We start from the raw sequence: 72,089 nt of genomic DNA on the forward strand, positions 1-72,089 counted from the left end.
GTGAACAGGTGAATATGTCCCACTCAATCATGACCAAAATTTGCCTTGACTTGGAAGCAAGTAGACAAGAAGCAATGCAGTATTTGGGTTTCATCCAGTGATAAAAGAGGCAAGAAGCATTAACAACTTACCTGTTATACAGAACACATGTACTGATACAGCCAATAATGCACCCACATGAAGGGATCTTCAGGACATTCCTTTATTTCTTAACCAGGAATGGGCAGCAAAATGCTGGCATTTATCTGAACTGGAAGCTGTATTCCTCTCCTGTTTCTCCTTTATTGGAATTACCAATATTGCAGTTATAAATGATGAATCAAAAGCCAAATTATAAAAGAATGAGAAAAGATTTATTTATCTTTTTCTGCAACCAAAATACGGTCTTCAAAACTACCATAGCCAAAGAGACAGCGTCAAGCCTGGGTTCGGTGCTGGGTGAGCCTGGATCAAATCTCTATCACATCAGAGCCCTCCTTGTTCACAAGAGCCACTTCTAGTGGGGATGTTTTATACAGTTTATTGTGCCCGAGGAGAAGGAGTCCAAGTTTCTTTTGGAACTCTTCACATTCTTAGTTGGTTCTTTCACTGTGCAGAGCTGGACAATTGCCATTTCCTGGTAATAGCCAGTGTTGATCGAATCCCGGGAAGTCGCTTATTCACATGTACATTCCTGGTGACTTTGGCTATCTTGATTGATGTTATCAACAGGGCGATGATCACTCTTAGGCATCTTCCGATGGCTCAGGACGGCGGTGATCATCACGCTGGGTGCGTTTATTCATAAGCTAAATGCTGAGTGTTATCCTGCCTCCTTCCGGAATTTCGGAGTTTGAATAGACGTCTGCTTCTTGGGCTGCTTGTGGTCAGAGACCTGTTTGGATTGCACAATCTTTATAAAATACATTCTTTTATAGCATGAATTATTTCCCAACATATATTACAATCCCTCCCCTTTAATGTCAACACATTCATTTATGCTCCCTCTACATCCCAAATTACCATTATCTATTTACTTCCTACATCTACCCTCCACTGTTAAGGGTACCCTACAAAGAGCAGGTTTTATTAAATTCTCATGCCATGCACTCATTGCGGGATTCCCTAATAACCATTGTAATTGTTCCCATTTGTTTTGACCTGTTTCTCAAATATTTCCAAGACCTCAGCAGCATTGCTTGTACACTTCCCGTCTCCCAGGTTCATGATCATGGACACGTTGTTTCTGGAAGCCAACTCCAGGTCCACAGCCACTATAGATATCTGCATACCCTGTACCACGGAGTGTATCAGTCTATTAAAACAAGGTATTAGACAAGGGAGGAATATGACTCCTGCTAGTGAACACAGCACAAAAAATATTATTTTGTTCCACCAGGCCCCCTCAAATAATCTGTCCCACCAAGATGACTGCAAGATCGAATTCCATTTCTGGACTGGGACATGGGCTACTTTCTTAATTTTGGCTGCCAATCCTCTAATGGTTTCCCCATAATCATCAATTTCAATACAACATTATGATTCATTGAATTTTCCACAGACTCCCTCTTCTTCAGCCAGCAAATAGTCTAAAACTATTTGATTCTGGTACACAAAAGCCTGTACCTGAGTGTGCTGCCGACTCAACAATCCAGGGCCTCTGAGGTGTGATTCGACACAATTTCCTCCACTGCCTGCAGCCTGATCAACCGGTTCAGTAGATAGATTGCAGTCCTATATCCATAGCTTCTGTCCTGAACTCATGTGGCTGGCCCATAGTAACCAATTATCCTTGCTGCCAGCCACTCCTCCTCCCCCCAAGTTTGCCTGCCACTTAGGACAGGTATCATTTTCTTCAAGCCTCTTCTCTCCCTCCTCAGGGTCTCATACAGAGGAGCCCCAAGTAAGTTGCTTTTTGTTTAAGGAAGAGTGAAGAAAACTGGCTGGATCATGCCCAAAGTGCACGATCCCTTCCACCTTGGAGGTAACTCACTGTAGGCTTTCTTTCCACAAATCCAATAAATTCCATCTGGGGCTTTCCATCTGATATTAGTTTTCCCTGGGTGTCCCCAATATTCTCTCAGTCCTGCCAAGGATTGGTAAGGATTAGCTCCGGGACTCTTGACCCAACAAAGTGCCATCTGACCATTCCAATCACAATTTGTTTCATTCTTCTGACTCCAGTACACCATAGGAGGTTCTGGTTGCCAGACTTTGCTCTTACTGTCTGAATTCACCAACAAAGTGGTTATACACGGTGTGTGTCCCACCATTTCAGTATATTCTTTCCCTTCTCGACTGATGCGGATAGTCCCAATCACTCGCTGCTCCAACACCCATCCCTTAGGTCTTAGTGCCAATTTTGAGACCCTTGGGTTGTCCCATTTCAAAAGCTGTTCTGGAGCCAAACCTTCACCCTTCCAAGGCCACTTCTCTGCCAATTTCAGCCCCCTACAAATCCAATAGTTTGACAGTCCCAATTCCATGGCAATTTCCTCAACTAAATCAATGAGTAAGTTTCGATCTGGGAAGGTAGTTCCCCATCAGCGTATTGTCTCCTGAGCTGTTCGTACTGCTCACTCAAAGTTCCACCCTTTTCTTTCTCGGTTCTGACTCCCTCCTTTTCAGCTCCTGAGTAATCGCTCTCATTTTTCCCTCAGGATCTATTCCATCTTTGTTCCTTGCAAAACAGACAGCCCTAAACATATTGCAGGCAGACTCTATCATCATTTGCCTGTGCTAAGTCCAACATGATCGGCTCTCTGTTCAGGGTGAATTTGCTATCAAATTTCATATTTCTTCCCACACAGTACATTTTCCTGTTCATCAAGCACATTCCCAGATTCAAATTGTCGTAACACAATGGATTCACCTGGTGATACACTACAAAAATTGATTCTGTCTTTCCCCCAACCCACATTGTTTGGTTACATTGACTGCAAACGGGGATCGACATTGGTTCTACATTTCTTTTCAGCACTCAGTGTTGGTGCTTTTCTGACTGCCCGTTCAGCGTCCCAGCCTTCAGATCTAAACACAGGATCTCTTTGCCCAATCTGCACAATTTGACCCGAGTGCCGTTTATCAAACAGTACCTGCCAGATTCCCTTGATGCATTTCTCCAGGGCTTGGCATGCTAAGATCCCCTTGTCCCTTCGCTCAGTCGGGACCATCTGAGTGCACTTACTGCACCCATCCATGGAGCTCTGATTTCCCACATGGATAGGGGTCTCAATATGCAGACTCTGTGTCCCACACATGGCTAGGCTCAGGCCAATCAGGATTCCCACCAGGCGTACTCCTCTGCCTTTGCCTCCACCCCCTGGGGTGCCACCAGCGGCAAGGAAGACCATCTTTGCGGCAGCAGGAGTATTCTTCAGGGAACACATTCTCTGACCTAGCCACATTCCTCCTCTTAAAGGAGACCCACCTCAAGATCTTGACAGCATCTGAGCTGCATGGTACTTTGATTGACTTCCGACATTCCACATCCAATATTTCTGCCTTAGATTTGAGTTTTCCATGCACGCCGTTCTGGAAAACGTGGAACCACTCCTGTGAATCCAATTCGATAATTCCTAAATTTGCGTCTAGGGTTAGATTGCGGTCAGTCAGCTCAAGCTCCTCTTCCAGACAGTGGGGGCACAATCCATTTGGTGTCTGCCCCCTCCTATAGTATACAAGAAAAACCCCTTGACAATATTCACACTTGAAGTGTACAAACGGATAGCATACACAGTCAGACAGTATACAACCTATCCGTTCACCATCGGTCATTTATGAGGACGTTGGAGTTTGATCTTTAGGTCGCCTGGAGAAGAGGTGATCCTCTACTCGGGAGCCTCCTCCTGATGCTCGACTTTCTTCACCCTGGACATGTGTGTCCAACCTTTTTCTGCCATCCGAATGGCCATGTCTTTTGTCAGGACAAGAAAGGGGCCTTCCCAGTGAGGGGAGAGGGGTAAATCTTTCCATACTTTCACAAGTACTCTGTCACCTGGCTGAATTTTGTGGATCGCAAATCCCAGAGGGGCGCTCTGAGATACTATCCCCTGTTCTCTCAATTCCTGTAAGTTTCTGTTTATCGCTACTAAATACGATTGAATTTGGCTGTCCTCCAATCTGGGGTGTCCCACTGGTGTCCTGTGCTTATATGGCATTCCATATAGCATTTCAAAGGGTGAGAGCCCCGTTTCTGAATGAGGCATCGTCCTGATACTAAGCAAGGCCAGAGGGAGGCATTTCAGCCAGGTTATCCGAGTTTCTAAAATTAATTTAGAGAACTGCGCCTTCAAAGTCTGAGTCATCCTTTCAACTTGTCCCAAGCTCTGGGGATGCCACGGAGTAGTATTCCCACCAAATGCCCAGTGCCTCTGCCATCTGCTTAATAATTTTCAAAGTAAAATTAGTCCCTTGATCCAAGTCCATGTAATTCACCACCCCATATCGGGGCACAATTTCTTCCAGCAAATTCCTGGACACTGTCTGAGCTGTTGCCCTTGGACTGGGGGAAGTTTCCACCAAATGGGTCAATTTGTCAACTTTTACAAGCACAAATTTGAACCTTCTCAGCTGGGGCAATTCAGTAAAATCAACTTGAATTCTCTCCAAAGGTCAGTACCCAATGTGGCGACTCCCCAGGATTGCCTGTCTTGCCTTGATTTTGTTAATTTTCTGACAGATCAGGCATCCTTGTACCTCTTGTTTGGCCAATTCATAAATTCCTCTGCACCAGAAAAATTTCCAAAATTGTTCAGCCAGGGCCTGAACCCCCCAGTGTGTTTGCTGCTGCAGTCTCCTCAAAATTCTCCTGGTAAAACCTTCAGAGGCTAGTTCTCTCCCATCCAGTAGTTTCCACTTACCTTCCTCCAATTTTTCCCCAATCTTCTCAGAACTTTCAATCTCCTTTGGGGGGAGGATGGAGGAGGGTCATTTGGGACCTCGATCCCTTTGATCTCCGGGGTACTTACCATCATCAATGCTGCGGTTTTTGCCTCCTGGTCTGCCAAGTGGTTTTCCCAGGTCTGGAACTGCATCCCTGCCTGATGTCCCTTCACATGGACAACCGATATTTCCTCTGGCTCCATTATCGCTTCCAGAATTTGCCGGATCAATTCCCTGTGCATCAGTTCCTGTCCCTGGGTGTTGATCGTCCCCCTTTCTTCTCAAATTTTCCCAAAGGTGTGAACCTTTCCAAAGACATACCTAGAGTCTGTAAAAATTGTTCCTTTCTTTCCCTTCAGTTCTTTCAAGGCTCTCGGAACTGCATACAATTCACAACCTGTGCTGACCAACCCACATTCAGGAGGCCTGCTTCTATCACTTTTCCTGTTTGCCTGTCAACGACTGCATATCGTGACTTCCTTTTCCCTTCAATCACTCTGCTTGAGCCATCTACAAGCCCTTTTCCTCCTTTGTCTAATTCCTCTTCTTCCAAATCTGCTCTTTGTCTGCAATTCGACTGCTTCCACACAATCATGGACGAGTTTTTCCGAAGCTTCCCCAAACAAAAACTGAGCCAGGTTTTGCGTGGTTGATGTCCGCAATTCCAAGTCTGGTGAGTGAAATCAAAGTGGCTTCATACTTCAGCAATCTAGCATCCATGAGCCATTTATCTGCCTTTTGTTGTAGTATGCCCCGCACATTGTGCAGTGCAAATACTACCAAAGATGCTCCAAAAGTTATTTTCTTGGCTTCCTCCAGCAACAATGCTACAGCTACCGTCACTTGCAAGCACGCGGGCCAGCCCCTGCTTACAGGGTCCAAAAGCCTAGACAAGTAAGCACCCGGTTTCCTGACCCCTGCCCAGTCCTGTGTCAGCACACCATGTGCTGTGTGATTGCTCACATCCATAAACAACTGGAATGGCCGTCTCACATCGGGGAGCCTCAGCACTGGTACTGCTGTGAGCACTTCCTTGACTCCCCTAAATTCTTCCTCATCCTTTTCTGTCCATTTGATTCTGTGCGTGGTGAGATTTTCATACAAAAACTTCACCTTCTCCCTCTATCCTTCGATCCACTGCCGACAATATCCCAACAACCCCAGAAGTTGCCTAACTTCTCTTTTTGTCCGTGGGGGTGGTAGGGCAATAATCCCCGCCACCCTTTCAGGATCCAACTTCTTTTTCCCTTTTGCTAACCAATGTCACAAATATCTGACCTCTGGCTCTGTGAACTGCAACTTTGACTTAGACACCTTCAATCCTTTTTCCCCTAAAAAGTTCAAAAGTTCAATGGTACTCGTCCTCACATCCTCCTCCCTCAGACCTGCAATCAACAAATCATCTACGTATTGTAGCAATTGTGTTCCCTCTATTGGTACAAAATGACTCAGCACTTGCTCGAGTGCTTGCCCAAAAAGTTTGGAGAATCCACGAAGCCCTGAGGCAACGATGTCCATCTGAGCTGCTGCTTTCTGTTTGTTTCTGGGTCTTCCCACTGAAACGCAAAGTAATCTCTGCTGTCCTCTGCTAAAGGACAGGTCCAGAAAGCATCTTTCAAACTGATCACGCTGTATCATGTGTCCTCGGGAGAGATGTTATTCAGCAGGGTGTAAGGATTCGAGACTGTGGGGAACAGTGTCTTAGTCCTTTCATTCACAGCCCTTAAATCCTGCACTAGCCTGTGGCTACCATCCGCTTTTCACACTGCCAAAGTCGGGGTGTTGTGTTGGGGCATGCATGGCTCCAACGTTCCCTTTTTTATCAATTCATCAATCACCGGTTTCAGCCTCCTCCTCCCTTCCGTGGGGATGGGGTACTGTTTGACCCGAATGGGGTCTTCTGGCCTTTCAATTTCAACATGGATTGGCTCTATGTCCAACTTCCCGGCCTCCCCCTGGACATACCAAACCTGTGGATTAATGATCTCCTCATCCTGGGTGGTGAGTTTATACAATCTCACTTTGAGCTGGGAATCTTGCACTGCTAAACCCATTTCCAATGCCACCATCAAATACCACCCCACCAAATTCAAGTCTGCATCTTTTATCAGTAACATTTTTCCTTTACACTTTTTACTTTCTGTCTCTATGTCAACATTCTTTATGATCGGAACCTTAAAAGGTTCCCCTTTGCTCCAATTACCATCATTGCATCATCGCTTAGAGAGCACCCTCGCAGTAACTGCTGCACCGTGGTCCGTTCAGCCCCAGAATCTACTGAAAATCAAATTTCCTGCCTGTGAGGTCCAACTTGCAATTTTATCAAGGCCTCCCTTGGTGTTCCAGACCCCAAACTGAGAAGCCCCTGACACCCCTAATCTTCCTGAAACATAGTTTGATCCTTGACCTTGTTGGGACAATTCCTCCGAATGTGCCCCTTTGGCTTGCAGTAGTAGCACTTGAAGTCCTTTTTCTGGCTGTTTGAACCTTTTCCTTGGGAAGGATTTTGTTTGTTCACCGGCGCTGTTTTTGCCAAGTCTCTGACCTGTTCCTGTTCTTGTGCCTCCCTCACTGCAGCCACTAGCACTTTCGCCTGAATCTTTTGCTTTTCTTTGTCTCTTCTAATGTAGATTTTTCTGGGCTTCTCAGAGCAATTCCTGCAGTTCCCTGTCCTGCCATCCATCTATCTTTTCCAATTTCTTCCTTATGTCTTCCCATGATTTCACCACAAATTGGGTCTTCAGCAACACCGCCCCAATTGGAGATTCGGGGCTCTGTCCCGGAATACATTCTCAAGCTCTTTCGGAGCCTTTCCAGCCATTCCATGGGGGTTTCATCTTTTCCCTGGCATTCCCTGAGTACTTTGCTCATGTTTTGTCCTTTTGGCGCTGCCTCCCTGATACCTTCTATTATCATATTTCTCAAGTTTATCCTTTTCTGCCTCCCTTCCTCCATTCCTCGCTCCCCCTGGGGATTCCTGTTCTCCCAATCCCTGATCACGGCTTGTCTGATCATTTCTCTTTCCTCATTGTTGAACAGTGACCTCAGGATCGCACTGAGATCCTTGTACGTGTAGGTGCTGGTTCCTAGAAATTCATCTAGTCGTTCTGCCACCCCCAAAGGATCATCCATCAACTTCCCCATCTCTTTCTTGAAAGCCCTCACATCCCCGGTGTCGATCGGCGCATGTACGAAGCCAATAACCCCTGGAGCCGTCGGTACTTCCCGTAAAGGGAAGAGTCCAGGCTTTTCCTCGTCGTCATCACTATCTCCAGTGGTTGCCCTCCTCGTCCTCCATCTTGTTCAATGGGCTGGAGGAGAGTTTGCTTTCTTTAGGGAAATTATCTGTTTCTCCTTGATTTTGGGAAGGGTCAGTGGCTGGGACTGCTCGCATGGGAGTGGAGGCGCCAATACCTGCTCACATGGGAGAGAAGGTGCCGCGGCCATCTCCAGTGGGAGCAGCGGTGCCGAAGCCTGTCCCTGTGGGATCAATGCCTTGGGAGGCAACGTGGGCACCTGAGGTACCTGGGCTGGCACGGGTTGGGGCGAAGGGACAAGGTAGGGCGGTGGAAGGTTTTCCAGCAGTTCCCACTCCTTGCCCTGGTTTGCCAAGCATCTGAGAGCTCTGATCGGGTGTAGACCCCAACAAGCGTATTTCCACATCTCAACATACTCAATTTCCTCAAAATCCTTGAAAGTGCCAAACACCGGCCAAACCACATATTTTGCAATCTCCTTTCCCCCCCACTTTTCCATACAAAAATGTATCATCTTTCCCTTGGACTTTCCCACCCTCCTGGGGCTGTCATCCCAGTGTTCTAATATCCATCTGTCCTGGTTTAGGGCAAAGTTGTTAAAGAATCTGCAAAGGTGGGCCCCTCCAGAAAGCAAAACCCACACGGCCCTTCCCCCAACCTGTACGGGAAAAAATTCCTTGGAGAGAGGTGGAAAGAACCCGTTTATTTCAGGCACAGCACCCCCCAGAACACAAAATTAACAATACCCGATGACACCGCTCTGAGAAAGATGACAAAATCAGAAAGTCTCTTTCGGGGGTGGTTGCTCTGTTCTCGGTCCCTCCGGCGCTGGGGCAGCTGCTGCAGGCAAAAACGGTGCAAACCTTCGGTGTTCCCGGGTCCCAGTCCAGAGCAGGTTCAAGATGGTCACAGAAACAAGAGAGGAGAAACAGTCCAGGAAGGAATGTGGACTGTTTAGCTAGAGCTAGCTAATAAGCAGAGGCCAAAGCAGAGCAGAAGCGAGAGCAGAAAAGAGAGCAAGCAAAGCAGCAAGCTGAAAGCAAGAAGTGAAAAACAGCCCTGTGTACTGCTCGTCTCTGTGTCCCTGATAAGAGAAACCCAAACAAAACTTCCACTCTTCAGAGTCGGTCTTAAAGGCACAGAACAGATGAATGGGGATACAAACATCATAACGTCACCCCAGGACACCATCCCAATGGGCTTCCCCTCAAAATTTCAGGCATAACCTTCCCGGGATCTTGGGGAGGTTTTTCCTGGGGCTCTTTCCAGCACTTACACTTTTTCAATCCCATTTTCCCAAAAACCCCATTCACTAATTTTCTCACCTTGTGTCCTTCAGCTGGGATTCTCGACGTAAGTCCCAAGTCTTTGTCCGATGTTGATTTCCTAAGTCTGTGAAACTCTACCAGTCTACTCAGCCATGTGGAGAACCCTTCTGCGGGTCTTTTGACTGGTATCAAGCTCTCTTACCTGATTCTCTAGATCAGAAGGCAGACCGGCTCCCAGAATATTTCGGGAACGTTCTTTCCCCTCCTGACCCCAACCATGACTGATCCCCTGAACTCACAATAAGTCCCAGGTCCCACGTGTGACAAGAAAAAGCGCTTGCTTCCCCTTTCACCAACCACTTTACTTGCAGGAGAGGGGAACTGCAATTGTGGTATCCACACTTGCTTCATGATAAAATCACGTCTCGCACACGTTCAGTCACACTCCACTCAACCACATGGTACTCACGGTTCCTTTTCCCAGGTGGATTCCTTCTGCACGTCAATTTTCTGAGTGAAGAAAAAGCACCACGGCCTCGGAGATCCCTCTTCGGATCGTTCCAAATTTCCAAGAGCTCTGGGCTCATTTTATCCATCTTTGGCTGTGGTTCTGGCTTCGGTTTGGTATTTGATTGGTATCACCAGCCAGGGGCTGTGTACAAATCACAAAAGGGACAGGACTGCTGTGGAACATGCCTTGAGCCGTTTCATTTTTCAGCATCAGTCTCATTACATGGTTATGACAATGGGAAGATGCCACCAGCTCACATCCCAGGCAGCAGACAAAGAACTTAATAATACAACTTACTGTATATGTTTTTTGACCAATCACACAAAGCAAAAGCATATTGACAGTAGTTCTATCCAACCACTATAAGCACACATACCTTTGGTTAAAACAATGCTTGCTTATTTCGAATACAATACCTACTTGTAAGCCTGAAAATACAATGCACAGAGCTCCATTATTAAGCTTAAACTTTCTAATATCTTGTTAGATAAACTTTTCTGTAGCTTCGAGAGTTATTCTAGACAAGCGTTAATACACAGACCATTGTTCTATTTGTCCATGCCTTTCTACTTTGCAAATAATTTCTCTGCTGACCTATCTAGTGACTGCTGCTTAGGTCTAATCACAGTTCTACTGTCTCTGAGGCCTGCCTTTTGCAGCTTTCCCAAAAGCCTTTAATTTTTGTGGATTCCCACAGATTGGTTTCGTGAACTCCCAATCCCGTCACCCCGCTGAAATCAGCGGGGAGCCTCCTAACAGGAAAGGGGTGCCCGAACCCAAAATTCAAATCACATCAGTGTGGCCCTAATTGTTATAAATGATCAATTGAAAGTCAAATTATCAAAAAATGCGAAAATATTTATTTACCTTTTCCGCAACAAAAATACGGTCCTCAAAACCACCACAGCGAAAGAGACAGCGTTGAGCCTGGGTTCAGCGCTGGGTGAACCTGGATCTAACCTCTATCACATCAGATTCCCCCTTGTTCACAAGAGCCGCCTCTAGCAAGGATGTTTTATACTGTTTATTGTGCCAGAGGTGAAGGAGTTCAAGTTTCTTTTCTAACTCTGCATATTCATGGTTGGCTGTTTCACTGTGCAGAGCCGGACAAAGGCTGTCTCCTGGCTGATAGCCAGCGTTGATCGAGTTCAGGGAAGCCATGTATTCACATGCATGTTCCTGGCAAATCTGGCTATCTTGATGGATGTTATCAACAGGGCGATGATCACTCTTAGGCGGTTTCCATGGCTCAGGATGGCAGTGATCATCGCCCTGGATGTGTCTATTCTCAGGCTAAAATGCCGATTGTTATGCTGTCTCCTTCAGGAATTTCAGAGTTTGAATAGATGTCTGCTTCTTGGGCTCCCAGTGGTCAGAGACTGGTTTGGATTTCACAATCTTTAAAAAATACAATCTTTTATAACATGAATTATTTCTAACATATATTACATTGCTGATGGGATGTGCCTTGGCTTGTCTGGCCCCCGCAGCTGAACCAAATAGCAGCAACTGTAGTGTTCCACCCCAGAGACACTTTCGGCCAGCTGGATGTTGCAGCTGGGCACGTGGGGACAGGTCCAGACATGTCGGGACTCCAGTGCCAGCGGGATGGAGCTTCCTCCCCTGGAGGGTCTGCTCCTCAGGCTTCCCTCTGCCAGAGACACTTTAAGGTGGTAGTGAAGGAGAGGAGTCGGTTCTGATGGAGGGTTTTAATCCAGAGCTTTATTCTGGCCCAAAGGCCACTGAATCCAGCAACTGCTCCAATGGAACTCCTGGACCGCATGGTTACTCGCCCTTTTACCCGAGGGAGGGCAGGAGGGAAGGGATAGAGAGCCCACCAACCTGGGACAGGAGAGGAGATCTCAAGGGACAAATGACACATGGATGGCCCAATGCCCCCCCCCCCCCCCACCAAGGTAGAGGGCATCTTTTAAATCTGCCAATCACTCAATGACATTCTGGAATTGCAGGATTGAGAGACGGTGCTCAGCAGGGGTAAGACTGGGGAAAGGAGGGATGATGGACACACCTGGGAGGGAATCTTCAGGGGAGAAAGCCGGGGTTTTGGGGTAAACCATGAAATCACACTGCAACACTCCTGGAGCACACTGTCTGTTATAGGCAGACTTCACTGCCCAGCCCATGAATCCTCTCAGGGCCAATTGCTAAAGGACACAACTACCAAAATAGAGCTGCCACATAATCACCCCAGCACTAATCCAGCACTGCTTTGATGGTGCCCAGGAGCACAGAATGGCTTGGCTTGAAAGGGACAATTAAAGGCCATCAAGTCCAATGCCCTGCAGTGAGCAGGAACACCTTTAAGTAGGTCAGGTTGCTGAGAGCATGAGCTTGAATGTCTGCAGGGATGGATGTCCACCTCTCTGGGCAACCTGTGCCAGGCCTTCCAGACCTAGTGTAAAAAATGGGTTTCTTTTGTCCAGTCTGAATTGACCATCTTTTAGATTAAAACCATTCCCCCTAGGTCGGCTCACAAAAGGCTCTACTAAAAGTGCTGTCCCATCTCTTTTACAAGCCCCCTTAAGGTACTGAAACGCAACAATCAGGTCTCCCTGGAGTCTGCTCCCTTGCAGGCTGAACGCCACCAGCTCTCCCAGCCTGTCTCCAAAGCAGAAGGGCTCCAGCCCTCAGAGCAATTTGTCCCTCCTCTGGACTAGATCCAACAGGACCATGGCTTTCCTGTGTGGGGAGCCCAGAGATGGATGCAGTACTCTGTCGTGGTAGAGACGGAGACAGTACAAAGCAACACACTCCGTTTCCAGAAGGCTTCAAACACTGTTTTTATTCTAGCATGCATGCTTGTTCTACATTCTTACAAAGCTCATAAGTTTACATTTTACTCACTGGTCATGAGCGACAAGCAAAGTGCTTCTTGAAATAAGCAGTTACAAGTTTCACTTATTTATCCTTCTTTCTTTTTTGGTTTCTATGTCAACAACCTTGGTACTAAATTCTTTCAGGGATAAACATGGATTTTCATGTCAAACTTCTCAATGACTCACAGAGGTCGATGTAAAACCTCTTCCACTGTACTCCAGGTGGGGTCTCACAAGAGCAGAGGGGTGGAATCACCTCCTTCAAGCTGCTGGGCACTCTCCTTTGGATGCACATGGCTGGCTCATGTGCCGCCTCTCATCTAGCAGCACCCCCAAGTCCTTCTTGGCAGGGCTGCTCTCCATCCCTTCATGGCCCAGCCTGTGAGATCAGCTGGGCTGGGACTGTGTCACAGCCCTTGGACAGAGCAGCTGGGCAGGACGAGCTCCCTGCCAAAGAAAGCAGATCCCACTCCCCACACAACTCCACCCTGGCCATGCAGTCACAGCAGGCTCTGAGGTCACAGAGGTGCCAGAGCCCCGTGGTTGCACAGCAGCACAAGGAGCGAGCAGTCAGTGCTTGAGCACAACTGTTGCGGCAGCAGCAGCGGCGCTGGCAGCAGTGGTGCTGACATTGGGACAGCGGTGTCAGGACAGCGGTGGCAGCAAGAGCTGAGGACTGGCAGAGGGCAAGGCAGCATGGCCCTTGCTCTGCGCCTCTTCCTCCTGCTCCTCCTGGCCGTGGCCCTGCCTGCCAGGGCTGCCCAGGCTGCTCCGCTGCAAGCGCGGCCAGCAGGTGAGCCGGCAGCCTGGCTCCCCTTTCCCGGGAAGCGCTCCCTGCTCCCCGGGAAGCGCTGGGGATGGTTTTCCCCAGGCCTTCAGGGAGGGTTTCCTCTGGGGGAGGGAGAGAGCCCCCATGGGCCCTGGGCTGGCCCTGTTTCCTCTCCAGGGATGTGTCACAGGGCCTGCAAAGAGGGTGCAGAGTGACCAGGAGCCAGCCCAGAGCTCCCCAGGCCCCTGTGCTGTTTGGCCTTGTCCATTGACATCTGGCTTCCACGGCCTTACCCGAAACCTTGCAGTGCCCAGTTCGCATAGGCAGAGAGGGATCCCAGGACACCATGATCTGTGCTCCCTTCTAGATCACAGTGGTGGCATTGCTTTGCCAGCAGCTGCGATGGAAGATGGTTTGGAGCACTTGGGAGCTTCTGCAGGTAAGTTCTGAGAGAATAATCATTGACAACCTGGCAGGAACCAGGTGACAGAAGCTTCTGTGGCTCTTGAGTTACAGGTGTGTCTGCAGGGAGGATCTTCCCAGGTCCTTTGGTGGATGTTGCACACAAGCCCAGCTCCCATCGCAGGGGTGAGTAGTGTGTCACTGCTGACCCCACAGGCTGAGCCCTGCTTCTGTGGGATCTATTCCTGGTGAAATAAAAATACTTTCTCTTAAGGTCCTCTGAGAGGGAGGAAAAAACCTACAAAACAGAATGTGCCCGTGGAGGAGTCCAAACAACTGGACCAAACCCTGATTGACTTGGACAGGCACCGTGGTGGGTGCATTTCCCTCAGCCTTGTCCTGGGGCTCAGCAGCCGGGGGCTTTGGCTGCCCATCTGGAAACGCTGTGCCCGGCACAGCAGGAAGGGATCCATGGCAGCCTCGCTGCCCCACTGCTGCTTCCACACCCTGCAGGGCTGTTTGCCAGCCTGGCCTGGCTGCAGCTTCTCCCCAGCCTCTGCAGGAAGGCATTTGGCATCGGTTAACAGGCAGCCCAAACTGCACCATGAGCCGGAAATTCCCTGGTCTCTGGTCAGAGACAGAGAGGCAGATATTTGGAGGAGCAAGGACCCTGGAGCACCCCAAGACCCTTGGCCTTTCCCTGATTGTTAGCCATGTCTTTCACAAGTGGTACCTCCTGAAGATGCCACCTCCCCAGTGGGCAATGGCTCCACCTGATCCGGCTGTCCCTTTTCCTTTCTCCAGAGATGGACCAAAAGTCTTTCCGGAAGGCTGCACATCCTGGAGGACGCAATGTACCCGTGCTAGCCACTGATACAGGAAGTGAGGAGATGCCAGACAGTGCCACAGAAGGTGATTGCTGTGCCAGGCTCAGCCAGTCTGAGCAGTCCTGCTGGGGTCCCTCCGTGTGGGACATGTCCTGAAACCAGCGAGCCACTGCATGGGGTGCCCATGGTGGGGAAAGGGCAGAGGGGGAGGGCAATGCTCCAGTGTGTCCTGACAGGGCCTGGGTGTGTGTCCCTGGGCAGGGGGAGCTGTCATGGGGCAGGGAGGGCCAGGGCTGGCAGTGGCTGCTCAGGGATGGCTTTGGCCCGTGTCCCTCCAAGCAGCCACTGCCCAAGCAGCTGCGCTGTCCCCGGGCTCTCCTCCCGGCCTGCTGGGCTTTGTTGGGTGTCACTGCCTGTGCCAAGGGGCGGCAAGGTGCCTGCAGGCCCCAGCTCTGGGGGAAACGGAGAACGTCCTGCCCGCATCCACCGTGCTGCCAGCTCAGCAGTGCAGCACAGCACGGGCTGACGCTCCCCATTGCTCCCACAGACGTTGTCACTGAAGCAGGAATATATGGCCCGGATCCAGTGCGCCTCCCAAGAATTGTCTGCCCCCAGGATGTGCGCAGGAAATGCATGATAGGCACAGTGGTGATAGTGTGCACTGTGCCACTTGTGCTGCTAGGCTGCTATCTTGGCATTCGCAAGCTGTATGAGATCAGACGTTCAGTTGCTGATTTTTCTCCACAGTTTTCTTATAACTCTGCTCTATAGCATTGGTAGCCTGACTCGTAGTCGTGCTGCTGTGGAGGAGTGGCCAGTCCATGGTTGTCCAAAGAACTCTGCTGAGGGTTCTGCTGCTGCCCTGAGCTTTCCTTGGCCTCCTAATTTCCAGGCCTTGTCCTGGGGGTCCCGCTGGGGCTGCAGCCAGTGCTGGCTCCCACTGAGGCTGCCTGGCCAAGAGCAGGGCAGAGGCACAGCAAGTTCTCAGCAGTGTTTGGGCAGCACAGTTCAGGACAGGACAGTGCTTATTTGCTGCCTCACAAAAAGTTTAATGGCAACAGTGGTGTTGCAGCACAAGAAAATGTGCTCCAGGTCAGTGTTAAAACGTGGTTTTCTTTATAAATTCATTCACTGTGTTAAAAGTTAGTTTTAAATATAACTTCTTTTCCAGTGCTTTATACCGTTATTTGGTTTAAAGAATGATGGCCTAATTATCCCATGCCTGAATTAGAAGACTGTAAGTACTATAAAATGGAATCATTTTTCTGCTCTTATGTCTTTCACAGACTTATGAAACTTTTGTTGGCTAATGTGACCAACATAAGAGTTTTTCTCTGCTTTAATTCAAACAAGCAGCAGAGCTGGAACCTGTTGAGCAGAGTCTCTTCACTTCATAGCTAAAGCAAACTGCCAGGGTTCTTTATGGAACAATATAAAATCTATATTTTATGTATAAACTCCTGTCAAGTGACTGATAGAAATTAGGGATTTGGACTCTTTGGGATGTACTGATCAGCTGTGCATTGGCTCTGCGACTCTCAGTCTGTAATAATCAATCTTTTTCAGAAGAGAATGTTCAGTTTCTTCCTGGCACTCACTCTTGCATTTGTACTCAAAACCACTTCTTGAAAGAAATTTACAACGGCTCTTTATGCTCCCTTAGATGACTTTTCTCTCTTTCTCCAGAGATGCCGATGAATACCGGGATGATGGCATTAAAAAAGCTGCAAAGCAGATCCTGGAGAAGAGGGCATACATCTGCTCCCACCCTCTGGACAGGACCTTCTGATCCCTCCCTGACAGCAGGCACTCATCACTGGCAGTCAGGGAGGAACTTGCTTCAATTCCAGAATTTGTCAGCTAAATGCATCTGTTAATTAATGTCTTTAATAAATGCAATTGTATAAAATAAAACTTCTTTGTAAACACTATATGATAAGGATAAATAAAGAGATTTCATTTAAAGCTGACAGTATTTTGTCAGATATATAGGTAGATAGATAGATAGATGATAGATAGATAGATAGATAGATAGATAGATAGATAGATAGATAGATGTCAGTCCCTCTTGGAGCTGGATAAAGAAAGGGAGGGGAGGTTTGGATGGGGAGATGTTTCTTCCCAGGGAAGGGACTGAGGGACTGTGTGGTTTCTCAGTATCTTTTCACTTCAGTGAGCTCCTCATTCCCTGAGCAAGTCTGAAAGACTTGGGCAATCAGAACAGTTCTGTTTTGGAGGCCCCTCCAGCTCTCTTGTCCAGCAGCACCACCAGGACACTGAGTCCCCAGTGTCCAGGGAGCTTCTGCTGTCACCCTTAGGGACACCATTGGTCACTGACGTCCATCGGGCCTCTGAGCCATTGACCACAACCCCCTGGATGTGACCAGCCAGGCAATTGCTCGTTCTCCAAACTGTGCCTCCATCAGATCCATAGCTCACCAAAGGAGGGACAAGGATGCTGGGCAGGGCTGATGTGTCCAGGGCATGGCAGAAGTCCAGAGTGGTGGCATCTCTAGCTCTTCCCTTGTGCACTGGGGTGTAACTTCGCGGCTGGGTCACAGGCAATATGTTCTCTGGCCAGCTCACTGCCTGAGTCCCATGGACAGTCACAAGAGAGGCTGCCCCTGGATCCCTACAGGGACCTTCCTGGCTGGCGGTGCGTACAGGGGCTCGCAGCTCCCTGCAGCCGACACCTGTGGCACGGGTGACACAGCAGCAACCCAGTACGAGGGACCGAGGCGAAGGAACCGAGAGAGAGATCACTTGTTTGAGTTCTAAGGAAGGTTTATGTCCCCAGAGGAGTCAGGGACAAGCGACAATAACTGAGGGCAAAACACTGATTTTTAAGGAAGGGAGGGAAGAAGGGGAGTGACACAACCTTTTACCAAGGGGTAGGCATTGGGGAAGGAGTGCAGGGCAAGGGCTATCCAATAGAAACCAACAAGGGGAAGGAGCAAACCTTGAAATCCAATCTTGCTTTGAAGAGGGGATGAACGACAGTGTACACACCAGAACAAAGGCTGTGCTTTGTTGGACAGGGGCATTGACATATACTTGGTGAATAAAAAACTCAGGACTGAACCAGAGAAACCAAATGGGATACGTGGAATGAAGCATTACAAACATATAACAAGGAATATTTAAAACTTACTACAGAAGAACAAACTGTAAAAGAACAGACTACCACACTGGGGTGTTGCGGTGTGTCTCTACTGTGTTTATAACTGCAATTCAGTTTCAATGGTCAGTTCTAAAATCCCCCCCCCCCCAGTCTCTTGTATTGTTATAGCATGTTTTATCCTTAATGGATTGTTCCTTTGCACCTCTCTTGTTGGTTTTGTCCTGGTTTTACATCTTCTCAATGACCTGCCCTTTGTTCCTGAATGTTCCCTGTTCCTTCTCCTAGGGGGAGCAATGTCAATCCCTCCTCATACCTGCCCCTTTCTCCAGAAACTTCCCTGTCATTTTTGTATCCCTGGAGGTCTCATTGGTTTGTTTAAACTCTTCCCCTCCCCTGTAATTCCCAATTGGTTTAAACACTGTATTGCCTGCCTTATGCTTCTCCCCAGGTTTCTCCCACTTGGTTAAAGTTTTGTACTCTCCTCTTGAACCTCTCCTTGTTGAAAAACCCCTTTTAGAGCCTGGACTTGTGTCTTTCTGACAAGGAAGACTTGTGTCTTCCTGGGCATAAACACCTTTGGGAGTCATACAGAAGACCTCTCCTTGTTCCTTGTCCCTGCCCTTGAAGCATTCCGCCTGCGCCATAGAACAGTTGTGCCCTACAGTCACACCCAAAATTGTGTGGCTTTTTGGGGGCAGCCCCCTCGTGGTGACAGTGCTGGGAGCAGCCCAGGCTGAAGAACTCTGGCACCGCATCACTGAGGCAGCCACTCCATCATGGAAGGGCTCTGGCTTGGTCAGGCAGCACAGACCCACCCTGTGCTCCTCAAGGTTTGCTTTGGCATATCCAAGCATTGAAGAGGTTGGGTGGTTTTTCCCCCTCTTTTATTGACTGTGTCCTTTGAGAACCACAAGAGGAAACAGTGCCTTAAATTGCACATGAAGAGCAAATGGTGAAGTAAAAGCTTCACCTTTCCTATGAAGCCAAAGGACTGTGCTAGCCATGGCCTCCCCAAGGTGCCAAATTTCCAGCTGGGAAGCTGCTGACAGGAGGGAATGTGGCACTTGTTTCCAGCCAGAGATCACTCATTCCTCAGCATGCTGGGCTGTGGCTGGCAGTGCCTGAGGAGCTCAGAAATCCTTGGATGTGATCTCCTGTGCCAGTGCCCAGAACACAGAGCAGTGAGCTCTACTGGGGGGGGGGGGGGGGGGGGGGGGGGGGCAAGTCCAGCCGTTGGACACAACTGCCAGGCAGGATGAGCTCCCTCCCAGAGAAGGAAAATTCCAGCCATGAGCAATCTGGTATTGCTGGAAGAGAAAATCGTGTTTTGTAATTCTTGAGCTCAAACAGCTGCCTTTAAATGCTTCTCATAGGCAGGGAACATTCCTAGTGAGGCTGCAGTGTCGGTGTGGCCAGTCCATGGTTGTCCAAAGAACTCTGCTGAGGGTTCTGCTGCTGCCCAGAGCTTTCATTGGCCTTCTCATTGCTGGGCCTTGTCCTGGGGAGCCCGCTGGGGCTGCAGCCAGTGCTGGCTCCCACTGAGGCTGCCTGGCCAAGGGAAACCCCAGGGGCACAGGGCAGAGGCAAAGCAAGGTGGGGAGGAGAAAGAGCAGGGACGAGATTGCCCTTGAAAGGCAGAGGCGCTCTGGGGCCCGCTCCTGGCCAGGGAGCCTGCCCAGAGCCGTGCCCTGCTCGCCGGGGCCTTGAGGGACAGCTGTGCAGCTGGGCCAAGCTGTGCCAGCAGCTCCAGCCGTGCTGGGGAGCCTTGCCAGCTCTGGGCCCTGCTGTGCAGGAGGCTCCCTGTGTGCCACTGGCAGCTGGGGCCTCAGCCACCTGCTCATTCCACAGTTCCACCTCTGGAAAAGAGTTGTAAGACGGTGGCTACACATCACACCCACACAGCTGCAGCAGCTCCTCCAACACTAAGAAGGGACTGGAAAGCCCTCTCCAGAGTTCTGAGAAGACTCCAGGAAAGTCATCTACAAGGAAACCTCCTATTCTCCCGTAGATCCCACTGCCACCTCCTCTCCCCATGTGTATCCCCAAGCTACTTTCATCTCTTATTGATCCTCCTCTGTCCCATCCCAAGTTCTTCTATAGACCCCAGGAGTGTAGCCCAGCACCCTCCAGCCCCTCCTGAGACCAACATGTCCCTTCCTCTGCCCCCAGGCCCCCTGGCCCTGCCCTCTAAATAACACTGAAGTTAACCCTGCTCTCTGCCAGGCTAGGTGATGGCCCTTTCTCCTGTTGCACTAAAGGGAAGGTGCCGTCACGCCAGTGTTTGGGTGGCAGCAGCAGCAAAGCCCAGCTGGCAGCAGCCCTGGCTGAGCTCCATGCCCAGGAGCAGCCGTGGATGCCCACGGTGTGGGCAGGCAGGAGCCAGGCAGGGGCTGCTGTGACCAGCGGCGGGGTCCCGAGGGCTGGGGGAGCCCAGGGGGCAGGCAGCAGCATGGGGCTCCTGAGAAAAAGCAAACCCATATTCTTAGTTTTTCAGTTTTAGAAATTAGAAATTTGTAGTAATATGTAGAAATATTTTTTCTGTAGAGAGACATCCCCAAATATTCCTTCCCAGTTTCAATAGTAGTTAAAGATATTTTAAAGTAGTTTTAGAATCCAGAAAAAGTGACCTCATTTTGTCTTCACTTTTCATTTTTAGAAATATTTGGAAATATGTTCTGTAGAGAGAAACCCCCAAATGTTTCGTTCCTGTTGCCACAACACATCTGTATTTTTGAAACTAGTTTTAGAGTTCTGGAAAATATATTTTCCCCTTATACAATAAAAAATAAAATTGCATTTCAGTGGTAATCATTATTCTAGGAAGAAGTAAGACCCCCTCAGCCAGACTGCTGCAGAGGCTCTTTACCCACAGGAGCTTTCTGCCATACATAAAACCTTTTCCCAGATATTTCCTGGGATATTTGACAAGCTCATGTCTTAGTCTTCTCAGACAAACTTTGAGCACAGTGGGAATCTCTTCAAGTTGACATCTTTCTTTGCTTCTGGTGGAACTCCCTCCGTTCTAGAGCAGGGCCTTCTCTCAGCTTCCTGCTGTCCCTGGGCTCTCCTCCCGGCCTGCTGGGCTTTGTTGGGTGGCACAGCCTGTGCCAAGGGGCGGCAAGGTGCCTGCAGGCCCCAGCTCTGGGGGAAACGGAGAACGTCCTGCCCGCATCCACCGTGCTGCCAGTTCAGCAGTGCAGACCACCAGCAGGGACCTTTAGGAGAAATTAAATGGCCCCTGGCAGTCCCTAACTGGGATCATAACAATGACCAAGATAGGCAGAATATGGTGGATCTCAGGAATATAATTATTCAGGGAATTCAAGAAGCAGTCCCTGGAGGGCAAAATATTAGCAAGGCCCTGAATGAACATCAGGGGAAAGATGAGTCAACCATAGATCAGTTAGAAAGAATAAAGTAGAGTATACAAATGTATTTGGGATTAGATCCTGATACAGCTGTGGGGAAGCGTTAATCAAAACTCCATTTGTGGCAAAATCATGGGAGGAAATTACAAGGAAACTTGGAAAGTTAGACGGCTGGCAGGAGAGAGGTTTGCAAGAATTGTTAAGGGAAGCACAGAGAGAGAGAGATGAAGAGAAGGTGAAAGCTAAAGCTAAGGTTTTCATGGCTGCAGTAAAAGAGGTTCAGAACGGTAGTGCATCTTCAAGTAATGCTAAAAGCATGAGAAAAATAACAGGTGAGGGTTCTGAAAGACCTACCTGCTTTTACTGTGGTATGGAAGGACATGTTAAAAGGGTTTGCAGGAAGGGAGAGGCAGATCAAAAACTGTTTGTAGAGGAAAATTAAGAGTAGTTCCCCAAGGTGAAGAAGTCAGCCTTTTAGTAGATATGGCTGCTGAAAGATCAACAGTGCAAAGATTACCAAAAAGATGCAAAATCAGCCGGAAAACAGCTCAAGTAATTAGAGCAAAAGGGGAGGCCTTTAAGGTTCCCATTATTGAACAAGTACTAATTGAAGCAAAAGGACAAGTGGATATGAGTGATCTATTACTAGTTTCAGAAGCAGAATGCAATCTTTTGGGAAGGGACCTGATTATTTCATTAAGAAAAGATAAGGTGAGGACAATTTACGCAGACTCAAAATATGCTTTTGGAATTGTGCACACATTTAGATAGAAAGAAGTTTGATAAACACTCAAGGGAAGAAACTGATCCATCAGGAGTTAAAAATCAGAGTGCTTGAAGCCCTGAAAAGACCTAAGAGAATAGCGGTAGTACATGTAAGAGGTCATCAACAAGGGTCAAGCTACTTAGTAAGAAGAAAAAGAGGCAGCTTGTAAACTAAAAGAGACTATCCAGCTGAACACTATAGCGGAAATTCAAGAGAAGCTGCCAAAAAGCTATAGTACTCAAGAGGAGGAAGCTATAAAAAAATTAGAAGCTAAGAAAGAGCTGGGAAAGTAGATACTATCAGATAAGAGAGAGATTTTTACCTAATGCTTATGCTAGAAGGATTTTAAGCCAGTTGCACCAACATACTCGTCGGGGAACAAGAGCCTTATGTGATCATTTTTTAAAATATTATAGATGTATTGGAATTTTTGAGATAGCAAAACGAATAACACAGGAGTGCTTGACATGTCAAAAAGTTAACAAAAAGGGAATGAGACAAGCTTCAACCGGCGGTAGAAAAATAGCCTGCCAACCATTTGAAAGGGTTCAGGTGGATTATACTGAATTACCAAGGGTGGGCAGATGGAAATACTTGTTAATATTAGTAAATCAACTGACTCATTGGGTGGAGGCCTACCCGGCTGCCCGAGCCACGGCGAAGTTTGTAGTTAAAATATTGTTGGAACAAATCATTCCTCGATTTGGGGTTATCAGGGCCATTGATTCTGATCAAGGCTCCCACTTTACTTCCAGCATCATAAAAGGAGTAACAAAAGCCATGGGGATTTCCTGGGAATATCACACCCCTTGGCACCCCCAGAGCTCTGGGAGGGTAGAAAGAATGAACCAAACAATAAAACAGCAGTTAACAAAATTAATGATTGAGGCCCAAATGTCATGGGTCAAATGTTTACCTTTAGCATTGCTTAATATAAGGACACTTCCAAATGCAGATACGGGACTTTCTGCATGTGAGATGCTTTATGGGCTGCCTTATTCCCAGGAAGTACCCCAAACATCAGCAGTCATAGCCGATATGACTATTCAAACGTACATCCAGAAGATGGGACAACATGTCCTAGAACTAAGGGAGAAAGGTGTAATTGCTCAATCAGCCCCTCTCAGATTTAGCAGACATCAAATAAAACCAGATGACTGGGTGCTGATTAAAAGCTAGAAGGAAGAGAGTTTGTCTCCTAGATGGGAAGGTCCATACTTAACTCTGCTGACCACTGATACAGCTGTCCAACTGCGGTAAAAGGCTGGACCCACGCGTCGCGGGTCAAAGGCCCAGTGGAACCACCGACAGAGATGGAACCACCGACAGAGACGCCTGCTGAATCCCAGTGGAGAATTGCATCTACCCCCTGAGAACTGAAAATCAAGTTAAAAAGAGACTGATGTATGTCACGAAAACGCTCCTACCTTAAGCTGCAAAACCAATTGTACTCACGAGAGGTAGAAAGTACTACTCTAAACTGTAAGTGTTATCCATGGGGTTGTTTTAAGTGTATAGAGTGTGAAGAATTTTGGTATACAAACCTACCAAGGGGACAGATCCCTAATGCTCTCTGCTGTAATTTTATGAAAGAAATAGAGAAAGAAACTGATAAAACTTTATCAGTGGGCTCCAGTAAGGAAAGGATATATTAAAACAGGAGATAAAGGCTGGTGGAGAACCTGGGTACACGGAACAAGAGCAGGAATTGATTTGCAGGAAGTACCAAAAGCCAAATTAGAAAAAGTAGAGTGTGACAAGAGCAATTGGATACCGGACAAATATCAAATTAAAGCAAAAGAGTGGCAGGAAGCCAAGTACCGCTGGAAGAGGGGGAGGCACATACACCAACCCTATTGCAGTCGCACATCCCCCGAACTCAGGGGCCAATTAGCCTGAATTAAAAAGATTCGGACCACAACCACGATAAATAGAGATCTGAAGGCTCATGAGTCAAAAGGCAAAAATGAAATGGAAAATACCAGTGACTAAATCCCAAGGTATAAACTCTGCTACCGAGAAGATCTACATCTCGGCCCTTGGATGCAACCCAAGGGGCCTTGAGAGAGGTAGAGAGTTCAACCCCTTGAGGATTATTTTCACTGTATTGATCATTGCATCCCAGGCAATGGGCCTTAATAGCCTCACTCCTGAACTCCACGTAATCCACGAGCGAGCTGCAGTATCAGAGCCTATTGCTCCAGCTGTCTGTGACAAACGCAATCATACTGTCTGGATTGGGGGAAAAATAGAATCAATGTTCATGGCACATTCCCATGTTAGTGAAGTGTGCTATGACCATAACCAATTAAAGATGTGCACTATAGGTGGCAAATTATACTGGGTTGGAGAAAATTTAAAACCTGAAGGTGTAAATGACCCATTGAAAGCCCAAAAGGTATATATTAGATTTGTGGACAAAAAGCTTACAGAGAACTGCCCCGTAGATAGAAAAGTTGAGATTGATGACTACGGAGAAACCATCCGGGGTTTAGCAGCAGAGATCAAAAGGGTGGCTCATGTCCCTGTCCAAAAACGGAATTCCATTCTTCAAGCCTCATGGTGAGACCAGATGCTTAGAGGAGGAACTTAGTAGAAGAAAAAAGGGTTCCTGATATTGTCCTCATTAGCTAGGTTATTGTTTCTACCTTGCCTTATTCCATATTTTATCCAACCAATCCACTCGGTTCTTCAAAGCATGCAGATTGCAGTAACCAACTCAGAACTGGCTACCAGAGAAGCTGGTAGATTTGAGAAAAGAGCTAAGATAACCAAAATAATGAAATTAAAGATAAGAGACCAAAAAGAGAAAGCTTCCAAAGTTTTAGCCAGAGTTGAAGCCCAGACACAAATGAGTAAGAGAAATGAAAATTTATACAAGCAGAGGGGGGATTGTGAAATACAAAGTTGTGTTTCGTGTCAGGTACAAACAGGTGATGTGTGTAGCTGTGAATGCGAAATGTGTGGACTCCGACCATGGCAGAGCTGTGAATTCTAATAATAACTGAGGAGAATAAAGCATGGAAAAAGGCCTTTGAACCTATCTTTTGTTTGCAATTAACCCTGGTTGATTTAAGAGCATTGGAATTAAGGTGGTAAAGATGTTGCTTTTTGCTTGCATTTAATCCATAAAAACCTCTGCAATAATAACCTTTTGAAGTATAATTTTAGAATATAACTTGTATCATTGAAACTATAGCTTTGGAATATATATAAAGGAAATATACTTATCTCACGCCTTATGGAAGCAGAGAAAAACAGCTTTAGAGAAGAAGATGAACATCACCTCAAAGGTTTATAGTTTTGACCAAAGGGAAGCTGGACATCACTGTTATGAGATTTAGAGTCTCTTCAGTTAAAAGGTGGACACACATCTGGGGAGCTGGACCCCACCAGATGGGAGTCGTCTTTCTTCTTTTGGAAACTGGACCACCACCATCTGGGGATACTCCTTTCAGATACATCCTGAGAAATTAAAATCACAACAGTGTATGGAATTGTGATGTAATAATTTGGAATAAAAATTGCTGATGAGTCAAAGATTGGAAATAGAAACTGCTGAAAAAAGGTGATGAGTACGCCTATAAATACCTGTAACCCTCAATTATTGGTGTGCAGTTGGAGGGAAAACTTCCCCCACTGTACCCAGCGCTGTATTGCTCATACTTTACCATATTAAATAATAAATTGATTGCTGCTTGAATATTGGCCTAGTCAAGCTTTTTATTCATAACAAGGACAAGGTAGCAGAGAACAATGTAAACATCAGCTGAAAATAAAATGAGGAAATGCTAAAGGAGTTATTTGTGCACATTTGGAGATTTATTTTTCTTGGGTGCAAAGCAAAATGAAAAGGTCCTAAATGCCCAAAAGATTGGAAATGTGGAATGTCCTCCATAGCAGAGTGTCAGACCTCTGGATCCTTAAAACAATTTTATGGTGGTGGAACAGTGGCAGCTTGAGCTGGTGCCTCTGGGGGACTCTGAACAAAGAACCCCTGGGCTTTGATACCCTCCCAGGTGAAGTGTGACAGTCTGGGGTATTGCTGCTGTGTCCGAGTGCCCGGGCACTGGCTGGCACCACAGGTCCCCAGAGCCTCTGCTGATCCATCCCTCTCCTACAGTCAAGTTTGGTCTGTCACATTTGGCTTTTCTCTCTGATGCACTAGCAGGACCACAAGAGCACGTGGTGCTGAGGATGTAAAAATGCCTGTTCTGGCTGGAACATTGCTGTTGTGTGACAGCCTGCAGGCAGAGCGGGCAGCTGGAGGGATGTTGACTCGTGTCCCCGGTGCCAGCCGTGCTGCATACATGAGAGCTGCTGGGTGTTGGTGCTCGCTGGTGTTAGAAATAGGGCCAGGAGAGGAGCTAATTTAAAATGCCTTTATTAAAGACAGCTCTGGGTGGGGAACCCAAGGTGTCACGCACACTGCCACTGCTCCCACTGGACGACGCTGAGGAGGAAGAGTACAGCTTTGTCTCTCGGCACAGCTGGGCCTTCCATCCTCACCAGAGTCCTTAGGAATGCAAATATTGGCTCACAGCCGAGGGGTATCTTCCAAGCTGGGTACTATCAAAATTATGGGGACAGGACGGAATCCGGCTCTGGCCAAGAGTGGGTGGCTTAGTGTGGTTCTGATGGGCTAAAGTCAAAGTTTATGTGCTGGTTTGCTGTTTTGAGAGGGTTCATATAGTTCCCACAGCCTCTCATTTAAATTCAGTCCGGGTGCAAGTCCTCCTGCGAGGAGGGGAGTAGGAAAAGTGGTTCCCAAAGGGAATGGATACAAATCCCGGGTGAGACGGAAAGGGGAACAAATACAGAGAATGACGGGGAAAGATAAAAATACAGGGTGAAATAGCAACATCCAACAGCGGCAGCTAAAAGCAAGTCTTAGAATACTAACATTCAAAGTTTAACAAATGACTAACAAGGGGTACAAATATAGAGTATGACAAGAAGAGATACAAATACAGGTAAAATAGTAACACTCAGCAAAGGCAACTGAAGGCAACTCCTAGAACTCTAACAGTCAAAGTTTAACAACAGACCAATATTTCAAATAAAGACCTTATCAATTTCACTAACGTCAACTACCAATGACAACTCTGAAAAGAGCTCTCATATCCTGGATTTCATTCCTTACACTGGGACCCGGCCTGGCCCGGCACCACGGGGAGTTACAAAGCGTCTTCAAGGAATCCCTGTGGCATTGTGTGTTTTATACGGGTTTTATTGTAAAGTTGATTATTTTGGAAATTAAGATTTTGGTTTGACCCTCGGTTCCCCCCCTGTTCTCCCTCATAAAATTTTGTTTCTCCCGTCAGTTCCCTGTCCATCATTGTAAGCAGCCCCCTTTCATTTCGAGAAATTTCTGTGTCAATCTTGCCTTACTTAACACATGATTTGTCCCCTGACGCTTCTCCCTCCCCAGTGCCATTGCTATTGGTTCGGTTGTGTCCCTCGCTCCTCCCCTGGGCTTCGTTCATTGGTCCCTTGAGTCCCCTCGTGTCACGCCCTTCGCCTTTATAAGTGCCTCCCCAACAGTTTTTCTGCGCAACCGTTACTGCCCCTGGCTGTGTTAGTAGAGCGGCTGGGCATCCCTACGTGGGTCCAGTCCTTCCTTCCTTCGCCTCAGTGCTTCACAGTGCTGCACTCGCCTGCGTGGCTACACTGCAGACAGAGACAGAACTCGGGGTCCTGGCAACGAACCTGGGAGTGGCGGGATTCGTGGTCTCCACTGGTCACTCTAGCAGTTGCTGTGGCTGCGGGACGAGACTGCAAATCCTCAGGCGTTAAAGCACACGATTTAGCCTGGGATTTTAAGTTGTTTCGCAGTAAATCTTGTGAAAGGCCTGAGCAAGTCTCCTATGAATTGTCTTCCTGGCAAGCCCAGTCCCGGCCCCGAAGGCTCCTCAGCGTTGTCAGGGCAGTGGCAGGAGCCGGCAGCTCGCCCAGAGCGAGCCCCTGCCGCCCGGGATGGCCACAGGAGAGGCGGGCGGGCAGCGCCAGGGCCCTGCGTGGGGCTCCCCAGGCTCCTGTGGCATCGGTTCCGTCCCCTCGGGCGCCGAGCGGAGCCCGGAGCCGCCGCTCTGCCTGCCGGGCTGTTGTGTGCCCGGCCCCGAAGGAGGCAGGGCCGGGGCTGTGGCGCCGCCTGCCCGGCGCTCAGCGCTGCCCGTGCCGTGCCCGTTCAGCGCGACCCGGCGGGGCAGCTCCGGCTCGGCTCTTCGCCAGCGCCGTCCCGGCACGGCGGCTGCCCCAGGGCCGCGGCAGCCCCGAGCCGGACGGGCCCGGAGGGCCTCGGGAGGGAGCGCGGGAGGGCCCCGAGCCCTGCGGGCCTCAGCAGAGACTCCCGCCCCACTGCGGGCAGCAGGAGGGGCGCAAGGCCCCGGGACGCTTATGAGAGCCCACAGCCCTCTCCGCATGTGAAGTGAGACCCCAAAACCCCGTCATGTGCCTCAGCAGAGACCCTAGCACCCTGCACACCTTGGGAGAGATCCCTAACTCCGTGCATCCCTCACACAAAATTCCAAATCCTTTGCATGACTTGAAGTGGACCCCAGCCCCCTCCGTGCCTCAGAGGGAGCCTGGAATATCCCTGTGTGTCCCACAAGGGACCTCAGCCCCTCGTGCGCCTTATGGGGCCCCAAAGCCCGCAAAGGTGCCTTACGGGGAAGGCCAGGGCAGCTACGCCAAGTGTTTTGACCAGGAAAGGGAGTGTGGCTGCAGCTGGGCTGTTGTGCCTCTGGGGCTGTTCATCAGCCCCATCAGGCCCCAAGGCCACACAGCCCTTCCCTTCCCTCCCCTTCTGGCCCTCGTCCAGAGGAGCAGACCCTGTGCAGCACCCTGCATTGGTGATGGGCCATCAATTAGGTTCTATCAAGTGTGTGTTAATTAGGGTGGGGCTTTGTTTTGCCTGCTGGAATTGCTGGTCAGGCTGTGTCTGTGGAGATGCTCTTGATGGCTTCCCTCTTTTCCTGGGCTTGCCACTGGAAGAGGTGCAGGGCCAAATGATGCCGGGGAAGGAAATGTGCCCTCAGCCCAGGGACGCTCAGCATGGGCTCCCCCAGCCCTGGGGACCCCGCCGCTGGTCACAGCAGCCCCTGCCTGGCTCCTGCCTGCCCACACCGTGGCCATCCACGGCTGCTCCTGGGCACGGAGCTGAGCCAGTGCTGCTGCCGGCTGGGCTTTGCTGCTGCTGCCACCCGGACATTGGGGTGACAGCTCCATCTCTTTATTGCAATAGAAGAAGGGGCCATCACCTACCTGGGTGGGGATGGGGGGATGGGGGGGGTGTGAAAAATGTGTACTTTATGATTGGCTTTTCGCAAATACTAAAATGAATATTATAGGTGTTGTGTTACAATGTAATGCTGTATTAATTAGTTTAAGTAGTGTGTTAAATACAGTTTTAGCTTATAAAAAAAATGTTAAAATAGGAGCTACAGTATGTATGATACTGTTTTTTAAAGAAGTGACTCACAGCAAGATAGCAGCCACGGGACACATAAATCTGTCAGAGGAAAAGAATTCATTGCCCTCTTATCAGAAGAAACAAACTTGTTCCCGCCTCGAAGGCGCTGTTAGGATTCAGAGGAAGAAGTTGATGATGAGTGCACAGAATCCTGTATTTGAATGGAATTTATGCATCATGTATGAAGTGTGTGAATGTGCAACAGGGTATTGTTTTTAAGGGTTAATCCTTTGATAACAGGTGTCCTCTTTTGAGCATGTGCTGCCCAGAAAAAGGTACCCGGACGTCTGTAACTCTTTGTTTCCATTGTATCATATTGTCCTAATCCAAATTGTGCAAATTCTCATTACTCTAATTGTATGACTATCTTTAAAACCATTTTATTAAACCTTAAAATTTTAAAAAGAAGTGATTGGTGTTTTTCACAGGGGTGTAACCTACAGGGTTGTTCAGAGGGCATGGCAAGGGGGCTCGGGGGCAGAGGAAGGGACGTGTTGGTCTCAGGAGGGGCTGGAGGGTGCTGGGCTGCTGCTGGGGTCTATAGAAGAACTCGGGAATGGGCTGGGATGGGACAGAGGAAGATCAAAAAGAGAATGAGGGCAGCTCAGGGATACACATGGGGAGAGGAGGTGGCAGTGGGATCTACACTGGGAAAATAGCAGGTTTCGTCGTAGATGGCCGTTCCGGGGTCCTCTTCTCAGAGCTCTTGAGAGGGCTGCCCAGGCCCTCCGGGTGTGAGGTGCTGCCGCCTTTAAACTGCTGTCCAGAGGTGGAACTGTGGAGAGAGGAGGTGGCTGAGGCCCCAGCTGCCAGTGGCACACAGGGAGCCTCCTGCACAGCAGGGCCCAGAGCTGGCAAGGCTCCCCAGCACGGCTGGAGCTGCTGGCACAGCTTGGCCCAGCTGCACAGCTGTCCCTCAAGGCCCCGGCGAGCAGGGCACGGCTCTGGGCAGGCTCCCTGGGCAGGAGCGGGCCCCAGAGCGCCTCTGCCTTTCAAGGGCAATCTCGTCCCTGCTCTTTCTGCTCCCCACCGTGCTTTGCCTCTGCCCTGTGCCCCTGGGGTTTCCCTTGGCCAGGCAGCCTCAGTGGGAGCCAGCACTGGCTGCAGCCCCAGCGGGCCCCCCAGGACAAGGCCCAGCAATGAGGAGGCCACTGAAAGCTCTGGGCAGCAGCAGAACCCTCAGCAGAGTTCTTTGGACAATCATGGACTGGCCACACCTACACTGCAGCCTCACTAGGAATGTTTCCTGTCTGCGGTAGACTTTCAAAAGAAGCTGTTTGAGGGGGAGAGCAACAAAACACTCACTGTTTTCTCTTCCAGGAATACCAGATTCCAAAGCAACAGAACATGATGACAAGCTCCAAAAGAAGTAGGCCTGCCAGTAACCCCAGCCAGCAGCCTGTTCCCTGACAGAAACCCCCTCCAGGGCCCTTCTGGGAATCAGGAACATGTGCTGTGGTTCCAGCTGCACCTGTGGGAGCAATGGGGAGCGTCAGCCCGTGCTGTGCTGCACTGCTGAGCTGGCAGCACGGTGGATGCGGGCAGGACGTTCTCTGTTTCCCCCAGAGCTGGGGCCTGCAGGCACCTTGCCGCCCCTTGGCACAGGCTGTGCCACCCAACAAAGCCCAGCAGGCCAGGAGGAGAGCCCGGGGGCGGCGCAGCTGCTTGGGCAGTGGCTGCTTGGAGGGACACGGGCCAAAGCCATCCCTGAGCAGCCACTGCCAGCCCTGGCCCTCCCTGCCCCGTGACAGCTCCCCCAGCCCCGGGGCACAGAGTCAGGCCCTGTCAGGACCCAGTGCAGCCCCTGCCCAGTCGGGAGCCAAGGCTGGCTCTGGCCCTGGGCTCGTGCCGGGGCTCCCGCTTGGGGCTGCTCCTGTGCCTTGGGCCTCTGGGCACTCAGGGCCAGCTCCGGAGCAGCTGCAGCGGGAGGGACGTTGGTGCACGAGTCCCCTTTCCCCGGGGCTGTGAACGAGCTCCAGAGGCACCTCCAGCTTTGGCTGCTGCCGGGCCTGTGCAGGGCAGGCCTGGGGGAAGAGCTGCTGCCACAGAGCCCCGCCAAGGGCTGAGCCCTGCTGAGCCTGGCACAGCAATTATCTTCAGTGCTTTTACCTGTGCTTGGCATCACATTTGTTCCTGCAGTAAAGCCTGACACCGATCCACTGCTTCCTCCGGGTTGTGGCTCCTTCTGCACAGATTTTTGGCCCATCACTTGAAAAAGAAAGAGGCAAAGCTGGATCAGATGGCAACATTCCCCACTGGGGAGGTGACATCGGCAGGAGGCACTGCTTGTAAAAGTCAGTGAAAAGACTGGGAAATGCCCCTGCTGTTGGGGCTGGGCCAGAACACTCCCTCCTCCAAATAGCTGTGCCTCCTGATTAGCTCAGAGACAGGGATGTTGCAGGGGATCTGAGGCCCGTGGTGCGGTTTGGTCTGTGTGGCAGCTGATGCCCAATGCCTTCCTGCAGAGGCTGGGGAGAAGCTGCAGCCAGGCCAGGCTGGCAAACAGCCCTGCAGGACGTGGAAGGAGCAGCGGGGCAGCGTGGCTGCCATGGATCCCTTCTGGCTGTTCCGGGCACGGCGTGTCCAGATGGGCAGCCAAAGCCCCGGGCTGCTGAGCCACAGGACAAGGCTGAGGGAATGCACCCACTTTGTCCAGCCCCCATTCTGTGTTTGTCTCAGGAATTCATTTGAGTCAAGAGACATTTTGGCTGCACTATCATGGGTCTTTCCTTTTGTTCCATGTTCCATTTCCCATGAATGGATGCCACAAAAGCAGAGCTCAGCTTGTGGAGCCAGCAGGGACACACTACTCACCCCTGCGATGGGAGCTGGGTTGGTGCCAAGAATCCAGCCGAGCCGCTGGAGAAGTCCTCCCTGCAGACACATCTGTAACACAACAGCCACAGAAGCTTCTGCCATCTCTGCTCAGCTGCACGGGCACCACTGAGCCGCAGGAGCGGTGAGGGGATCGCGCAGGGCGAGGGCACACACGTGCATGGCTCTGTCCTGGCACCTGCAGCGATGCCCCCCTGGCCGAGCTTTGGGCTCTGAGCTGGCAGCTCTCCCAGGGGAAAGGCCTTGACCTACCCTCACCACCTCCCAGAGGCTCAGTCCTGGATGTGGTTTGGGAAGCCAGATCACCTTCACCAACTGGTTCAGCTGCAAAGAAAGGCAGGACAAAACAGCTCCCATGGCACTGTAGGAGATCCTCAGGCTGCAGGCAAGGCTCAGCCCCGGGGCACAGCCCTGGGCCTGGACCCTGCCCATTCTACCCTTCTTTGTGGCTGCACAGCGCACACAGAAGGACACGGCCATTGCACACGGGAAGTGGATGGACAGCTCAATGCTCCTTCCTCTCATTCACAGCAATCCTGTGCGATCACTGAGGGCTCCAGAAGGAGCAGGGCAAGAATTCAAGAATCTTTCAACCATGAGATTATGTTAAAGGAAATGGAAGGCAAGGGAGCTCTAGTGACATAGACAGTGATTATTGTCTCGGGAAAGGCACACTGAGAACTTGCCTCCAGCATCTTCCAGGAATTTCAAGCCATTGTCCAGCAGGGCATCCAAATAATCCATGTTACGATTCCAGTCTGGAACAGAGCACAGATCAGAACCATTTCCATGCTGTGCTGAGATCCCCTTCTGCTTCTGGGAAATGGGCACTGCAAGGGGGTCGGGTAAGACCATGGGAGCCAGGTGTGAATGGACATGGCCAAAGCTGCACAGGGGTCTGGAGAGCGCTGGGCTGGCTCCTGGCCACTCTCCACAATCTTTGCAGGTCCTGGGCAATGTCCCTGGTGGGGCAGCTGGAGCAGCCCAAGGCCCTGGGGCTCTCTCCCTCACACACACAAAGGAAATCCTCCCTAAAGCCCAGAGGGAAACTGCAGCAGGCAGTGCCACAGCTCTCCCTGCCTCCCTCTGTCCCTCCTGCCCTCCTTCTGCTGGGACACTGCCCATGTCCTCAAGGGCACGTGGCCAGGCCCTGTCAGGACCCAGTGGAGCCTTGCTCTGCCCCTCTGCCCTTTCCCCACCATGGGCACCCCGTGCAGCCGCTCCCAGGTTTGGGGACGTGTCTCCCACGGAGGGAGCCCAGCAGGACAGCTCAGTACCCGAGTGCTCTGAGCCTGCTCGGGACAATTCCTCTGGGCTGTGCCCGTCTTGTCCGGGCTGTGCCCGCAGTGCCAAGCAGCAGAGCGGGCAGCTCAAGCCTCAGCAGGGCTCAGGCCCAGAGGCACAGCAATTACCTCCTGTGGCTGTGCCTGGCATGGCCTGCCTTCCTGCAGCAGAGGCTGGCACAGAATCCCTGCTTCCTGTGGGAAACGCCGCCTTCAGCACAGCCTCTGCATCCACTTCTGGAGAAAGGAAAAGGAACACTGGGTCAGATGGGGCTGTTTCCCATCGGCAAGGGCGCAGCTTAGGAGGCATTGCTTCTCAAAGACACGGATAAGAATCAGGAAAACGCCCAGACTCTTGGGATTGGGCAGGAGCACTCCCTTGTGCAAACAACTGTGCGCCTCCTGATCTGCTCAGAGACAGGGAAATTGCAGGGGATCTCAGGGTGTGCATGGCCCGTGGTGCAGTTTGGGCTCCCTGTGAGCTGATGCCCCAGATGCTTCCTGCAGAGGCTGGGGAGAAGCTGCAGCCAGGCCAGGCTGGGAAACAGCCCTGCAGGGCGTGGAAGCAGCAGCGGGGCAGCGAGGCTGCCATGGATCCCTTCCCGCTGTGCCGGGCACGGCGTGTCCAGATGTGCAGCCAAAGCCCCCGGCTGCTGAACCCCAGGACAAGGCTGAGGGAATGCACCCACCTTGTCCTCCCTGAAGCACTTTCTTTAGCAGTTGCCACATGACATCAAATGGCTTCTGGAATTTCTTGTCTGTCGTGTGTTTGGGCTTTACTGTTGGAGGATCTTGACAGAAAGTAGTTCCATTTCCCATGAATGGATGCCACAAAAGCAGGGCTCAGCCTGTGAGGCCAGCCGGGACACGCTACTCACCGCTGTGATGGGAGCTGGTTTGGTGCTCACTATGCAGCCCAGGAGTTGGTGAAGTTGTCCCTGCAGTCACATCTGTAACTGAACAGCCACAGAAGCTTCTGTCACCTGGTTCTTGCCAGCTTGTCAATGATTACGCCTTGGTGGGACCATGAGAACGCACCTGCAGAACCCTCAGTGGGCTTCACAATTTCAAACCTCCAGGTTAATGGATAAGCCATCCCAGTATCCCAGTCTGGAAGCAAACCAAGATGAGAACTGTTTCCTTTGTGTGCCAAGGCTGGCTCTGGCCCTGGGCTCGCGGCAGGGCTCCCGCTCGGGGCTGCTCCTGTGCCTTGGGCCTCTGGGCACTCAGGGCCAGCTCTGGAGCAGCTGCAGCGGGAGGGACGTTGGTGCACGAGTCCCCTTTCCCCGGGGCTGTGAACGAGCTCCAGAGGCACCTCCAGCTTTGGCTGCTGCCGGGCCTGTGCAGGGCAGGCCCTGGGGAAGAGCTGCTGCCACACAGCCCTGCCAAGGGCTGAGCCTGGCACAGCAATTACCTTCTGTGCCTGTGCCTGTGTCTGGCATCTCCTCCTTTCCTGTGGCAGGGGCTGGCAACGAAGAGCGACTGCTTCCTTCAGGAAATGCTGCTTTCCACAGAACCTCTATGTCCATCTCTTGAGAAAGGAAGGGAGACAGCTGCATCAGAGGGAACTGTTTGCTATTTGGGTGCTGGCATCTACAGGAGGCAATATTTGTTCAAGACCAGGAAAACGGCCAAGTTTTTGGGGCTGTGTCAGATCACTCCCTGCTGCAAACCACCTCCTTTTCCTAATGTGGAGACCAGGATATTGTGGGGAATTTCAGGGTCTGTTGATGTTTGGTCTGCCTGTCAGCTGATGCCCAATGCCTTCCTGCAGAGGCTGGGGAGAAGCTGCAGCCATGCCAGGCTGGGAAACAGCCCTGTAGGGCGTGGAAGCAGCAGTGGGGCAGCGAGGCTGCCATGGATCCCTTCCCGCTGTGCCGGGCACGGCGTGTCCAGATGTGCAACCAAAGCCCCCGGATGCTGAGCCCCAGGACAAGGCTGAGAGAAATGCTCTCACCATTACCTTTGTGCAGTTCCTCCACTATTTGTTTCAAGATGTTGTTTGACTCAGGGGATTTCGTCTCGCCTCTAGGTTTGTTCTTCCTTCTTGGAGGACCTTAAGAGAAAGTAGCTCCATTTCCCATGACTGGATGGCACAAAAGCAGGGCTCAGCCTGTGGGGTCAGCAGGGACACGCTACTCACCCCTGCGATGGGAGCTGGGTTTGCGTGCAGGAACCAGAATAGGAGCAGCAAAAGTCCTCCCTGCAGAAGCATCTATAACTCAACAGACACAGAAGCTTCCTTCACCTGGTCCTGCCAGGTTGTCAATGATTAATCCTTGGTGGGACAGTGAGAACATACCTGCAGGAGCCTCCAAGGGCTTCAAAACTTTATCCAGCCAATCTAATGGCGATGCCTTCTCAGCAACCTTATCTAGAAGAGAGCACAGAGGACAACATTTTTCAGGCTGTGCTGGGATCCCCTTCTGCCTCTGGGAAATGGGCACTGCAAGGGGGTGGGATAAGGTCATGGGAGCCAGACGTGAATGGACATGGCCAAAGCTGCACAGGGGACTGAGGAGCTCTGGGCAGGCTCCTGGTCACTCTCTACCCACTCAGCAGGTCCTGTGCAACATCCCTGGAAGGGGCAACTGGAGTAGCCCAGGCGCTGGGGGCTTCCACTCACACACAGAGGAAATCCTCCCTAAAGCCCAGAGGGAAACTGCAGCAGGCAGTGCCACAGCTATCCCTGCCTCCCTCTGTCCCTCCTGCCCTCCTTCTGCTGGGACACTGCCCAGTCCTCAAGGGCACGTGGCCAGGCCCTGTCAGGACCCAGTGGAGCCTTGCTCTGCCCCTCTGCCCTTTCCCCACCATGGGCACCCCGTGCAGCCGCTCCCAGGTTTGGGGACGTGTCTCCCACGGAGGGAGCCCAGCAGGACAGCTCAGTACCCGAGTGCCCTGAGGCTGCTCGGGACAATTCCTCTGGGCTGTGCCCGTCTTGTCTGGGCTGTGCCCACAGTGCCAAGCAGCAGAGAGGGCAGCTCAAGCCTCAGCAGGGCTCAGGCCCAGAGGCACAGCAATTACCTCCTGTGGCTGTGCCTGGCATCGCCTCCCTTCCTGCAGCAGAGGCTGGCACAGAATCCCTGCTTCCTCCTGGGAACTCAGCTTCCAGCACAGGCTCTCCTTTCATTTCTGAAGAATGGAAAAGAGACACCTGGATCAGATGGAAACATTCCTCATTGGGAATGGGGAAGATGACAGATTCAGGCAGCAATAGTTGAGAAAGGCATGGATAAGGATCAGGAAACACCCTGGATTTTGGGACTGTCCCAGACTGGTCCATTTTCCAAACAGCCCCTACACCTGATGCGCCCGGAGACAGGGAAATTGCGGGGCATCTCAGGGTGTGCATGGCCTGTGGTGTGTCCCAGGTTCCCTGCTGGGCTAATTTGCCCCCGAGCAGGCAGCACTGGCTGGATACCTCAGTCCTTCATGGGGACAGAGTGTCCGAGTACCCAGGCCGCGCTCAGCCGCTGGCTACCTTAGCAAGCCCAGTGGATATCAGCTCTTTAGTGATTATCAGCTCTCTTATGGTTTCAGCTCTTTGCTTGCTAAGGCGCCTTGCAGGCTAGCCGGGAAACAGTTGCTACAAGTGAGGAGAAGAAACGTCCTGGCGTTCCACAGTGAGGGTTTATTGAGGGGTCTGTGAAGGGTTCTAGAGATGACTCTACTCCAGTATGGGCTAAACCACCTGTATATATGGGGTGTAAGGGGATCCATACTTGTACAATAGTAGGGGATAAGTGGAAGTGACCTATGGGGCTACAGAGAGATATCCTGGGGTCCGAAAGGCAGAAGGCAGGGGCTTCTTTTGCTACTTCATCATGACTTGGCAATTCCTGTCCTTAAGCCTCGGCCCTCCATGGGGCCCTAGGATGCTCGGAGCCTGCTACAGTGGTGCAGTTTGGGCTGTCTGTCAGCTGATGCCCACTGCCTTCCTGCAGAGGCTGGGGAGAAGCTGCAGCCAGGCCAGGCTGGCAAACAGCCCTGCAGGGCGTGGAAGCAGCAGCGGGGCAGCGAGGCTGCCATGGATCCCTTCCTGCTGTGCCGGGCACGGCGTGTCCAGATGTGCAGCCAAAGTCCCCGGCTGCTGAGCCCCAGGACAAGGCTGAGGGAAATGCTCTCACCATTCTCTTTGTGCAGTTTCTCCAGTATTTCTTTCCACATGTCGTTTGACTTAAGCGATTTCTTCTCGTTCCTATGTTTGTTCTTCCCTCTCGGAGGACCTTAAGAGAAAGTAGTTCCATTTCCCATGACTGGATGGCACAAAAGCAGGGCTCAGCCTGTGGGGTCAGCACGGACACACTACTCACCCCTGCGATGGGAGCTGGGTTTGCGTGCAGGAAGCAGAAGAGGAGCAGCTAAAGTCCTCCCTGCAGACACACGTGTAACTCAACAGTCACAAAAGTTTCTGTCTCCTGGTCTTCCAGGTTGTCAATGATTAATCCTTGGTGGGACAGTGAGAACATACCTGCAGGAGACTCCAAAGGCTTCAAAGCTTTCTGCAGCAAAGCTAATGGAGAATCCTTCCCAGCGACCTCATCTAGAACATAGCACAGATTATCACATTTTCCATGGTTTGCTGGGATCCCCTTCTGCCTCTGGGAAATGAGCACTGCAAAGGGGTCGGGTAAGGCCATGGAAGCCAGGTGTGAATGGACATGGCCAGAGCTGCACAGGGGCCTGAGGAGCTCTGGGCAGGCTCCTGAAAACTCTCTAGCCTCTTTCCCTGCCCTCTGCAACATCACTGGAGAGGAAAGAGGGGCCGCCCAGGGCCCTGGGGCTCTCTCCTTCACATACAGAGGAAATCCTCCCTAAAGCCCAGAGGGAAACTGCAGCAGGCAGTGCCACAGCTCTCCCTGCCTCCCTCTGTCCCTCCTGCCCTCCTTCTGCTGGGACACTGCCCAGTCCTCAAGGGCACGTGGCCAGGCCCTGTCAGGACCCAGTGGAGCCTTGCTCTGCCCCTCTGCCCTTTCCCCACCATGGGCACCCCGTGCAGCCGCTCCCAGGTTTCGGGACGTGTCTCCGACGGAGGGAGCCCAGCAGGACAGCTCAGTACCCGAGTGCCCTGAGCCTGCTCGGGACAATTCCTCTGGGCTGTGCCCGTCTTGTCCGGGCTGTGCCCGCAGTGCCAAGCAGCAGAGAGGGCAGCTCAAGCCTCAGCAGGGCTCAGGCCCAGAGGCACAGCAGTTACCTCCTGTGGCTGTGCCTGGCATCGCCTGCCTTCTTGCAGCAGAGGCTGGCACAGAATCCCTGCTTCCTCCAGGGAACTCAGCTTTCAGCACAGGCTCTCCTTTCATTTCTGAAGAATGGAAAAGAGACACCTGGATCAGATGGAAATATTCCTCATTGGGAATGGGGAAGATGACAGATTCAGGCGGCAATAGTTGAGAAAGGCATGATAGGGATCAGGAAACACCCTGGATTTTGGGACTGTCCCAGACTGGTCTGTTTTCCAAACAGCCTCTACACCTGATGTGCCCGGAGACAAGGGAATTGCGGGGGATCTCAGGGTGTACATTGCCCGTGGTGTAGTTTTGCCTGCCTGTCAGCCTTCCTTCAGAGGTTGGGGAGAAGCTGCAGCCAGGCCAGGCTGGGAAACAGCCCTGCAGGGCGTGGAAGCAGCAGCGGGGCAGCGAGGCTGCCATGGATCCCTTCCCGCTGTTCCGGGCACGGCGTGTCCAGATGTGCAGCCAAAGTCCCCGGCTGCTGAGCCCCAGGGCAAGGCTGAGAGAAATGCTCTCACCATTCTCTTTGTGCAGTGTCTCCAGTATTTGTTTCAAGATGTTGTTTGACTCAAGTGATTTTTTCTCGTCTCTAGGTTTGTTCTTCCCTCTCGGAGGACCTTAAGAGAAAGAAGTTCCATTTCCCATGAATGGATGCCAGAGAAGCAGTGCTCAGCCTGTGGGGTCAGCAGGGACACGCTACTCACCCCTGCGACGGGAGCCTGGCTTCCGTGTAGGACTGATCACAGGGACAGGAAAACTCCTCCCTTCAGACACATCTGTAACTCAACAGTCACAGAAGTTTCTGCCATCTCTGCTCAGCTGCACGGGCACCACTGAGCCGCAGGAGCGGTGAGGGGATTGCGCAGGGCGAGGACACACACGTGCATGGGTCTGTCCTGGCACCTGCAGCGATGCCCCCCTGGCCGAGCTTTGGGCTCTGAGCTGGCAGCTCTCCCAGGGGAAAGGCCTTGACCTACCCTCACCATCTCCCAGAGGCTCAGTCCTGGACGTGGGTTGGGAAGCCAGATCACCTTCACCAACAGGTTCAGCTGCAAAGAAAGGCAGGACAGAACAGCACCTGTGGCACTGTGGCAGATCCTCAGGCTGCAGGCAAGGCTCAGCCCCGGGGCACAGCCCTGGGCCCAGCCCCTTCCCTCTCTGCTCTTCTCTGTGGCTGCACAGCACACACGGAAGGACGCACTGGCATTGCACAAGGGAAGAGGATGGACAGCTAAATGCTCCTTCCTCCCACTGAGAGCGATCCTGTGGGATCCCTCAGGGCTCCAGAAAGGAGCTGGGTAAGGTTTTCAGAATCCTTGAACCTTTAGATTATGTTAAAGGAAATGGCTTATGAGTGAGCTCTTGTCACATTGTTTATTGTCTCGGGAAAGGCACACTGAGAACTTGCCTCCAGCATCCTCCAAGAACTTCAAAACATGATTCATCAGGCCTTCCAAAACACCCGTGTCATGCTTCCAGTCTAGAAGGGAGCACTGATCAGAACCATTTCCGTGTTGTGTTGGGATCCCCTTCTGCCTTTGGGAACAGGGCACTGCCAGGGGCTTGGTTAAGGCTATGGGAGCCAGGTGTGAATGGACAAGGCCAAACTGCACAGGGGCCTGGGGAGCTCTGGGCTGGCTCCTGGTCACTCTGCACCCTCTTTGCAGGCCCTGTGACACATGCCTGGAGAGGAAACTGGGGCTGCCCAGGACCCTGGGGGCTCTCTCCCTCCGCCAGAGGAAACCCTCCCTCAAGGCCTGGGGAAAACCATCCCCAGCGCTTCCCGGGGAGCAGGGAGCGCTGTCCCGGGAAAGGGGAGCCAGGCTGCCGGCTCACCTGCTGGCCGCGCTTGCAGCGGAGCAGCCTGGGCAGCCCTGGCAGGCAGGGCCACGGCCAGGAGGAGCAGGAGGAAGAGGCGCAGAGCAAGGGCCATGCTGCCTTGCCCTCTGCCAGTCCCGCAGCTCTTGCTGCCACCGCTGTCCTGACACCGCTGTCCCAATGTCAGCACCACTGCTGCCAGCGCCGCTGCTGCTGCCGCAACAGTTGTGCTCAAGCACTGACTGCTCGCTCCTTGTGCTGCTGTGCAACCACCGGGTCTGGCACCTCTGTGACCTCAGAGCCTGCTGTGACCTCAGCCTGCTGTGACCCCTGAGCCTGCTGTGACCTCATGGCCTCAGCTGTACCCCCAGAGTGTGCCCCCATCTGTACAAATGGGCTGCCCTGATTGTAAATGTTTTGCTTCATCAAAGGGCCATTGCTCAGCAAAACTTTTTGTTTTTCCAGCTTCCATTGCTGGTCGGTCAGGCTGTGTCTCTGAAGATGCTCTTGATTGTTGCAGTTTGAATTTATTTTATTGATTCCTGTTTAAGTGGTTCATGGTTTACCCGTGGGTTTTACCCTCCCTCAAAGCTGTCCCTCATGCCATTCCCCGCCCCTTGTTCCAGCTCTTTCCCTGCCTGCCACGGCACCCCAACCCCTTGGTTCCCGAAGGAGCCTTCGGGCCAATCTCTGACTGCAACAGCCCTTTGGAATTCCCCTATTCCGGAGCCCCCGTGGGCCCATGTGAGCCATCCTCTCCACCCTCCTACCGCAATGGGCCCCAGACACTTGACTAATCCCCTCACTGCTCCCTGAGGATTCCCTATTGGTCAGCTGTTTGTGTGCACCCCCTGACTTTTATGTGTATAAACCCCCTTGCACAATAAATCTAGGGGCTTTTTATCCTATTTCTTTCACCTGGAATAAACTCTTCCTTGTGGAACCTCAGAGGGCCTCCTCCTTTCTCCTCTGCCTGGTCCCTGTCGTGGCTGGTGTCTGGCACAGTGGAGCAAGTGGCTCTAAAGGTTCTGCCTCTGGTAAATCCCTATCCTGAGGCAGTTCCCTACTCCGGTGGCTTCGGAGTTCTGAGAGTTAGCCCGGGTTCCAGCAGTCTCGTCACTAATCCCCCTGTCCTGGTTTAGGGCAAATTTGTTAAAGAATCTGCAAAGGAGGGCGCCTCCAGAAAGCAAAACCCACACGGCCACTCCCCCCAACCGGTTTGGGAAAAAATTGCTCAGACAGAGGTGGAAAGAACCTGTTTATTTCAGGCACAGCACGCCCCAGCACACAAAATGAACAATACCCGATGACACCCCTCTGGGAAAGATGACAAAATCAGAAAGTCTCTTTTGGGGGTGGTTGCTCTGTTCTCAGTCCCTCCGGCACTGGGGTAGCTGCTGCAGGCCAAAACGGTGCAAATCCTCGGTGTTCCCAGGTCCCAGTCCGGAGTAGGTTTGAGATGGTCGAAGAAAAGGAGAGGAGAAATAGTCCAGGAAGGAATTTGGACTGTTTAGCTAGAGCTAGCTAATAAGCAGAGGCCAAAGCAGAGCAGAAGCGAGAGCAGAAAAGAGAGCAAGCAAAGCAACAAGCTGAAAGCAAGAAGTGAAAACAGCCCTAAGTACTGCCCCTCTCTGTGTCCCTGATAAGAGAAACCCAAACAAAACTTCCACTCTTCAGAGCCGGTCTTAAAGGCACAGAACAGATGAATGGGGATACAAGCATCATAACGTCACCCCAGGACATTCCACTGTTGCCCGATTGATAAATGACACAAAACTCGGGTAAGTTTTGTGGGTGCTTTATTAAGGGCCCGGGGAACTGGGGGACTCACGTCCCAAAGTCCGAGCCCCCAAATTCACGTATGGGTGCTTCCCTCTTATACATGCGATTCACAACAAAGTTTCTAATAAACAGTTCTCCGTTCCCCTTGCCTGGTCACAGACCCCTTGTGATACATTCCTTGGTTCACAAACAGATCATTAATCCTCTGCTTATCTTATTCTAAGAGCATTGTATGCTGCCTCTAGACAGGTTAGCATTCTTACTTTCTTGCACTAGTTTAATTATTTATTAAATCTCTAAGACTACCTGCTAGGTAGCACACAAAACCCAACACACACTTTTAACGGCTACAAAACTACTTTTTAACAAACCAGTTCACACACAACTCACTATAATTAAATATTTTGCTAAATTTCATTTCTTTTCCAACATTTCCCCCCTTTTGAGCATCCTTCAGTCCTGCTGCAAGGATGCTGAATCAACAGTATTGACAGTAACATCTTCATAACGAGGTGGGGAGTGTTCTTCATTCTGCCGCCCACGGGTCATCGCCTTCTGCAACCGGAGAGATCGCCTCTTTTCCTTTTCGATCACACCTAAGAGGCATCTATATACAATCCATATAGTCACTAGAAATACTTAAAACATTAGTACATATTGTATAGCAGACGTAATCCAGCCAGACAGGTGAAGCCCCAAAGAATCAAATACTGCTCCTATCTAATTATGCTGTGCTTCCCTTTCAATTTCCTTGGTTTTTGTTTCCACTTCTGCCAGTTGAGAAATATCTTTCTCAACTTCAAGTGTAACATTTGGAATGTGTACACAGCAATGATCTATTCTCCTACTCAGGTAACCACAAACTCCATGTTCCTTTAACAGTAGCAAATCCAATGCCATTCTGTTTTGTAGGGTCATTCTTGATGTAGCTTGCAATTGCAAATTTAGATCTTTAAATCCCTTCTTAGTAGCTGCTGCCAACCTTTCTGTCTGTCCTAACAAATTGTTGAGCATTTCCCTGTTTCGATATGTCGCTACCGGAGGGAATAATGACTCTAATATCCATCCAAATTGCACTCCTGAGCCAGGTTCATGCCACTGCTCCTCTAGGGATTCTTCCCTCTTTCTGAGTCCTTTCCTTTGGATCAATCTATTCTCTTTCCAGTATGGACACAATGTGGGAACCCCTAGGGTGATTTGTGTTACTGATCCATCTAGAGGTAAATGTGTGGTCCACTGTCCGTGTCCCAACACCCAGACTAGATTTCCAGGGCTATGCACAGTAGTATATCTGCAATCTATAGGCCCATCCATGGACTCTCTGCTAATCGTGTGATCATACCCCCTACACTCGCATCCCCACTTTAATGCCATTTTCACCGGTACCAATCCGATTCGGTCTTCCGGTGTATCACATGTAAAAACCTCAGTACAATTCCAATCCTCTTTCTGCGGTCTGAACTCTCGGGAAGATGTAGACGTGATAAGGGCCCTATAATGTGACTGATTCTTTACTCCTGACCATTGGATGCACCATTGTACTTCCCCAAGGTAATTATAGTGTTCCAAAACACTAGGTCCCCATAATGTCTTCCAACTATTCCAGGTGTCAAAATTCTGTGTGACATTCTGACAACTCATCTCGTTTTGTTGGGATTTCGTTCTTATTCGTACTGTATTGCATGGCTCATCTATTGGGGTTGCAATTAAACACCTCCTGGTATTTTGAATCCAACCATAATGATTGGATTTCTTTTCACATTCCTCTTTAGTCATAGCCCAAGTGGTCATACACAAATCCCTCCATACATCTACTGGTTTGGGAACTGACTGGCAGGACCATGAAACATTCTTGAATGTTTCAGGCATTTTGGTTACTGGTATTATTCCCCAGGGAATTGGTTCACCTGCAGCCTGTGGTAACGGCAGGCAAGCTGTTATTTTAGTCACATTCTGCATGATCCCAAAATCTCTGATTAATCCTACCACTAAATTTTCCTGCTCAGTATTTCGTTCTATTGTATCATTAACCTCCCGTCTACTCCTACCGTGTCTCTGTAAGGATAACATCATTCTGTCATGCCTCCACCATGCATTTCCTATTCTAGGATTAGTGACACTCGACCACCCACAACCTTTGCCTTCCTTCCCCCACCAATTGGTCCCGTCCTCTATTCTGTCCCAGGTCAGTTCCCTATTTTGTTTCCACCATTTGACCCAAAGGTTCCTTTGATATCTTGATTTTACTAGGAAGGAACAATTTATTCTGAGAGGTGGCCCATCCCACATGTCCACTGCCATTGATACTGGATTAACCTTTATGTTTTCAGCACGATCCCCTGTCCATGGCAAAACCCTCATACTCACTCTTTTGTAATCAAAACTATCCCGTATTTTGACCAAACATGTATATTCTCCCGTATCGTTTGTGGTTACCTTGGTAAGATTCAGTACCGTGTTTCCTTGTTGTTTATCCTGATCCCAACCGACTCCTATCTTGCCTCGGCTTCTTTCAGCCCCCCGTTGCCATATTGCAATAACTTCACAGGCCTCAACTTTCTGGCTGTCAAAGATAACACAAGTTAATTGAACATCCATCCCTTCCATGACTGTAACCTTTGTTTCTTCAACCTGTACAAGAGTAGACCCTTGAACGGGTAATAGTCTCATGATCACTAGCAGTAATATAATTAAGAAGGCGGCTTTGCGCGGAAGATCATCCGGGTTGGAGACACTATCTGGGTTTCCCACTGGAACGGTGCCTTCTTTACCCTGGTGTAATGGATCCAAGCATCCATCCCCTGGACTTTCACCACCGTGTAGGTCGTCATCATCACCTGGTGGGGTCCGCTCCATGATTCCCGTAGCGGATCCGTGATCCACTTCTTGACGTACACCTGGTCCCCAGGCTGGATGTCGTGGACAGAATTCTCCAGCGTGAGTGGTCTATTCCACTGTAACGTATTTCTTAAAGAATTCAAGATCTTATTAAGTGACATAACATACTCTGCAATCGCCTGGTCCCCACTCACATGTACCTCCCCTTTTAATACAGTTGCATGATATGGTTTGCCATATAATATCTCATATGGACTTACGCCTACCTTTTCCCTTGGTTTAATTCGAATCCTGAGTAGGGCCAAAGGCAAAGCTTGAGGCCAGTGCAGTTTAGCTTCCTGGCAAATCTTTTTGATTTGTCCTTTCAGGGTTTGATTCATCCTTTCCACCTGCCCACTAGACTGAGGTCTCCAGGGGGTATGCATATTCCAGGTTATATCTAACATTCGTGCTAATTCCTGCACTACCCCGGCTATAAAATGCGGACCCCTATCTGATGACAATCCTAAAGGTACTCCAAATCTTGGTATTATTTCTTTTAACAAGGTTTTTTACCACCTCCTTAGCCTGATTAGTTCTACATGGAAAAGCTTCCGGCCACCCTGAGAATGTACATACATACACTAACAAGTATCTGTATCCCTGTGCCCTAGGCAATTCAGAAAAATCAACTTGCCAGTAATCTCCTGGTTGTGGCCCGACTTGCAACTTTCCCATTTGTATTTGTCTCCTAACTACTGGATTATTTTTCAAACATACTAGGCACATTGCATTAACTCTTTTTGCCATTGTTAACATCTGATTAGAGATTATCTCATTCTTCAAAAATTTTACCAATACTTCTGCCCCCCAATGACATTTATTATGTTCTGATTCCAAAATAAATTTCATTATGCGGGTAGGTACCACTATTTGTCCCATTGGTGTAACGTACCACCCAAGTTGATTCTTCTGTGCCCCTAGCAAGTTTATTAGTTTTCCATCTTCTATTGAATATTTGGGCTCCTGATTCAGGTATGGGGTAGCCGGATTTGTTCTTACCGGTACCAATGCCATTTGAGTCCATACTTCCCGTGCCACTTGCCGAGCTGTAACATCAGCAAATCGATTTCCTCTGTAAACATCTCCTTCCGCAGTCTGATGTCCTCTAACATGCATTACTGCAACTGCTTTGGGACTGTGTATCGCATCCAATAGCTGTAGCACTTCTTCCCGGTGCTTGATGTTGGTTCCCTGTGAATTCAAAAGCCCCCTTTCCTTCCATAACGCCCCATGTACATGAACCACACCAAAGGCATATTTAGAATCTGTCCAGATATTAACCCTTTTGTCCTTGCTCAAATACAGGGCTCTGGTGAGTCCAATCACCTCTGCCTTCTGGGCCGAAGTTCCAGGTAACAAAGCCTTTGCCTCTATTACCTGATCCAATGTTACCACTGCATACCCGGCATAGCGAGTCCCATTCTCGACAAAACTGGATCCATCAGTGTATAGTTCCCATTCAGGTTCTTCCAATGGTTCATCCTTTAGGTCGGGTCTGCTGGCATATACTTGTTCAATTACCTCTACGCAATCATGCACCAGTCCCCCAGCTTCCTGGTCACTGCGTAAAAACTCTGCTGGATTAACATGATTAGTAGTCCTTATTTCAATATCATCCTGTTCTCTCAGGATGGCCTGGTATTGCAACATTCGACTGGATGATAGCCAGTGACCCCCCTTTTGCTCCAAAACGGCTATGACCATATGGGGAACAAACACTTTCATTTTTGCCCCCAAAGTCAATTTCCGGGCCTCTTGAATAAGAATTATTGTTGCCGCCACGGCTCGTAAACACGAGGGCCACCCGGAACTTACCGAATCCAGTTGTTTAGAGAAGTATCCCACTGGCCTCTTCCAGGATCCCACCTTCTGGGTGAGGACCCCCAATGCCAGTTTTTGCCTCTCATTCACGTACAACTGGAATTCCTTGGTCACATCAGGGAGTCCTAGGGCTGGGGCCTCCTTTAGTGCCTGCTTCAATTCCTGGAAGGCCTTCTTTTGCTGTGTCGTCCACTCCAACCGATGCTGCTTCAAGGCCTCATATAGTGGCTTGGCTAGGAGACCGAAATTCATGATCCACAGTCGACACCATCCCACCATTCCTAGAAAAGATCTCAATTCCTGATGGTTACGAGGCAAAGGAATAGCACATATTGCCTCTATTCGGTTTACTCCCAAACGTCTCTGCCCTTGTGTGATCTCACAACCGAGGTAAATAACGCTATTTTTGACCAATTGAGCTTTTTCCTTAGAAACCCGATACCCTGCTTGGCCAAGCATGTTGAGTAATTTAATTGTTAATTCCACGCACATTTCCCTTTCCTTAGTAGCCAGAAAAATGTCATCCACGTACTGCAGGACTACATACAAGGATGGGGATATTGTTACCTGGGTTATCTTCCATTCCTCCAGCTCCTTGGCCAGTTGGTTTCCAAAAATAGTAGGGGAGCATTTAAATCCCTGTGGGAGTCTCGTCCACATAAGCTGCTTCTTTCTCCCAAAATCAGGACTCTCCCACTCGAAGGCAAAATATTTCCTACTCTCTATTGCCAGTGGGATGCAGAAGAAGGCATCTTTAAGGTCAATCACTGAGAACCATTTAAACTCCTCTGATACAGATGTTAATAAAGTATAAGGATTAGCAACAACTGGATGTATGTCTTTCACTATTTCATTAATAGCCCTTAAGTCCTGTACCAAACGGTACTTACCATTAGGTTTCTTTACTGGAAAAATTGGAGTATTATACTCCGATTCACATTCCTGTAATATTCCTTGAGCCAAAAATTGTTTAATTAACGGGGCTACTCCCCTCCTTGCCTCAAGCTTCAAGGGGTACTGCTTTATCCTCACTGGTCGGGCCCCTTCCTTTAGCTCCACCTTTACTGGCTGTGCAGCTTTAGATTTTCCGGGGACCCCTGACTCCCATACCCAGGGTACTACAGCCTGCTCAATTTCTTCTGGAATAGGAGAGGCATCCACTTCCTTGATCACAAAAATGCCTGCTATTTGATCCTCAGGTATTTCCAATTTCACCCTTCCCCCTTCAAATATTATTTTCACATTAAGTCGGGACAACAGGTCTCTGCCAAGAAGGGGTGTGGGGCAGTTTGGCATATACAAAAATTGGTGATCTAATTCCTTTCCCCCAAACCTAAGATTTAAAGGTTGTAGAAATGGTTGTTCCTCTAGCTTCCCTGTTGCCCCCACCACCTGTACCGTTGTGTCACTCAAAGGTCCCAATCGTCTATTGAGTACAGAATAAGTAGCTCCAGTGTCTACCATAAATTCTTGATTCTTTCCATCTATTTCTAAAACTACCCTTAAATCCTTTTCTAGTCAGCTTTGATTCTGATAGTTTCCCAAAACTAGTGCTTGAGCGACTTCTGCTGGTCCTCCCGTGAATCCTCCCACAGGGGCATTTCCCATTGGGGCTGTCCTTAATCCCATGTTTCCCATGCCCATACCTCCTCTAACCGGGCATTCATTTTTCCACTGTCCCAATTGTCGGCAAAAGGCACACTGGTTTGGATCCAACCTCCCCATGTTAGGTGCAAACCCAAATCCTCCCCGACCTCTTGGCAACCCCCTCTGTCCGTGATTAGCTCCTCCCCGACCTCGACCCCAATGGGTCTTCCTCCTGCCCCTGCCTGTTGCATTACAGCCAGAATACTAACTTGTTGTCTTTTTGCAGTTTCTTTTTCCCTGTTGTTGTATACCTTCCATGCTACCTCCAGCATTTTTTTCGAGTGGCTCTAACAACCATTTCCTTTTTCGTGGAATCCATTATAGTATCTAATAATACCTGTAAATCATTCCAGTCCGGATTCTGAGTCTTTATTACCATCTTAACCACCCTTGCCACACTTTCAGGATCCTCCCGATAACTCCCCGCTGATTGCTTCCATATTACCAGATCCCCGGGGGAGAAAGGCACCTTTATAAGTATCCTTTCTCCCTGTGGTCCCACAGCTTCCCTCAACGGCACAATTAAATGTGGCCCCTTTTGCCCCTTCCTTCCCTTGCGAGTCCGCCCTGCTAACAGAGTTCTTTTAACACTCTCACTCTTTTCACCATCACCACCATCACTATCACTCTCACTAGATCCCGTTTTTATAGCTATATCTGCAGGGGGAGCAGGGGGCACATTAGGAGCAACCGGAACCCTTGGAGGTGCTATACAATAAGACAAATCTTCCTCGACTGAAGGATACAAATTACGCTCCTTTCTTACTTTACATCCCACACACTCCCTTTCATCATTCACTTCTAAAACCAAAATACCACATTCCTTTTGCCATTCCTCTTTCCGATATAAAACGAAAAACAAATCCAAATATGGTATTTCATCCCATTTCTCATTTCTCCTTAAAAATTGCATCAAAGATTCCATTATCCCCAATTCCAGTGTACCATTCACCGGCCATCCCGCTTCCCCAATCTCATATTCAGGCCACCAATGATTACAATAATCTACCATTTTGCTTTTATCCAATTCTTGATAATACCCCTCACTTTTCCACCGTTTCAATATACAACCTAATGGTGTATTTCCAGGTATTTTACCATTGGCTTGCACTAAGGTTTTAAAAGTTTTAAAAGACATCATATTACAACCTTTAATTCCACTATTAATCCAAATAAACCAATATACCTTAAACCAATATACCTTCTCGCCGTCCTTCCCTAAAACAAACAGGAGGCGAGTTCCGGTCCTGCGTCCTTAGACGTCTTATGGCCGGAGCCTAGGCTTTTTTACCAACCACCAAATCCAAATCCAATTATCACCTTTTTCCAATATAAAGCACCTTCGGGCTTACCTTGGCAGTTGTCCAACAGGCGCGGGGTGTCGGTCACGACCGATTACTCCCCGAGAAGTGCTCGGTGCCGGCTTGGAGTGGATCAGGACGCGAACCACCCCAGCAGCCCTTGGAGTCCTGCCGCGGTCGCCAGAAAACTGTTGCCCGATTGATAAATGACACAAAACTCGGATAAGTTTTGTGGGTGCTTTATTAAGGGCCCGGGGAACTGGGGGACTCACGTCCCAAAGTCCGAGCCCCCAAATTCACGTATGGGTGCTTCCCTCTTATACATGTGATTCACAAAAAAGTTTCTAAGAAACAGTTCTCCGTTCCCCTTGCCTGGTCACAGACCCCTTGTGATACATTCCTTGGTTCACAAACAGATCATTAATCCTCTGCTTATCATATTCTAAGAGCATTGTATGCTGCCTCTAGACAGGTTAGCATTCTTACTTTCTTGCACTAGTTTAATTATTTATTAAATCTCTAAGACTACCTGCTAGGTAGCACACAAAACTCAACACACACTTTTAACGGCTACAAAACTACTTTTTAACAAACCAGTTCACACACAACTCACTATAATTAAATATTTTGCTAAATTTCATTTCTTTTCCAACACCACCCCTTATGCCCATATCATCAACATACTACAACACATCATGCATTATTCATACAAAATTTCCATCTGTTCCCCCAAAATGTACAAGCAATACCTATCATGCCTTCATCACATCCCCACACTGGACCACTGAATCCAGGCCCTATATTACAGAGCTGCAGGATTCCCCCTTTTCTCTTTAGTCACTTAAAGCTCCATCTATCACTTGCTCAGACCTTCAGCACTTACACATTTCCTTCTCCATCTTCCACTTGCCCAGACCTTCAACACTTACACATTTGCTTCTATCTCATGTCTGTATGGTTTAATGTACAGACAATGGCAGTAACATTCAATGAACAGCGATATTGCACATCATTCTTAGCCCACAATCAGATCTCCTTGAGGTACACATCATGTTGTTCCATCTCTTTGCATTATCCACCAGGTGCAACCTGGTCCCTGAGCAAAGACAACCCCACGAATGTGTTTGTCTGTACTTGAGGCAGAATTGATCCACACAGTCTTCCCTTACAAACCTCTGATATGTACCACTGGGACTTTGTCTCCTTCTATTATATTCAGGGACTCAGACTGGGCAGGACCTGCTCAGTTGGTGGAACCTCGGTTGTTAACTAACCAGGTGGCCTTTGCTAAATGCTGCTCTCAGTTTTTGAAAGATCCCCCACCCAAAGCTTTCAACTGGGTTTTTGGTAGTCCATTGTACCTCTCCACTTTGCCTGCAGCTGATGCATGGTAGGGGATATGGTACACCCACTCAATGCCATGTTCCCTAGCCCAGATGTTGATAAGGCTGTTCTTGAAATGAGTCCCGTTGTCTGACTCCATCCTCTCAGGGGTACCATGTCTCCACAGGACTTGCTTTTCAAGGGCCAGGATGGTGTTCCGGGCTGTAGCATGAGACACAGGGTAGGTTTCCAACCATCCAGTGGTGGCTTCCACCATGGTCAGCACGTAGCGTTTGCCCTGGCGTGTCTGGGGCAGTGTGATGGAGTCAATCTGCCAGGCTTCCCCGTACTTGTACTTGGACCACCGCCCACCGTACCAGAGGGGCTTCACTCGCTTGGCCTGCTTGATGGCAGCACGCGTCTCACAGTCATGGATACCCTGAGAAATACTGTCCATGGTTCGATCCACCCCTCGGTCTCGTGCCCAGGTATAGGTGGCATCTCTGCCCTGGTGGCCTGAGGCATCATGGGCCCATCGAGCTAGGAATAACTCTCCCTTATGTTCCCAATCTAGGTCTATTTTGGACACCCCTATCTTTGCAGCCTGCTCATTGTTTTGGTGCTCCTCATTGGCCCTACTCTTGGGTACATGGGCATGTACATGGCGGACTTTCACAGGTAGCCTCCCTACCCTGGTAGCAATGTCTTTCCACTCTTCAGCAGCCCAAATTGGTTTCCCTCTACGTTGCCAGTTAGCCTTTTTCCACCTCTCCAGCCATCCCCACAGAGCATTGGCTACCATCCATGAATCAGTGTAGAGGTAGAGCTTTGGCCACTTCTCTCTCTGTGGTAGCTAGGGAAGAGGCGCTGCGGAAGATTCCCGCGATGTCACGGAAAGGCAGGACCCTCTGTTTCCTGTAGATAAGACCCCCAGGTACTCATAGATAAGAAACTAACAATAGGAATGTGGCCCCACTAACAATAAGAATGCTGTCCCACTGAAGTCAGCAACTTTCTATCCCTTACCCAGCACTTTTCCACTCCTTACCCAGTACTTTTCCATTCCCTACTAACTATAGATAAGAAAGACAAACCCCTTTTTGACGTAGAGACCCCTAAGACTATAAGACCCCATGAGAAGGAGTAATAAATGCCTTTTGACCGTCCACCACATTGGTGTCTGCGTGCGTCATTGGCCCGAACAGCCCTGGAGAAGAGGGCTGTCGAGCTGTACCTCAGAACCAGGTCGCCTGCCTTGATATAGAAAGCAACATTTTGGTGTCGAAACTCGGGAAAGCGGCTTGCGCCCGGCGAACGGGGATTCTCCTGGAAAGAGGACGGCGGCTGCGGCAGCAGGTCTGGCCTCAGCGGGGAGGACGCTCCCGGACCAGCGTGGACAATGGAAGCCATAGTGAAGGTCGTAACAGAGATGCATGCACAAGGGGGTATAGAATGTAAAGTTAGGGATTTAACTCTTGCATTGTCGAGATTGATTAAGCTTGGGGCTATTGAAAGCCCCGTGGACGTCCTGCATTCGGACGTGTGGGATAATTGTACAAAAGCTCTGGCGGAGGACACTATATCCTTGGGTTCAGGGAAAGCCTTCTAATCGTGGGGCAGAGTTGTCCAGGCTCTGCAAAAAGCTCGACAAGAGCAAGAGACCTGGAAAGCCGCACGAACTTGTTTATTAGCCGTGCCGCATTTGGGGGTGGGCGCGGCGACACAAACCGTGGAGGTGCCTGACCCGGGTGGGCGCGCGGAGGCGCGAACACCAGATCCCCCTCAGCAAGCGGACTCACCATCGGAGGGGGAAGAGCACGTGCGGGCGTTCTGGCAGGGGCTTGCGGAGGAGGCGCGGAACGCGGCCAGAATGTCGGACCCCATAGAGACCGATAAAAAAGCCCCCCCACCATATGCGTTTGAAAATGGCGCCGGACCGCATGGTCAGGGCGGAAAGGAGGAGGCGGGGGGCGGAAACGCAGTCAGCCCACCTAACAATGCATGCGCGGGCGAGCGGGGAGACGGGGCAGCCCCCGCAGAGGCGCGTAAGACCAATCAGAGCGCTTTACTCAAATTAAATCCTTGTAGGGCAAGGACCTCCCCCAGCAGGAGGCGGAGGGACCCCAGGGGGAGGGAACTGCCCGACTCCCGCAAGAAGGGGCGGGGTCGGAGCCCGAGGAAAAGGCAGAGCAGCCCGGAAGCGTCTCTTTACTCGGCTTCCGGCTCGGACTCGGACTCGAGCTCTGAGCCCGAGATAGGGTCGGAGGATTCCGACTCAGATTCTAGCTTTAACAGAGAGAGAGCAGCGGCATGTAAGGTCACTAGTCACAGCGCTCCTGCATGGGTGAAGGGGTTACCAGAGAAAAACCGAACCCCGCTTACAAACTGGAGGAAAATAAAAATGGCTTGCGCGGAATGGGCTCCGTCTGCCACTCTGGTGTTCCCGGTCCGTGGGGGGGGGGCAGGCCGAAACCAAAGGACTTATTCGCCGGTCAATCTGAAAGATGTGCAGGCAATTCTTAAAGCGATTGCGGATAAGGGAATTAATTCTGCCATGGTTTGCACGCTTATTGACGGCCTTTTCGGTGGGGACGATATGCTTCCCTTTGATATTAAGCAGACGTGTAGAATGATATTTGATGGTGCAGGGATGATCGTTTTTAAACAAGAATGGGAGGATAATTGCATTAAACAGCTAGCCTTGGTAACAGGGGCAGACCATCCACTGCACGGTTCCAGCATACAGAGGCTAATGGGTACAGACCCCACTATGATCATCCCCCAGCAACAGGCTGAGGGCTTGCGGGCCCATGAGGTTATGACAACAACCCATGCTGCCCGAGAAGCCATCCGTGACGCTTCTAAAGTGGTAGCTAAACCATCTCCGTGGTCTTCCATAAAACAGGGTGAGAGTGAGAGCTTCACTCAGTTTGTGGACAAACTTCAGGCCGCATTAGATTCCTCTGCGTTACCCTCAGAGGCGAAGGGTCCCGTGCTGGCAGAGTGCCTACGTCAGCAATGCAACTCAGCCACCAAAGACATTTTAAGGTCACTGCCACAGGGGTCTTAATATAGCTGCCATGATCAGACACGTTGCAAAGGAGGAACATCTAGTTCCCATTCAAGCAGCAGTTCACACTGCAATAACCAGTGTGATGGCGTGCCTTAAGTGTGGCCAGGCAGGCCACTTGGCAACAAACTGCCCCCAGCCAAGGCGCCTATCAGCAGATGCTCCACCACGCCAAGGCGGAGGTAGGGGGCCGTGCTGGGGGTGTGGAAGGAAAGGGCATTTAGCTAAGGAATGCAGATCCAGGCCCCAGGGAAACGGGAGAGGGAGGGGGCACCTGGGCCGCAGCCAGCCCCCTCCCACCTGGAATATGCAGCGGCCCAGCTACAGCAACCCCCAGTGGGGCAGGGTACCCTCATACCCTATGCCCCCACAGGGAGCAGTCAACTTTGCATCCCCCCCAGCAATACAATGGCAGAGTTGTGCAGCACCCTCAATACCTTTGCACCCCCCACTGCCCCAAGCCACGCCGGTGTCACAGGAACAGCAGGGGATGCCCCAGAGCGGGATCCCTGGGTGGCCTTGGTCATGAAAATAGGGAAGGAGCCCCTGATGGTGTGGGGGACATGCCGCCTTCACGGCAGCCAGGATCCCCACGTCATAGGGTTTCAGTTTTGGGCGGACACGGGATCAGACTGCACGATTTTTCCAAAGCACATTGGCCCCAGCATTGGCAATTCAAAGAAGTCCCCCCAGTGAACGGAGTGGGGGGGCAGTCCAGGGCATGGAAAAGCACCCAGCTGGTGGCTATAACACTTCACACGAAAAAGGGACCAGAACGGACAGTAGCTATCTACCCCTACATTTTGCAAAATTCTCCACCCCTGTTAGGAAGGGACGTCCTTTCCATGCTCGGATTTCGGATTACAAATTTATCATGAGGGCCACTGCCGTACATCCTCCGCTGCCAATCAAATTGACTTGGAAATCATCAGACCCTGTATGGGTGGAGCAGTGGCCCCTGACAGAGCCTCGAATGGCAGCCTTGCTGGAACTGGTCGACCACGAACTGCAAAAGGGTCACATAGAACCCTCCACCAGCCCATGGAACACCCCTGTATTCGTGATCCCCAAAAGGTCCGGACAAGGCTGTCGTCTCGTCCACGACCTGAGAGAGGTGAACAAGACGATCCGACCCCTGGGTCCAGTCCAGACACTGCTACCTGCAAACTCAGCCATTCCCACAGGGCAGCCGTGCGCAGTGCTGGATATCAAGGACTGTTTCTTTTCAATACCTCTGCACCCTGAGGACAGAGAACGATTCGCATTTTCCGTGGCGTTTCGGAACGGCGAGCGGCCTAACCTTCGCTTCCAATGGAGAGTGCTCCCACAAGGCCTGGTCGACAGCCCGACCATATGCCAGATCACCGTGGACAAAGCACTGATGCCAGTCCGACACTCCAATCCCATCGCAACCATCATCCAGTACATGGACGACATCCTGGTCGCAGCACCATCGACAAGCCAAGTAAATCACCCGGTGACCACAATCACAGAGACCCTTCAGGCCAACGGCTTCGAGATCGCGAGCGCAAAGATCAAGAGAGGACCCTGCGTGACCTTCCTGGGAGTAGGGATCACAAGCTCCTACGTGACACCCCCCGAGATGAAGATCAACCGAGACGTCGAGACGCTCCACGACGTGCAACGCCTGGTGGGATCGCTGCAGTGGCTTCGCAACATCATCCTGATTCCTCCCGAGGTCATGGACCCTCTGTACGACCTCCTGAAAGGGAAGAACCCCTGGGATCCCAAGGAGCTGACGCCACAAGCAACGAGCTCCCTCGACTTCATCGAAAACCAGATGTCCACTGGCACGCTTGCCAGGTGGAACCCAGCCATGCCACTGGACCTGTACGTCCACTTTACACCGAAGGGGGGAGTGGGAGCACTGGCCCAAGGACTCGCTGAAAAGGCCCGACCGATCCAATGGGTGGTCCTCGGAAGACCCACTCGTGCATTTTCCCCAGGAATCGAATGCATCGCCAGCCTCATCATGAAAGGCAGGAGACTCGCCTTGAAACACCTAGGGACCGAGCCGACAAGCATCCATCTTCCATTTCGCAAGCAGCCAACCTCGGAGTCAGCCACAGTATCGGAGTACCTGGCCCTTGCTCTCTCCGGCTTCGGAGGAGAAATCTCCTACTCCTCCAAGCCACCCTGGACTAAGCTGCTGACCGTAGTCGACATGGACATGCCACTGAAGGTCAAGGACAGACCGCAGCCAGGACCAACGGTCTTCACAGATGCTTCCTCCACGACTTCAACCGCAGCAGCAGTGTGGCAGGCAGGAGAGCAATGGCACTGCGTCAAAGCGTGTGACCCCACACTGTGGGTGCAACAGCTGGAGGCAGCAGCAGTGGTTTTGGCGTGCGGACTCTTCCAAGACGAACACCTCAACATCGTAACGGACTCTATATTCGTGGCAAGGCTCTGCCTAGCCATGGCAGGACCAGGAGTGTCAACATCAGCAGCAGCCCTAATGCTGGAAGAAGCTCTCTCCTCACGACAGGCCGTAGTTGAGAGAGCAAACCAGACCCTGAAAACCAAGATAGAAGTGTTGGCAAAAGCAGAGGGCTTTGCCAATGCCATTCCCCCAGGAGATCAGGCACGTATGCTGGCAACCGCTTTGCTGGCACTGAATCAATTCCCTAGGGGAGATGAAACAAACAGTCCCGTCCAAAAACACTGGGCCATTCAAACGCTGGAAGAGGGCCCACAGGTGGTAATCAGAAACGAGCTAGGCGAGTGGGAACGGGGTTGGAGGCTGATGCTTACGGGGCGAGGGTACGCAGCTGTCAAAAAGGACGGCAAAATCAGGTGGTGGCCACTTAAGTCGATTAAACCAGACCTTCATAGCGAGCAGAATGAGACTGACGAGAATTGCGAGTCTTTGTTTACAGGACCTGCTCGTGGGACGTGCTCGTGACGCGTACATCCCGGTTCCAGATGAAAGCGACAGACCACCAAGCCGTCAGGCAGCACCCGAGAGACCCGCACGGGTGAGACCCAAGCACCAAGGGTGTTTCTGTGTGATTTTGCTGTTGGGGCTTGTCGCCAGAGGGCAAGCCAGCACAGACCACTACCCCCATCGGCCATTCAGGTGGGTCATGCGACACCTTAGTAGTGGCAAAGCACTCAGAGAAATCACCACTCCAAACACCCCATCCTTCGTGCTCCGCATCACCAACCTGTTTCCAGGACAGCCAAGGGTAAACCCCTATTCCACACACGTCACACACTCGTACTTATCCTACTGGTGCCCACCTTCAAACCCTGGGAAAAGCTACTGCAATTACCCAGGTTGGGGATATTGTGGGCACTGGGGCTGCGAAACCATAGTCACAGATGCCAGACCGTCGGGGCCTGGGTGGGATCCACAAGAGCCAGACAAATTCTTACAGTTCACCTGGGCACCCATCGGCTGCAAAATACCCTTCTTCTCCCACGGAAACTTCCATCGAAACCAACATAAAGTCCCTAGTTTTCGGGCGTGCACAGATTATAACATGACGGTCTTGCAGCCAGATCACCCTAGCTGGGCCACAGGCAAGACGTGGACAGTGGTCCTTCAAGGGTCAAAAGAGAGGGTGAACGTGCAAATTATCAGGCTCCAACCATCGGTACCCCGAGCGGTCGGACCCAACAAAGCGATTAAAAGCGTGCCGAAAGGGAAAAATGTAACCTACCCCAAAACCTTACCCACAGGGGTCAGCAATGTCCCGACCGGTCAAGCGGAAACCTTTCAGATGAGCCGCTTAACCGGGTCAGACGCAGACCCAATCCTTCGTATGTTAGAAGCTACCTTTGTATCCCTGAACGAATCCAATCCTGACCTAACCGAATCCTGCTGGCTTTGTTACGATGTCAAACCCCCCTTTTACGAAGGAGTCGCTCTAAACACTCCCTTCAGTTATTCCTCAGCCAATGCCCCTCACCAGTGCAGATGGGATACCCCTCGCAAAGGAATCACCCTGAGTCAAGTCACAGGCCGAGGCAGATGCTTTGGCAATGCAACCCTAGCTAAGCGGAAAGGCAACGTCTGCACCAAAATTGTCAAGCCTAACAGGAAAAACAATAAGTGGGTAGTCCCATCCACATCAGGGATGTGGGTTTGCCAGCGATCCGGAGTGAGTCCTTGTGTGTTCCTTCCCAAATTCAATGACTCTAACGACTTCTGTGTCCAAGTTCTGATTGTTCCTTCGTCCTGTACCACTCAGACGAAGAAATGTACCATCTTCTTGAGGGACCCAGCAGGATCCACAAAAGAGAAATAATGACAGGTATAACTATCGCAATGCTGCTCGGCCTGGGAGCAGCAGGAACGACCACGCGTGTCTCAGCCCTAGCGACACAGAACCAAGGACTGTCCCAGCTGCAGGCAACGATTGACGAGGACCTGCAAAGGATCGAGAAATCCATCTCCTTTCTAGAGAAGTCAGTCTCCTCACTCTCGGAAGTGGTCTTGCAGAACAGGCGAGGCTTGGACCTCCTGTTCATGCAGCAAGGGGGCCTGTGTGCTGCCTTGAAAGAGGAGTGCTGTTTCTATGCAGACCACACGGGAGTTGTGAGAGACTCCATGGCAGAACTCCGGAACCAACTGGCTCAGAGGCTGAAAGACAGGGAAGCCCAACAGGGCTGGTACGAGTCCTGGTTCAATCAATCACCTTGGCTAACCGCTCTGATTTCTGCCCTGATAGGTCCATTGGCGATGCTGTTTCTAACAGTCACCTTCGGACCATGCCTGCTGAACAAGCTGGTCTCGTTCGTTCAGAGCCGCCTGGAATGGGCCAACATCCTGTTCATAGGGCGACGACAGTTGCTGTGAATTCAACCAGGGAATTCAACCAAGGAACACTGCCAGCCACAAAATTTTCCAAACTTGTCTGGCAAAAGCTTACTCAGGTCTCCCAAAACCCCTTTCCCTTGTTAAGTTACAACCTTATACCTCATTTCAGTACCTATGTATGTGGGATCTCAGCACCTCAGGATGGAGGTGCAGAGAGGCCGAGACCACCCTTGGGGGGCTCGGGAGTCCTGGAATGCTGCCAGAAGTGTCTGGTGGCAGGATTTTGATCCTACACAGGAGACGAGACCTGTATGAGGACTGGGAGGAATTCACTGGGTGAATGGTGAAGGGATAAGTTAGTTAAAGTGTAAAACACAGGGTTTAGGATTTTGGTACAGGGGGGGTCTAAAGAAGTAAGATGGAGGAATTGGGGCGTGTCCTGTTCTTCTTCTTCTTCTTCTTGGCCTCCATCTTCTGTGGTGGTGGTGGCACTTTGGGATTGGTTATTACTAAAAGTGCGCCGGTTAATAAGGGTAGAAGGTATTGGGGAGAAATGATAAATATTGCACACGTAACTTAGGGTATAAAGATAAGTGACCGCCCAGGGGCTTGTGGAGTGTGCCCATGGCTGACTTGCTGTGCAGACCTCTGTCGGGCTGAAAGAAAATCTTTTAGATAAACAATTAATAAACACCAAGACCGAGACAAGATCAGAAGTCTCTCCTCGTCCTTTGAAGCGCCGGGCTCTTCAAGGCCATCCCTGGGCCTTTCCAAACAGCCTAAACAATACAGAAAACCTTACAAGTGGCGTTCGCTGGGTGGGCACCCCCCACCAACCCTTTCGGGGGGGGATCAGCCCTGAAGAGCTGAAGAGCTGAAGAGCTGACGAGCTGAGACGGCAGCTCCTGAGGAGAGAAGCCTGAAGAAAAAAGGAAAAGAAGAAAGAAGAAAAGAAAAAAACGGCCAGAAGAGTCTGCAAAAAAACAGCAGTCACTGAGAATTCCATCTCTCAGCTTCTGCCGAAGACAGTTCGTAGCAGAGCAGCCCGGATCGGAACCGGAAGGTGCCTCTGGATCCTTCTCCTGTGACCTGCTGGGCGGAGATCAGGAGCCTCCGGACAGCTCTGACAACAGATTCGGTGAGAAGGTCAAAAAATAAGAATATGAGGGGTACACTGTCCCAAGAGCAAAAAGAAATTTTGTCCGCCTTACAAGGCGTGGCTCAAGCATATACAGAAGGGATCCCAAGAAAAGAATTAAAACAGCTGTTGTTGTGGGCAAGGCTTAATTACCCACTGGCCGAAACATGCCTGCTATTCGAAGTGGGGTTTTGGCAGGAAATTAATAGGCACTTATATTTTTTAGCAACAAAAAAGGACGAGACAGCGTTAAAGGTGCTCTCGCCGGCAAGGATAATGCTGGAAGGCATATCGGAACAGTCGAAAAGACTGGGAGAGCAACGAAAAATTGCGGCACCCTCAGAGGGAGGGGGAGGAGCAATGCTCCGGGGAAAAATTAGCTCTGGCCCCAAGAAGCCAGGGGAAAGGGCTCTCGAGAAAAGAGAGCAGGAAATAATATTAAAGCCCCCGGTCCCAAAACCCAGAAACCCCAGGAAGCTCCTAAAGCGTCCTGAAACTCCGGAGAGTACAGGGGAGTCAGGATCGGAAGGGGGGGTGAAGGGGGGAGAGAAGGGATCGGGGGGGGAGGCGCTTCCTCGCGGGGGACACGGCGCGGCAGCGACGGAGCCGGCGGGGAGCGGGGGTGAAGAGACAGAGAAGGGAGACATGAGTGCAGACGCGGCTTTTGTCAGCACAGCGCCGGGGGTGGCGGCCGGCCCGGCCGGCAAAAATAGCGGAGACGTGCGCGGCGGGCAAAACTCGCAACAACCCGGGAGCAAAGTCGGGTCGAATTGCGGGGCGGGCCCGGGTGCCGGCGGGGGGCGGGCTGTACACACACCGGCGAGGGGAGTGGACACAACGTCAGAGGAGGAGGAGACAGAGTCAAGGACAGACCGAGGGGGGAGGCCTCGGAGGTGGAGCAAGGGGGAGAGAGTGACGTCGGCTCGGGAGAGACAGGGAGCGGCTCGGAGAGCACCCATGCGCAGGGAGTAGAGCGCGGGCGGGGGCGGGCCAAGTCCCCTGTGACGTCTCGGGCGAGGAGGGGCCGTGCTCAGGATCCTATGTCCCAGCGGCTCCACACCCTCTTCGGAATTGGCACCTTCGGATGAAAACCTCGGAGTCCCAGTCCCTTCCCTTCAAGGGAGACGTTCTGGTGTTCAAGCTCCATTTTCAGCTGAATTAAAAGCCAAGCAGACAAGGTCTCAAATGAGATCACGAACGCGGCAGTCGACAGGACAGGGGCAGTCGAGCTCATGCTGTCATCCGAGCTGGGGAGGCCGGTGACAGCGCCACCTAGTGGGGGGCAAGGCTTTCGCTTCTATCTCCACAGATCGAGGTCTGACGTGGGTGTCGGCACGACACGTGAAACCATTTCGAGTGCGAGAACATGAAAACGCGGATCCCAGAAACAAAGATCCAAAAAACAAAGAGACGAGTACTCAGACAGGAGTCGAGACTCAGATTGCCAAGACGACTCGGAAGAGAAAATAAGAAGAAACTAAGGACTTTGGGGGAATTCTCTGTTAAGGTCCTGAATGAAAAGCAAAGCAATGATGTCACACAAAAGTGAAGCCATGAGTTTCATGATGCTTATGCGCATCATTCTTTCATTCATTGCAATAAGCAATGGGGGTAATTTACCTATCTGTCAGCCAAAGCAAAATGTATGGTAGAATTCTTTGACATCTCTCCCATTTGGAGAGGAATTTTAAGGGTAGAGATCTTTGACATCTCTCCCATTTGGAGAGGAATTTGAAGAATAGGGTTCTATGTTCTAATAGTTCTCCTAGTCCTCATACTTGTTGTCTCATGCATATTTGCATGTTTAAAACACACTATGAATCGGATAGCAAAAGAGGTCTTCCTAGTGCAAACAGAAGGGGGAGATGTGGGATCTCAGCACCTCAGGATGGAGGTGCAGAGAGGCCGAGACCACCCTTGGGGGGCTCGGGAGTCCTGGAATGCTGCCAGAAGTGTCTGGTGGCAGGATTTTGATCCTACACAGGAGACGAGACCTGTATGAGGACTGGGAGGAATTCACTGGGTGAATGGTGAAGGGATAAGTTAGTTAAAGTGTAAAACACAGGGTTTAGGATTTTGGTACAGGGGGGTCTAAAGAAGTAAGATGGAGGAAATGGGGCGTGTCCTGTTCTTCTTCTTCTTCTTCTTGGCCTCCATCTTCTGTGGTGGTGGTGGCACTTTGGGATTGATTATTACTAAAAGTGCACCGGTTAATAAGGGTAGAAGGTATTGGGGAGAAATGATAAATATTGTACACGTAACTTAGGGTATAAAGATAAGTGACCGCCCAGGGGCTTGTGGAGTGTGCCGATGGCTGACTTGCTGTGCAGACCTCTGTCGGGCTGAAAGAAAATCTTTTAGATAAACAATTAATAAACACCAAGACCGAGACAAGATCAGAAGTCTCTCCTCGTCCTTTGAAGCGCCGGGCTCTTCAAGGCCATCCCTGGGCCTTTCCAGGCCACCTAAACAGCGCCAGAAAACTTACAAGCCTAAACAGCCGAGAAACCGAGCAAGTGGCATCCCTGAGCTATCACCGGTCAATAAATCAGCAAAGAGAAACACTGAAATCAACATATGTACATGACTACCTCGTTCATTTGTGAAAAGGGGGGGGGAGATGTGGTAGCTAGGGAAGAGGCGCTGCGGAAGATTCCCGCGATGTCACAGAAAGGCAGGACCCTCTGTTTCCCGTAGATAAGACCCCCAGGTACTCATAGATAAGAAACTAACAATAGGAATGTGGCCCCACTAACAATAAGAATGCTGTCCCACTGAAGTCAGCAACTTTCTATCCCTTACCCAGCACTTTTCCACTCCTTACCCAGTACTTTTCCATTCCCTACTAACTATAGATAAGAAAGACAAACCCCTTTTTGACGTAGAGACCCCTAAGACTATAAGACCCCATGAGAAGGAGTAATAAATGCCTTTTGACCGTCCACCACATTGGTGTCTGCGTGTGTCATTGGCCCGAACAGCCCTGGAGAAGAGGGCTGTCGAGCTGTACCTCAGAACCAGGTCGCCTGCCTTGATATAGAAGGCAACATCTCTCTCAGCAATGTCTAGGGCCAGCTGAACAGCTTTGAGTTCAGCAAGTTGGCTTGATCCACCTTCTCCTTCAGTAGCTTGTGCAACCTGTTGTGTGGGGCTCCATACGGCTGCTTTCCACTTCCGGTTCATCCCTACGATGCGACAGGAACCGTCAGTGAAAAGAGCGTAGCGTGTTTCCTCTGGGGGCACTTGGTTATAGGGAGGAGCCTCTTGAGCACGTGTCACTGGTTCTTGTTCCTCTTCATCTGTGACACCAAAATTCTCACCTTCGGGCCAATTTGTAATTACCTCCAAAATCCCAGGGCGATTCAGTCTACCTATACGGGCGCACTGAGTGATAAGAGCAATCCACTTGCTCCATGTAGCACTGGTGGCATGGTGAGTGGAAGGAACCTTGCCTTTGAGCACCCACCCCAGCACCGGTAGTCAGGGTGCCAGGAGGAGTTGTGCTTCAGTGCCTATTACCTCCGAGGCAGCCTGGACTCCTTCATAGGCAGCCAAGATTTCCTTCTCTATTGGAGTGTAGCTGGCTTCAGACCCTCTGTAGCTTCGACTCCAAAATCCCAGTGGTCGACCCCGATTCTCCTCAGACACCTTCTGCCAAAGGCTCCAGGACAAGCCATGGTTCCCGGCTGCAGAGTAGAGCATGTTCTTTACCTCTGGTCCTGTCCTGACTGGGCCAAGGGCTACGGCATGAGCAATCTCCTGCTTGATCTGTGCAAAGGCTTGTTGCTGCTCAGGGCCCCACTGGAAATTGTTCTTCTTGCGGGTGACCAGGTAAAGAGGGCTCACGATCTGACTGTACTCAGGAATATGCATCCTCCAAAAACCTATTGCACCCAGGAAAGCTTGTGTCTCTTTCTTATTGGTGGGTGGAGACATTGCTGTGATCTTGTTGAAAACATCTGTAGGAATCTGACGCCGTCCATCTTGCCACTTCACTCCCAGGAATTGAATCTCATGAGCTGGTCCCTTCACTTTGCTCTTTTTAATGGCGAAACCAGCTCCCAGGAGGATCTGGATGATTTTCTCCCCTTTCTCAAACACTTCCGCAGCTGTGTTCCCCCACACAATGATGTCATCAATATATTGCAGGTGTTCTGGAGCCTCACCCTTTTCCAGTGCAGCCTGGCTCAGTCCATGGCAGATGGTGGGGCTGTGCTTCCACCCCTGGGGCAGTCGGTTCCAGGTGTACTGCACTCCCCTCCATGTGAAGGCAAACTGAGGCCTGCATTCTGCTGCCAGAGGAATGGAGAAAAATGCATTGGCAATGTCTATAGTAGCGTACCACCTTGCTGCCTGGGACTCCAGCTCATACTGGAGCTCTAATATGTCTGGCACAGCAGCACTCAGTGGTGGAGTCACTTCATTCAATGCACGGTAGTCCACAGTCAATCTCCATTCTCCTTCAGATTTTCGCACAGGCCAAATGGGGCTGTTGAAGGGTGACTGGGTCTTGCTGACCACCCCTTGGCTCTCCAGCTCTCGGATCATCTTATGGATGGGGATCACAGCATCTCGAGTGGTCCTATACGGCCGTCGATGCACTATGGAAGTGGCAATTGGCACTCGTTGCTCTTCTCCCGTCAGGCATCCTACTGCAGATGGATTCTCAGACAACCCAGGCAAGGTGTTCAATTGCTGGATGCCCTCTGTCTCTACAGCAGCTATTCCAAATGCCCATCTGAGTCCCTTTGGGTCTTTGAAGTACCCACTTCAAAGGTAGTCTATACCCAAAATACATGGGGCCTCTGGGCCAGTCACTATAGGATGCTTCTTCCACTCATTTCCCGTTAGGCTCACATCACCTTCCACCAAAGTGAAATCCTGGGATCCCCCTGGCACACCAGCAATGGAAACAGACTCTGTCCCCACATGTCTTGATGGGATTAATGTGCATGGCGCACCAGTATCAACCAAAGCTTTGTACTCCTGTGGTTCCGATGTGCCAGGCCAACGAATCCACACAGACCAGAAAACACGATTTTCCCTGGCCTCTACCTGACTAGAGGCAGGGCCCCTCTAAGCCTGGTTTTCCTTCTTTCCCTGGGCGTATGTTTTGGATGTTCCTTCGAGGGGATCAGACATGTCATCATCATCATACCTCGCCGTTCGGCTACGGGCAACTGGAGCTGCTTTCCTTCTGGTGGCTTCCTTCAGTTCACGCACCCGTCGTGCCAGAACAGCAGTAGGTTTCCTATCCCACCTTCTCATGTTTTCCCCACAATCACGCAGGTAAAACCACAGCTCAGCTCGTGGGGTATACCTTCTCTCACCATCTGGGAGATGTCTGCCTTGGATACCAGAACCTCGGATCTGTACTGCTGAAATTTGGAGAAGGTCTTCTTTAATCTCCTCTCTAAGCTTCTTATGATTCTCCTCTATCTTATCCTCTAAATTCTGCAGACGTGTTTCTACCGCTGCGATTCTGGCATGTGTCGGGCCATGCAGAGCATCTGCATATGCTCGGAGCTTCCTTGCCATGTCAAGCACAGTCTCATCCCTCTCATCCCTCTTCATGATGGCTAAGGCAGAAGCATATTCGTGTGGCCCAAGTCGTACGAGTTTTCACCACATCACAGAGGTGCATGGTACTAAGTCTGGGTCCCTAGTTGTTACATCATCTGAGAAGATAATCTCTGCCACTGCCATTTCTCTCAGGCGTTGGATCCCTTGCTCTATGGTCTTCCACTGAATTTGCTGCATGTAGAGATCGTCTGCGCACAGGTATCTTTCTGCTACACTTGTTAGGACCCGTTCCCAAAGGCTGTGAGAGTTAGCCCCCCTCATCGTTCCTTGGTCTATGGCAGGACCCTGTGACAGGGATCCCAAATGCCTGGCTTCAGTGCCATCCAGAATTGTAGCCTCGCCTGCAGCATCCCAGAGACGGACCAGCCAACTAATTATGGATTCATCAGACCTTCGAGTGTAATCCTTCCATAGGCCACGAAGGTCCTTCAGGGAATAAGACTCAAAATTTGCATCTGATCGTGCACCTGCTGCTTTGACTCCTGATTTTATGTCAGGAGGCATTGAGGTTCCTTCTCCTTTATCATCATCATCATCCACTGGTCGATGGGTGTTGTCCGTGCATTTCCCACTTCTAGTGCTGGTAGCAACAGCCATGGGTTTAGATGCTGGCTTCGAGCCTGGAGTGTTAGCTGCAGCCTGAGTCACCGGGACAGTTGCTGATTTATCTCCCTGCCCCCTGCCTCTGTCTGCTGCCCGACAGTATCTAGCAGCGTGCGATAAGCGTATGCCAGGGCCCAGCTCACTGCAATGACCTTCCTCTCCTTAGGCTCATCCTGGTACTTCTCTTTCAGATATTTGCCCACCTCAGCTTGGTTCTGAATTTGTTCATGGGGAAAATCCCAGACTATAGGGTCAGAGAATTCCTTCAGGATTTGGCCCATATCCTCCCATTTCCCACACCACTTAGGATTTTCCACACCGGGGTTTACTCCTGAGTCAGGGGTCTCATCAGCCCATCTAGAAATCTCAGCCCTCATTCCAGAGTAGCAGCAGGCTGTATAGAGGAAGGTTACCAGATTGAATACCAGAAAGATGGTTTCTTTAACATTGAGGGGAAACTGAACATCCTTCACTAGTGATGCAACTGATTCATAGGAGAAGAAGGAAAGCAGAGGCTGAAAAACCTCATTCCCTGCTGCTCCTCCTGCAACAAACTGGATGCATAACCATAGCCATGAACCATTCATACCTGGAGCAGAGCCTAGCATGTTTATAAACTTCTTGCACATCATTGCCACCAAGCCCAGCAGGATAGCTACTCTGGTCACTGCCCCTCTGATGTAAAAACTATGTATTAGGGACAATACTAAAGCTCTTTCTGGATGAGAAAATAAACCTGGGGACCAGAGAGGTATTAAAATCTCAAGAAACCCTAGGGACCAGAAATGCACGCAAACCTTCATCCCAACAGACATTATGAACTCAAAAAGCATGGCTACTAGCTGACTTAAATGAACACAGAGTAATAGCAACCAAAATGCCGTCAAAACAGGGTTTTTCCACTCTCTCTCGAGTCCCACATTGGGCGCCAATATTTTGTCCTGGTTTAGGGCAAATTTGTTAAAGAATCTGCAAAGGAGGGCCCCTCCAGAAAACAAACGCACACGGCCGCTCCCTCCAACCGGTTCGGGAAAAAATTCCTCAGACAGAGGTGGAAAGAACCTGTTTATTTCAGGCACAGCACCCCCCAGCACACAAAATGAACAATACCTGATGACACCGCTCTGGGAAAGATGACAAAATCAGAAAGTCTCTTTCGGGGGTGGTTGCTCTGTTCTCAGTCCCTCCGGCACTGGGGTAGCTGCTGCAGCCCAAAACGGTGCAAATCCTCGGTGTTCCCAGGTCCCAGTCCGGAGCAGGTTTGAGATGGTCGAAGAAAAGGAGAGGAGAAACAGTCCAGGAAGGAATTTGGACTGTTTAGCTAGAGCTAGCTAATAAGCAGAGGCCAAAGCAGAGCAGAAGCGAGAGCAGAAAAGAGAGCAAGCAAAGCAGCAAGCTGAAAGCAAGAAGTGAAAACAGCCCTACGTACTGCCCCTCTCTGTGTCCCTGATAAGAGAAACCCAAACAAAACTTTGACTCTTCAAAGCCAGTCTTAAAGGCACAGAACAGATGAATGGGGATACAAGCATCATAACGTCACCCCAGGACATTCCACCCCCGAATGTCCGTGCTTCAGGGCCTGCTCTGGTGCCCTGCCATCTCCCACACCACAGTGGGATTCACATACTGCAGCCCAGAGTTAGGCTTGTGCAACAGTGAAATGGGTGTGCTCGGCAGCATTGCTGGAGATACATCCTTACGGAACTAAAGAAAATGTGTGCGCCAAGCCAGGGCTTGAATAGGCACAGGAATTTTGGAAAGACGAGGACAAGGTAGCAGAGAACAATGTAAAAATCAGCTGAAAATAAAATGAGGAAATGCTGAAGGAGTTATTTGTGCACATTTGGAGATTTATTTTTCTTGGGTGCAAAGCAAAATGAAAAGGTCCTAAATGCCCAAAAGATTGGAAATGTGGAATGTCCTCCATAGCAGAGTGTCAGACCTCTGGATCCTTAAAACAATTTTATGGTGGTGGAACAGTGGCAGCTTGAGCTGGTGCCTCTGGGGGACTCTGAACAAATAACCCCTGGGCTTTGATACCCTCCCAGGTGAAGTGTGACAGTCTGGGGTATTGCTGCTGTGTCCGAGTGCCCGGGCACTGGCTGGCACCACAGGTCCCCAGTGCCTCTGCTGAGCCATCCCTCTCCTACAGACAGGTTTGGTCTGTCACATTTGGCTTTTCTCTCTGATGCACTAGCAGGACCACAAGAGCACGTGGTGCTGAGGATGTAAAAATGCCTGTTCTGGCTGGAACATTGCTGTTGTGTGACAGCCTGCAGGCAGAGCGGGCAGCTGGAGGGATGTTGACTCGTGTCCCCGGTGCCAGCCGTGCTGCATACATGAGAGCTGCTGGGTGTTGGTACTCGCTGGTGTTAGAAATAGGGCCAGGAGAGGAGCTAATTTAAAATGCCTTTATTAAAGACAGCTCTGGGTGGGGAACCCGAGGTGTCACACACACTGCCACTGCTCCCACTGGACGACGCTGAGGAGGAAGAGTACAGCTTTGTCTCTCGGCACAGCTGGGCCTTCCATCCTCACCAGAGTCCTTAGGAAGGCAAATATTGGCTCGCAGCCGAGGGGTATCTTCCAAGCTGGGTACTATCAAAATTATGGGGACAGGACGGAATCCGGCTCTGGCCAAGAGTGGGTGGCTTAGTGTGGTTCTGATGGGCTAAAGTCAAAGTTTATGTGCTGGTTTGCTGTTTTGAGAGGGTTCATATAGTTCCCACAGCCTCTCATTTAAATTCAGTCCGGGTGCAAGTCCTCCTGCGAGGAGGGGAGTAGGAAAAGTGGTTCCCAAAGGGAATGGATACAAATCCCGGGTGAGACGGAAAGGGGAACAAATACAGAGAATGACGGGGAAAGATAAAAATACAGGGTGAAATAGCAACATCTAACAGCAGCAGCTAAAAGCAAGTCTTAGAATACTAACATTCAAAGTTTAACAAATGACTAACAAGGGGTACAAATATAGAGTATGACAAGAAGAGATACAAATACAGGTAAAATAGTAACAGTCAGCAACGGCAACTGAAGGCAACTCCTAGAACTCTAACAGTCAAAGTTTAACAACAGACCAATATTTCAAATAAAGACCTTATCAATTTCACTAACGTCAACTACCAATGACAACTCTGAAAAAGAGCTCTCATATCCTGGATTTCATTCCTCACACTGGGACCCGGCCTGGCCCGGCACCACGGGGAGTTACAAAGCGTCTTCAAGGAATTCCTGTGGCATTGTGTGTTTTATACGGGTTTTATTGTAAAGTTGGTTATTTTGGAAATTAAGATGTTGGTTTGACCCTTGGTTCCCCCCAGGTTCTCCCTCATAAAATTTTGTTTCTCCCGTCAGTTACCTGTCCATCATTGTAAGCAGCCCCCTTTCATTTCGAGAAATTTCTGTGTCAATCTTGCCTTACTTAACACATGATTTGTCCCCTGACGCTTCTCCCTCCCCTGTGCCATTGCTATTGCTTGGGTTGTGTCCCTCGCTCCTCCCCTGGGCTTTGTTCATTGGTCCCTTGTGTCCCCTCGTGTCACGCCCTTCGCCTTTATAAGTGCCTCCCCAAGAGTTTTTCTGTGCCACCGTTTCTGGCCCCGGCTGTGTCAGTAGAGCGGCTGGGCATCCCGACGTGTGTCCAGTCCTTCCTTCCTTCGCCTCAGTGCTTCGCAGTGCTGCTCTCGCCTGCGTCACTGCGCCGGAGCCGGAGCCAGAACTCGGGGTCCTGGCAACGAACCTGGGAGTGGCGGGATTGGTGGTCTCCACCGGTCACTCTAGCAGTTGCTGTGGCTGCGGGACGAGACTGCAAATCCCCAGGCGTTAAATCACACGATTTAGCCTGTGATTTTAAGTTGTTTCGCAGTGAATCTTGTAAAAGGCCTGAGCAAGTCTCCTATGAATTGTCTTCCTGGCAAGCCCAGTCCCGGCCCCGAAGGCCCCTCAGCGTTGTCAGGGCAGTGGCAGGAGCCGGCAGCTCGCCCAGAGCGAGCCCCTGCCGCCCGGGATGGCCACAGGAGAGGCGGGCGGGCGGCGCCAGGGCCCTGCGCGGGGCTCCCCAGGCTCCTGTGGCATCGGTTCCGTCCCCTCGGGCGCCGAGCGGAGCCCGGAGCCGCCGCTCTGCCTGCCGGGCTGTTGTGTGCCCGGCCCCGAAGGAGGCAGGGCCGGGGCTCTGGCGCCGCCTGCCCGGCGCTCAGCGCTGCCCGTGCCGTTCCCGTGCAGCGCGACCCGGCGGGGCAGCTCCGGCTCGGCTCTTCGCCAGCGCCGTCCCGGCATGGCGGCTGCCCCAGGGCCGCGGCAGCCCCGAGCCGGACGGGCCCGGAGGGCCTCGGGAGGGAGCGCGGGAGGGCCCCGAGCCCTGCGGGCCTCAGCAGAGACTCCCGCCCCACTGCGGGCAGCAGGAGGGGCGCAAAGCCCCGGGACGCTTATGAGAGCCCACAGCCCTCTCCGCATGTGAAGTGAGACCCCAAAACCCCGTCATGTGCCTCAGCAGAGACCCCAGCACCCTGCACACCTTGGGAGAGATCCCTAACTCCGTGCATCCCTCGCACAAAATTCCAAATCCTTTGCATGACTTGAAGTGGACCCCAGCCCCCTCCGTGCCTCAGAGGGAGCCTGGAATATCCCTGTGTGTCCCACAAGGGACCCCAGCCCCTCGTGCGCCTTATGGGGCCCCAAAGCCCGCAAAGCTGCCTTACGGGGAAGGCCAGGGCAGCTACGCCAAGTGTTTTGACCAGGAAAGGGAGTGTGGCTGCAGCTGGGCTGTTGTGTCTCTGGGGCTGTTCATCAGCCCCATCGGGCCCCAAGGCCACACAGCCCTTCCCTTCCCTCCCCTTCTGGCCCTCGTCCAGAGGAGCAGACCCTGTGCAGCACCCTGCATTGGTGATGGCCCATCAATTAGGTTCTATCAAGTGTGTGTTAATTAGGGTGGGGCTTTGTTTTGCCTGCTGGAATTGCTGGTCAGGCTGTGTCCCTGGAGATGCTCTTGATGGCTTCCCTCTTTTCCTGGGCTTGCCACTGGAAGAGGTGCAGGGCCAAATGATGCCGGGGAAGGAAATGTGCCCTCAGCCCAGGGACGCTCAGCATGGGCTCCCCCAGCCCTGGGGACCCCGCCGCTGGTCACAGCAGCCCCTGCCTGGCTCCTGCCTGCCCACACCGTGGCCATCCACGGCTGCTCCTGGGCACGGAGCTGAGCCAGTGCTGCTGCCGGCTGGGCTTTGCTGCTGCTGCCACCCGGACACTGGGGTGACAGCTCCACCTCTTTATTGCAATAGAAGAAGGGTCCATCACCTACCTGGGTGGGGATGGGGGGTGTGAAAAATGTGTACTTTATGATTGGCTTTTCGCAAATACTAAAATGAATATTATAGGTGTTGTGTTACAATGTAATGCTGTATTAATTCTTTTAAGTAGTGTGTTAAATATAGTTTTAGCTTATAAAAAAATGTTAAAATAGAAGCTACGCTATGTAAGATACTTTTTTTAAAAGAAAGGACTCACAGCAGGATAGCAGCCACAGGACACATATATCT

Source organism: Ammospiza caudacuta, chromosome 12 (genome assembly GCF_027887145.1).
Source record: "Ammospiza caudacuta isolate bAmmCau1 chromosome 12, bAmmCau1.pri, whole genome shotgun sequence".
Classification (NCBI taxonomy): Eukaryota; Metazoa; Chordata; class Aves; order Passeriformes; family Passerellidae; genus Ammospiza; species Ammospiza caudacuta.